Genomic DNA, 57,812 nt, shown 5'->3' with positions numbered 1-57,812 from the left:
TTGAAGTTATATACTGTAAATAATTTATTCATGGGAGAAGGATTGAAAGCTATGGAGAAAATATTTCTCTCTAACAGGTTTTCCCATTAAGAAAGTGCTATTTATATCTCTCATACTTGATCATGTAGAGTTACCACATTCTTTTATTTTTAGAAGGATAAACTTAGTTTAATAAGAATATTGACTTTCAGGGGCCAGGCCAGTGGCGTAGTGGTTAAGTTCGAGCACTCCGCTTCGGTGGCCTCGAGTTTGCACGTTCGGATCCCAGGTGCGGACCTATGCACCACTTATCAAGCCATGCTGTGGTAGGCGTCCCACATACAAAGTAGAGAAAGATGGGCACAGATGTTAGTCCGGGGCCAACCTTCCTCAGCAAAAAGAGGAGGATTGGCATTGGATGTTAGCTCAAGGCTAATCTCACCAAAAAAAAAAAATATATTGACTTTCAGAAAAAACATATTTAGGATCAAATTTAGCATTAATCATTTTATTCTTTTAAAACCAGAAAGGAAAAGTAACAAGAAAGCTAATGCCCATGTCTCTTGACTGACAGATTGAATATCAGTTACATCCTAATACGTTAAAATAGATCAGTGACCGTGACAAACACTTGAAAAGCACTGACTTAGTGTACACAGAGGGGAGTAGTATGTAATTGTGAAAAAGTTAGCATGAGATCTTGGAAGACCATGAGTGACAGGCTAAAAATCTTTAACTTTGTTAGAGAATATAGGTCCTTTGTTAGGGTTATTGTAACTAGAGCCATATGTTGGCAAGATTAATTTGGCCATAGTATGCAAGATATAGTCTAGGAGGGGGAGACTGGAGTCAGAGATCTGATAAGAAACTTGATTTTCATCTCCCCATATTTCAGAGACGTTTCACAAAGCAACTTGGATTCTTTAGATAGGAAAAGCTATATATTTTATTAACCAAGTTTGACATAACTCAGGGAGGAACTGCAAATTAAGGGTTTTCTTCTATCTCTTTACCCAGATATACAGATGTTTTTGCCTCTCTGGTATTCATTCCCCCTTTTCTGATGGGAAAGTACCCCTTCACTACTCTTAGTCCAGTGGTTCAAATGGGACTGAACAGGCTCCAGGAAAGGTATGTGACTCAAGCTAGGCAAATTGTGAGACCTGTCTGAACTTAAAGAAATGTTTTCCAGTAGCATTGCCAACTATGAAGGTGAGGTAAGTCCAGATCTGCATGGGAGAATGAGTGTCTGACTGCCTGACAGAATAGAGCCCACACAAAGGAAAGCAGAAATGAGAGAAGGGCAAAAACCTAATGATTGGTTTTGAATCTCTGGCTCTATTGGGGGCATGTATTTCTTTAGAAATTTAAATCAACACTTTTCCTTTTTCTCTTAAGCCAGTTTGAATTAGATTTCTGCCACCATAGCCAAAATAGCCCTATTTGATACATCTATGCCAAAAGTTACCAGAACATTCTTGATAAACTTTAAAATTGTAGTACAGTCGTGCTGCATACTGATGTTTTGGTCGACGGGCCACGTATACAATGGTGGTCCCATAAGGCCTGTATAGCCTAGGTGTGTAATAGATTATACCATCTAAGTTTGTGTAAGTACACTATGATGTTCACGCTGACAAAATTGCCTGATAATGCATTTCTCAGAATGTGTCCCTGTTGTTAAGCAATACATGGCTGTATAATGTGCATAAAGAAAAGTGCATATATCATGAGTATATAATTTAATGGATTTACACAGTTAGTGTGCCCAGTTCAGAAAGAGAACATTATCTGCTCCACAGAAGCTCCCCTCACAGCCCTTGTTGGCCTACTCCGCACCACCCAGCCTTGACTTGTAACACCATAGATTAGTTTTCCTTGTTTTCTAGATTGTGTAGGATTTATCCTGCTGTTGATGGATATTTTCTGTTTGGGGTTGTTATAAATAATACTTTTAGGAATACTCTTGTACTTCTAGCATGTACATATATATGTTTTGGTTGTATAGTTCCTAAGAATGGAATTGCTGATTTCATACGGTAGGCATATGTTCAGCTTTAGTGGATAACTGTCAATCAGCTTTCCAAAATAGTACCAAAATACACTCCATCAATGTATGCGAGTTCCAGTTGCTCCACATTCTTGCTTATGCTTGGTAGTTGTTTATCTTTTGTCTTCTTGTTTGTCTTTTGATTTTAGCCATTCTGGTGATGATATCTCATGGTCTTGTTTTGAGGTTCCCTGATGACCATCATATTTATTAGCATTCGGATATCTGCGTTGTGAGGAGTGTTTCTTTTGTCTCTTTGTGGGGTGTGGTGGGGTGGGACTGTCTGCCTTTTTTTTCGTGACCTATACTGGTTCTTTATATATTCTGGATATATAAAGTATATATATATATATATACTTTGTCTTGACAAGTAGCCTCTACCTTTCTGTGCCTTTTCACTCTCTTAATGGTATCTTTTAATGAACAGAAGTTTTTAATTTTGATAAAATTCAATTTAATCAAAGGTTAATAAAATTCAAAATTCAGTTCCTCAGTTGCACTAGAGACATTTGAAGTGCTCAATAGCCTTGTATAGCTAGTGGCTACCAAATAGGAAAGTGCAGATTTATAGAACATTTCTATCATTGTAGAAAGTTGTGGACAACACTCTTCTAGAAGCATTATTGTCTACTTTTCACATTTAGATCTACCATGCACCTAGAATGAATTTCTGTGCGTGGTATAATAAAAGGATTAAGATTTATTTTTTTCCATATGGATATCAAATATACTCAGTGGTGAATGAAAATTTGTTCAAATTAAAACCACAATGAAGGGGCCAGCCCAGTGGCCTAGTGGTTAAGGTCAGCGGGCTTTGCTTCAGTAGCCAGGCTTCAGACCTACACCATTAGTCAGCCATGCCGTGGTGGCGACCCACATACAAAATAGAGAAAGATTGGCCACAGATGTTGGCTCAGGGCAAATCTTCCTCAGTAAAAAAACAAAAAGAAAAAATCCACAATGAATACCATTATACATCCACCAGGAGTGGCAAAAATGTTTAGAGACTTACAATACCAAGTGTTGGTGAGGATGTGGAGCAATAGTCACATATGCTACTAGTGGCAGATGAACTGGTACAGCCTTTTCGGAAAACAATTTGGCTTTACCTAGAAACATTGATGCTGTGCGTTTTCTATAACTCAAGTGTTCTTCCACAGATGCACCAGGCATTTTCATAATGGTGTTTTATCATTAAACTGGAAACAACCTAACTGTCCAACAGTAGTGAATCTGGTGTGTGTGTACACAATACAGTGAAATAAACAATAGAGCTACACACAGCTGGGATGAATTTTACAATGTTATAAGGAACAAAGTAATTCATATGGTTTATATTTTAAAAACACGCAAAATTATGTTGTATACAATACATGAGTAGGCAGTAAAACTAAGGAAATGATTATTACAAAAGTCAAGATAGCATTTGTGATATGGGAGAGGTACACACAGGGCTAGATGCTGGCAATATTCTGTTTCTTAAACTGGATGGGGGTTACTTGGCTGTTTGCTCTATCAATTATAAATATGTTTTGTATATTATTCTGTATGTATAATATGTCTCACAAAAATTTTTGTAATCTTAAAAATTTTAATATATGAATTGGAGGAACTGTTGGCTATCGTGGTTTATCTTAGTCATCTCTACAGGAAGACCCTATATAGACCCTGATTAGTCAAATGGCTTATGCACAGGGCAGCAGTTCTTTGAAAATATATTATTTGGACCAGTATGAATAAGGGATTCATTAAGTTTGTTGCTAAATATGTGTTTTTTTAAATGCATGAGGTCCAAAATAATGTACTTAAAAGAAACTTTATGAATTGCTAACTAGCTGTTCTTCTGACTCAATTTTCAATAAGATATGAATGACGCAAAGTATCCTAATTTTCCTTCTCCCTCCCCTTGTTTACTTGTGCTCCAATCATACCCAATACATAGTGCCGTTCCAGGAGAACCATACCTTCTCACACACTGGTTGCTTTACCTGGAGCACCATGTTTCTGCCTAACTCCTTATTTTTAAAACTGAATCGAAGTGTCATTGCCTCCAGAAAGCCTCTCGTAATACCCCTCTTTGTTTCAGTAACACTTCTATGTTTCCTTTTCATTCTGTACTTAATACTATCGCAGCATTCTACTATGATGATAGTATGTTAGTTGGTTGAGGGCAAAGATCTAATGTCAACTTTATGTGCCCAGTGCCTACTATAATGCTGGCACAAGTGAAGGTTTAGAAGAATTTTTACTTCGTTGTTTTAACTTCGTTTATCTTAAATCCCTTAAGTATTTCTTAAAATAAGAATTTTTAAACTGGAACGACCTTAGAAATCATCTATGTAACCCCTGCAATTTAAAATGTTTTTAAGGCACTACATCATATTTAAGTGCTGAAACTTGGAGGTCTCGGGTCCACCACTTAATAGCTGCATAAACTTGGACAAATTATTTAAGTTCTATGAGCTTTAGTTTCCTCATTTGTAAAATGGGGATAATAAAAGTGTCTCTTTCATAAGATTGATGTGAGGATTGCTTGAAATAATGCATGTAATGCTGTGCCTGACATTAGTAAGCACATAGTAAATATTAGTATTTATTATCATCATCATGTTGTTACTACCCATAAGGAGATGGGGCCAGTAAAGTTGAATGGCTTATCTAAGCTTATTTAGCTTGGTAGTGGCTGAGAAAGGACTTGAGCCCTTGTCTTCTCAATCCTGTCTGGTTGCTCTTTCCACCAGGTGCAGAAAAGTTTTTTGCTTTTGGCAAAATGTATGACATTAGTCATACTTATGATGGAGGAAAAGTAGGCCAGACAAGTGACATGAAATATATTTTCATGCATTCAGCAAATTGAGGGCTGTGGGCCAGGTGTACTAGATTCTTGTTGTATTAAGGCAAAGCCTTAAAGAATTAAAGGAATAGTTAGCAGGAAAGGTTGTAGGTTTTGGAAAAGAGTTTAGAAATATATTTTATTGGTGAAGTTTCTCCCCTGGAAGTTGGTTTGTCCAAGCTCTGCCCATCCCACTATACTGCTAATCCCCTTCCTCACTCTGCCCCTTAAGAAAATATGATGGCTTTTTTAGGCTATAATTGTTACTATTAATGTAAACTTGTCCTCTTCCCTTTTCACCATCCCTTCCCTAACAATGCAGTCCAAAAGCCATTAAGTGGGGCTGACCAAGGTAAAGTTTCATGGCCCAGAGCTGGGTGTCACTAAAACGCAGTGAAAAAGAGCATTGTGTAGGAGCAGCCTACACTTTGTGTCAGCCCAAATGGGGGTGAGGGGCAATCCATGCAGAGAGGAGGCCCATGCAGGATATCAGAGCCCAGGTAGGGTGGGGAAGGCATCCATGCAGTGGGTGGCAGTGGTGACTGCCCAGCAAGGGTTTTCAGCCTGAGCAGGGTGAGAAGGGCATTTGTACAGGCGATGACAAGGTGTCGGAACCTGAATGGAGTAAGGATGGCTTCTGTGTAGAGGGCAGTGGTGGCAGCAATGGAATATTGCTTACATTCAGGAATACTGATCAAATAAGTAAACATATTCAGGATAATGGGAACCAGGCTTCTCACTGTCCCAGAAGGGATTTTAAATATAAAGAGAGAAAACTAGAATGTGAACTTTGTAGTGTTGGTTTGGAATTGGAGATACTAGTGTGAACTCATAGTTTTCAAGATAGAGAAGTAATTATAGATACGAATGTGTGTATATGTGCACATACACATACTTTAGTGAAAGCACTTGGGCTCAGTGACCCCCCAATAGCCATGAGCATACCTAGCACCAAGATCTTGGTTTCTAAATAACATGCTTCTAAAAGGAACCAGGGCTTCTTGGATAAAAACCAGGGCTGTGGCAGAGAAAGTACAAGATGATCCTGGAACATCTTACTCTAGAAAGTAAGGAAGTGTTCCAAGAATGATGGGGACATGGTAAAAGGACACGAAAGCCAGCTTGAAAAGACTCACTGGCTAAATATGGGACAATTTGAGCATTAAAATAAATAATAATATTAGACTATAATTCATTGAATTAAATAGGAATCCGTAAAATAAATAAATGAATGAATTGAAAGTTAGATGAGGACAGGATATTTGCACAGTCTCAGAGTAACCTCACCTACAAAAAGTTGATTACAAAAAGAAAAGAAACTTTACAGTGGAAAGCCTGGCAGATACCACCTTAATCAAGTGATTGAAGTTAACATCACCAGTATGGGGATAAATTGTGCTCCCCCTGATAGGATGCAGTGAGAAGAACAGTGTCATTCTCGTGATATTTCTGCCAAAAATACTTAGCCCAAATCTAATCATGAGGAATCAATCATCAAACAAATCAAATTGAGGGACATTCTACAAAATAACTGGTGTGTAATCTTCAAAAGTGTCAAGGCCATGAAAGTCAAGGAGAGACTGGGAAACTCTTCCAGAATGAGGGAGACAAAAGAGACATGAAACTAAATCAAAGGTGTGATTCTGGACTGGATCCTTTTGCTAACAGGACGTCGTTGAATGGGGTCTGAGATTAGATGGCAGTACTGTATCATTACTTTCCTGATTTTGATGCTTGTATTGTGGTTATATAGGAGAATGTCCTTGTTTGTTGGAAACTCATTCCTCATAATTTTCATTTTTGAATTTAGGATTTATGTATTTAGCTTCTACGGATGATGATTTTAAAGATAGACATGCAAATAACCTTTGGCCTGGAATCAGAAAACCTAGGCATAAGGCCTGTTCTGGAACTTTCCAGCAATGTGAACTTGGGCAAATCAATTAACCTCTCTGAGCCTCAGGCTCCTCATCTGCAAAACTGGGAAAACAATGCCTGTCACCAAGAGCTCTGATGATCAAATGAGATGATATGTGTGAAAGCACATTATAAACTAAAGCTCTGCACAAATTGCAAAGAATTGTAATAATTTATTTAGCTTTACTGAAATTTAGTATTTCTAATTCTAGGTGTTTTGATGCTAACTATTTGTAAATGACATGCAGTGATGTTTTGGGGGATGTGTAAATGTTTTGACAATGTACAGTTAAAATTTTTATTTTAACCTTAAGAGTTTGGAAGTTATTTTTATGAGACAGTGCAAATCTATACATCAGGATGTTGAGTTATTACAGTAACAGTTCACAGCATAAGGCATTTGCTGATATCTCACAATCTAACTTGGAACATCAATGATTAAACTGCTGCGTAAATGAACGCAGGGGCATTCTATACATCTTAAAGAGGGGACCCTTTACTTTTACACAAATAAAACTTAGGTTTAATTCTGCCACTAAAGTTTAAAAATGAACATATTTCAGATAAAAAAATATTGGAAAATTTCATATTATTATTGATAGAGGAGAATAGTGGAAGAAATTTACTTATTCTTAGCTGTAAGTTACATGGAAGAAGAAAGTAAAGATGAGGGAAAAGAAATACCATTTATGGGGCCAGCCTGGTGGTGCAAGCAGTTAAGTGTGCGTGCTTCACTGTGGCGGCCTGGGGTTCGCCGGTTCAGATCCCGGCGCGCACCGATGCACTTCTTGTCAAGCCATGCTGTGGTGGCATCTCATATAAAGTGGAGGAAGATGGGCATGGATGTTAGCCCAGGGCCAGTCTTCCTCAGCAAAAAAAGAAGAGGATTGGCAGATGTTAGCTCAGGGTTGGTCTTCCTTACAAAAAAAAAAAGAAATACCATTTATATAATTCAATTAACCATAATTCATTCAGAATTTGAAGCACCTTATTGATATGTCCAAGACACAAAGTATCCTGAAAAATTGTTTATAAGTCAAATCATATTTTAAATGCCTTTGGGGGAATAACTGCAAATTTTTATTTAAAGTCCCTAATTTTATCTTTTTAAGATATGCATTTTTTATGTAAGTTTTTTTTAAGATAAGGTACATCTCTAATATTAGTTTGAATAAGAATAACCTTTCAAAATAGCTTTTTTTAAAAATTAGCAAATGCTCTTTATTTGTTTATGGTATTTTAGCATGAAGATGGGCTAACTCCTCTCCAAATATTTGCTGTTTGGACTATCAGTGTTTACAGATTGCTAGAAGTAGATTATCTGCTATAATTGGAGTCTTCGATTACAGAGTTGAAGGACTGATACCATCTGTTCTCTCCCCTAAATGATAAGGTTCTTATTTAGCATTAAAAGTTTTTTCTGATGAGGTGCTCCACTGATGCACACAGTTTCCAAATTAGAGTTGGCCATGGGCCGGCCCGTGGCTTAGTGGTTAAGTGTGCGCGCTCCGCTGCTGGCGGTCCGGGGTTCGGATCCCGGGTGCGCACTGACACACTGCTTCTCTGGCCATGCTGAGGCCGGGTCCCACATACAGCGACTAGAAGGATGTGCAGCTATGACATACAACTATCTACTGGGGCTTTGGGGGAAAAAATAAATAAATAAAATTATAAAAAAATACTTTATAGAGTTGGCCAGTGAAGAAAATCTGATTTGACAGTTTAAGAAAAAAAACTTGCATTGATGGTAGAGCAGTTTGGCATGAATTTTGTGATGTCTTGGTAAGAGAAATACTGCCTAAAATTCCAACTAAAATATACTGTGAATCATTTCCAAAAAAAGACTTCTTCTCTTGAAAATGTGAGTTGTTTTGAAACACCCAATGTAGAAACAATACCGAATAGATTCCAACTATATGAAACTGCATGACAGACATATTTAAGATTCCACCCTAAAATATTTATCTTTTCCATTGTTGTAAATGCCTTCTAAACTAATTGAGAGGTGTATTATTTCATTCTAGTAGAGCAAATAAAACTTAAGCTCACCTTCCCTTAGAAATTTCCAGATCCCAAGAAGAGCAGAGAAATTAGCTTAGTGACTAGGTTTGTCTCTGCCTCTAATGTAGTTATCTGAACTTTAAAATACTATTCTATCATGAAAATTTAGAGACAGTTAAGCAATGAGGGAAAGAGTGATACTATAGAAAGTAAGAAAAAAAAGATTTAGAGTTTCAAAATATTTCTTCCATGGAACTAAACAGGACAAATTTTAATAAATATTGAATATTTAATAAATATTAAATAACTGATATTGAAGAAAAAATTTAGAAGCCAGAATGTTTCAAGTGGACCAGAAAAGCTTTCTACAGTATTGGGATATTCACTGTCTTAACATTCTTTTTTCCATATTTGGATTTATAAATTTCATTCTCTAATGTGCTTCTCAAGCAAGCACTTTCTAAGCTCACCTTCCTCGCCTTTTGTGTAACTCTTCTTGTGTTTTAAATGATATGTGAGCTCCATGATGACTTTCAAATATACAACTTCTTCCCACTTAGCATAGGACTATTTTGCTTTTATTACATTACTTATAAGGATGACAGGTTGTAGCACAGTCTATCTCTGAGGAACCTACTGCTTCTCCTCCCTACTCCTCCCTGACCAAAAAAAGGGTGTAAAATGCCCTCTGATTACTGCTGTGTTTAATGAAGACAACCATCCTGAATAATTCTGATATCTTGAGCACCAGGTGTTGATTTATGAGTAAAGAGATATGCTAAGAAAGGAACCAAACTTGGATTGTACCATTGCGTCCCTAAGCATTATCTAAGATATGTGTAAGAACAGCGCAGTTAAGCCATTGCATTCCATAGTTTTAAGCTTTCTTTGACAGTGAACTCCAGATCAATTATACAACAGATAGAACATATCAGGTCAGTCTTCCCTACTTATCAGAAAGAATACAATTCTAATTCCAGGAGAATAAACTCTCTTTTAAGGGGTGGGGGTGGGGTGGGTGAGTTAAATGAAAATACATACTCACGCTTAAATTTTGAGATTGGTGGCACTAAATTAACAAGCTTAGTAAAGAGGATGGTGAGGGAGTGACTCATGTCAGAATAACTTTTTGCCTTATTTTGAGGTTTCATTATCTGGTTTGATTTTCATTATTTTATTTTGGAGTATTATACTGACTTTGGGTGTGTCAGGGTGTTGCATCCTTCTCAGATGGGGCAGCCAGGGCAGTGAATTTAGGTTACAAGTCATATACATTCCACGCAACGAGTGGAATAGGTTTTAAACGGGTTGTAAGTTTTTTGGAAGGGAGATGAATTCTTTGGACTTCATTGCATATCAGTATAGGAAACAATCAAGTGAACAGCCTGCATGCCTTTTTCTTGTGTCTTGCCTATTCCTTGGGTATCTCTTACTAATAAAATCACAGCCAAAATAAATAAATAATAACTTCAGTACTTAAATAACTTTACAATTCAATTCCATTTTTACTTTTTATTTTATTTTTATTTTTTACTAGATGTAAAAGTTCTTTAAAAGGTTATTTTAAAGTCCATCTACCTACTCTTAAGTTTTCCTTAAAAAAAAAAATTCATAGTAGTATTGATAAATAGGGGTCAAGTAAATGCAAACCGTGCAGAACAGAGATTTTGGGTTTTTTTTAAGTCCAGTGAACTTGGAAAACTTTTCAAAACACCTATATAATTCCCTTAGCACCTGGCTTGGCAAAACTTTAATTCTGTTTGGAAAAAGTGCTTTTTAAATAAAAATGTTATCTTTGGAGAATGCGTAAGTGTAGAAGAATCCATATCCGAGTATCTTTATAAAGCACGTTCTTCAAATTTGCAAAGCTATTTACTACTGAATATACATGCTGCCACTTACATAACCTCTCCTTTTGTCATGCTAGAAAGCAGAGAATGGAAATAAGGTAGCAAGAAGGAATGAGAGTGAAGATAATGAAGACAGGTTAATAAGGGACTTTTTTTGTGTGTGTGTGTGTGAGGAAGATCAGCCCTGAGCTAACATCCGTGCTAATCCTCCTCTTTTTGCTGAGGAAGATGGGCTCTGAGCTAACATCTATTGCCAATCCTCCTCCTCCCCGCCCCCCAAAGCCCCAGTAGATAGTTGTATGTCATATTTGCACATCCTTCTAGTTGCTGTATGTGGGACGCGAGAAGCGGTGTGTCGGTGCGCGTCTGGGATCCGAACCCGGGCCGCCAGTAGTAGAGCATGCGCACTTAACCACTAAGCCATGGGGCGGGCCCCAATAAGCGACATTTTTTAATCCCCCTTCTCTTTTACTTTAATATTTTGGGAAACTTCTCAGCAGCTAACATCTATAAGGAAAATATCTCGCTCGGAAAAGCAAAGAATCAGAAATAGAAGGATGTAGGGGGAATGCAGGAAGATGGCCAGGGCAGAGATTTCTGGGGAAAGGAAGCCAAGGGAGGATGATCTATAATTAGATAAAACGAGGCCTCTGCTATATGGATCTTCTTTCTAAAAGGTTGTTAGAATTAAGTTTGATTTATATAGAGGACTGAAGTGACATGGGGCCAGATGATTGAGTCCTTTTATCATTGACTAGACTTTATTCCCTGTAAGATTTTGATACGGAAATCTCACACTACAAGGTAAAATTTGCTTCTCTACCTATGCCTCTGAGTCACAAGCCACCAAAGGTCAAATTTACTTGATCTGTTTTAAGGGCTTTATGTAGACTGAAAGATTTTTCACTTAACTGACCCTTTTCCAATCAGTCTTACTTAGGCTCAATCTTAAAAATTATCTGGAGGGTTCACAACCCTGGTAGTCAACCAGGAAGGATCAAGGGGTTGGGGGAGGTCCATTTAAGGCTAACTCAGACTCTCTAATTACTTTTGGATTGAGGATGACCTTAATTTAGGTCAGGGTGCCAGATCTTATACCCTTATAAGTGAGAATTGAATTTATCCTTTCTTCACAAAGCAAAGTAACCTCAATGGTCAAACACAGTCATTTGAAGTAGACAGAGCTTAAACCAGATAGTCAACTGAACACTGAAGACACATTTGTCAATATCCATCTTCCAAGTAGTTAACAGCCAAGCCACAGTGACTAATGAAATAGGCCAGATTTGCCTGTGGAGTGTTATCCTGACTGTTTAGCAGAGAGATAGGAAGATGGCAATGAAGTGCAGCAAATGCTAAAGGCTGGCCCATAAAGGAAAGTGTGTGGGCTAAAGTAGTGTCACTGGAAAAGGAGGAGGTGGCACAGCATGTTGTAGTAATTATAACCTTCAAATAATAGCATACATACACATTTGAGTAGGTGGAATTTGTTAATATAAGAAAAATTAGAGGAAATTCATATAGTTTATAATGGGCCTAAAGTATTAGAATAGAGATAAGGATACACTGAAACAACAGTATACACAGACACACACACACATACATATTATTTTTCAGTTTAGTTTCTTACATCTTCCCTTCCTGACTCCACAGGTTACAGGGTTCTAGGAGATTCCAGCTATAGACATCTATGCTACTCAGAAAATATATAGCTAGCAAGACAGCATCCCTGTTTTCTCCTACATGGTCTATGTATTCATGAACAGTGAAACCTTTAAAAACAAACAGATGTCAGACACCAGTGATTGGAGCAAGAAATGATACAGGAGACTTTCACAGACTTGATTCTAAACCTAATCCTAACTGATTATACGGTGGTTTTCATCACCCTCACACATCCAAAGTAGGCCAGTGCAGCTGTGTCACAGAGTCGAACATGGTAATATGTCCAGGAGATTTCACAGAAAGAAGTGGCTGGAGGACATAAGAGTCTGGGCACCATAGTCTTTTGGGACTGTGTCTCTATGAAGAAGGCCCTTCCGTTGTCAGGCTTAGCTGGAAAGTCATTCACTTAGAGGGGAGAAGGTGAGGTGTGACTTGTCAACTGGAGGAAGAGGTTGTTGGGAAGCCATTTTCCTCTCATTGAAGCGTTTTATACAGCATTCAGGCGGATGTCCCCACAGGGAGTTTCTGTTGGTGTTTCTGGAGTGATGCTTTTAATAATACGCTGTTGGGGAGAAAATATATTATAAACATTCTTGTAATTCTTGCAACAGTGTTGCAAAAATATTTCAACATTAATATGAAAACAAAATTTAAATAGCATTTTAATGGTATTTAATAGTAAGTTGGAATAGTCTCATTGATTTTCCTTAAGAAAAGAATTCCCAATTTATTAGTTTTCAAATATGGATAAAAACGGTATATTCATGAACTATAAGCATCTGTAAACTAATTAAGAAAGTCATTATAATACTAATGGGAGAAAATGATGAGCCTTCAATAGCACCTCCCCTGGCCTATAACATGCCTTTGATGACCTGGGAAAGGGCATTCTTTTTCTGGACAGAGGCGGCTTCATGTGGCCACATAGGGCTTGGGGAGCAGAGTAAGTTGCTGGATTCTGGGACCCCTCCCCTCAGCCAGGCTCCTTGTGCCCTGTATACACAGTATAGGCATGGTGCACAGTGCCATCAGCCACTGTAACAGGATGTTCTGATGTAATGAATCCACCTGTAAAGTTCATACAAGGGGGCAAATGATCACATAATTAAATTTTAAAAGATGTGACCATTTAAATCATCACTCCTAAAACAATCTTATGTTGACATAGTACTCAAAGGCTGAGAATTTTTACTTTAGAAACAGCTGAGGTACACAGAAGACAGATCTGAAATATGCTTGGGTTTGGGTATGAAATATACAACCCGCCTTGTGAAAGAGCATCAGGGTGACATGAAGCAGCTCAGGGATGTGGAGAAGGAAAAACAGCAGCACTGCGGAAGCTTAGAAAAATCTTTATTAAGTTGCTTAGTGAAATCTTTGATGGCCAAAAGTCTGTATGTATGGTAAGCAGGCAAAGTTGGATCTGAAAGCATCTTTTGATTTATTGATTTTAGGTGAAGCTCTGCTACTTGTCCTTTTTTGTTTTGGATTGAAAAAGTATGTAGTCCCCTTCAACCTTTTTTATTTCCTGGTTCTGGGAGTTTGTTCTTCTTTAAGGAGCAGGGCCTACGGAATTCAGAAAGTTCCATTCTCATAGTTAATGAAATTCACAAAATTGTACATGTTTTGTTCCTGACAACCTTAATATTCGAGTACTGAAATCTCACACTGGAAATCCATTTCAAAAGGAGCTGCTGCAGTGCTCATCAGCTACCCAGACACATGAAGTCATAGAAAGGAAAATTTCACAAACCATCCTTCCCCATAGATGAATATGTAACCCACAACTGATTAAACAGAATTATGTCTTGCTAATTGGGAACTGGACACAGATCACTCCAACTAGTCTTAAGTGGAGCTATGTTGTACAGAAAGAGAAGAGAGCACTAGGGTGTGTGGTGGAGGCAAGGCCCACGATGAACAACATTGTAAAGCAGAACGTTTGGCTTTTGTGCCCTAGCCCCACCCACCCATTCTGCTGCCCTTGTCTCTGCTGATCTCCCCAAAGGCCAGGCCCATCTTCGTTTTCCATAGTTTGGCAGCATTCCAGTTACCAGATTACTATTGCTCTCAAAATTTGCCAGGCCCTGGCCTTCTACAAGGTGATAATCTAAGAAATGGATCACTGTTGACTTCTTCGTGAATGCTTACTTATTAAGGACCATCTTCCCAGTATCGTTGTGCAGGTTACTAGGGGCTTCTGTGACAATGACCTAATCCAGTTGATGACTCCAACCTTGAGACTTCCAGGCTTCAGGTGCATGTGATATCCACCAAATTACAGGTGAGTGAGTAGTGGCTCATTCCATAAGCTCCAACCTTATATATGGCTAGGATCCAAAAGATTTAAGAAATTTACCTTTCTCTTAGTCTTTTTTTTTTTAACCACAACAAAATTTCATATGAGGCTTCCCTCTCTCACAGATAAAATCTTACAGACTATCAAGTCTGGTATTCACAGAAATAGATAGTCCCTTGGGGTGCTTGGCAAAAACATGGTATGCTTTATCCCTCTCAGAGATTGAGCATGCACATGGGCATACTAAGGCTTTTGAGAAGTCCCATAGTAAAGAAACCTATTTAGCTTGCCTTAATCTAGCATTCTGCAAAATTATTTGACCGCATAACCTTTTCCCCCAGCAGTAACACCTATTGATATCCCATGGAACTACTGCTCCTCAAAACACACTTTGGGAAATGTTAATCCAGTCCAAGGAGCACATTTTAAAGATGAAGAAACCAAGGCCCAGAGAAGGTGAGTGACTTGCCATAGCTGACTAGGTCTTTTCCCTCCCAGTCCCCCTTGACTGGCTGTATCATGATGCTTCCTGGTAACCCACTGTTCCCCTAAGGTGTCCTGTGGTAAAGATAACCCTGCAATCAGCCTTACCTTTACTACTAATGGATCTAAGCTCTGCTAATTTATACATCGTTAGGTGGCATTTCTTTGTGGCCAGCAAGGGGAATTTGCAGGAAAGACCATGATTTGCAGTGCAGGCTGTGACCAAAGAATACTGACATTTATTAACCTAACTGGAGTTCCCACCCTGACCTTAGCCTCTGGGTTTGAATCCAGAGCCAGTGGACCATCATGACTGCCATAAAGGACAACCTGAAGGAGCAAATTCAATGATCCTGGGTGTGAGTGTGTATTTCAAACACCACCAGAGTCTAAGGCCCTTAGGGAGGAATGAGGTTGTGATGAGGTTGGTTTGGGTGTAGGAAATTAGTAACTCCTTGCAGAGTTCTGTTCACCTAGAATTCAGTTTTTCTATTTAGAAAAAGAAATGAACTCAGTTGTTCTCAGAAAGAGCTGATGTTTAATTGCCTCATGTTCTCTTGCTTCATGTTTATGAAATGTTTTAGAAAGATGAGTGTGATGGTCTCATGTTTGAGTTTTGCTTCTAAGAGCCCACAGAATAGCCCACCTCAGTTCTCAGGTCACTGTAGAGTATGGTCCCTTCTAGCTTTCCCCAAATACCACTCTTCACCTTTGAGCTACAAAAGCACCCTACAAATGTGCCCACCTACAGACGTGTAAGTGGCCACTTCTTCAGGCTCTTCTGCCTCAGTAACCTTCTTGCTATGGCAAGAAACACAACCAAACAAGTAATGACTCAAGCATTTTCAATTCTGGTAATGTGAAGGATAACACTTCTGAGAATCCTGGTGGCCTGAAGGATGAAAAATGGCAACTCATCTCTCCCTAACCTCTAGCGCCAATTTGTACATTAGCAAATTATTAATACCCTGAGGACAAAAGAGAAGCTGCACCTAAAAGTAAAATAGCATTGGACCAGGAATCAGGAGACCTGGATTCTGAGCCTCCCTGTACTGTGTGTCCTTGGACAAGTCACTGAAAGAAGGAAATTTTGAGCAGGATTATTCCCAGCCTCAGTATCCTTGTCTGCTAATAATACCTGCCCATCCACCTCATAAGGTATTTTGATAACAAAATGAGATAACCTACATGAAGATGCTTTGAAAAACATACAATCTTATACAAATTGTAAGGTTCTGTTATTAAAATTTTTACAGCACATTATTCATTACTGAAATGAATCTTGCTATAATGGCAACTTTTTTTACTCTAATGGTTTGAGCCAAAAGTATGATATTGTTGCAATATCTTTATTTAGTGATGATTTTCAAAATAGCCTTTGCTATTTTTTTGCTATTATTATATTATTTGCTAATGGCCCTTGTTATTTAATTGCTGTTAGAAAAATGACCATGAACATTTTCCACCATAATCTGCACTTAAATCAAAATTTGTGTATCACTCTAGACATCACCAATCTGATGTCCATGCCCAGTGGCAAGCAAGAGGCAAAGTAGTTATGTGATAAGTTTAGAACGCTATCCACATCCCAAGCTGCGAGCTGTAGTGCATGCAAATGACCAACTCACTCTCACCATTGTATGTGAGGCTTATGGGAAATGCCTTAAGATGACAGTGGCAGCTATTAGAGGTCTACACCATGGTGTAGGTATATAAATATATAAGGTTGAGAGCCTCCTGGTGAATTTCATGTGTTAGACGTATCTCCCTTGAATAGAGCATAACAAGGGAGCCCTTCTCTCCCCAAATAATTACCAGTATGAACACACACACACACACACACACACACACACACACTAGCACATACCTCCTTCAATGTCCCTGGAGTGATGATCAGCCGATAAGTTATATACGTGGGGATGCAGACAAAAGATGAGGTTCCTATGCAGTAACCCAGGACGATACTCCAGTGAGGATAATTATATTGGAAAAGTCGTAGCTGTGGCGGGCTCATCAAAAAGCTGCAAATGATGAACTAAAACAGAAATTCCAAGAACATTAAAAATCTTAACGATATCCATGCAGATAGAGGCAGTTCTGATATCATGAACACCAAATGCTAAAGCTATGATACTTTCGGGAAATTCCCAAAATGTGATAAATCCTAGATTGAACTCTGACACACAGAAGTCACTAATTTCTGTGCCTAAACTGCAACAATAAAACAGCTAGTTGCTAATCTAGATTTTCCTCCCCAACTCCCACCTCAAACTCTACCGTGGAGGTGCCAAGGCCTCAGAACGTTTTTTAGGAGAGTTACAGCACCCCCTTCAGGGCAAAGGAGAAAAGACTGGCATCCATCAGGGTTGGTTTGGGCCCTGTCTTGCCAACAGTGGAGGAATAAACTGGGTGACCTGTCCATGGCCCCTGCCAGTCTTGGGGCTTCAGATTTCTCTCTGCTTTGTTTTTATTTCTTCCTGCACTTCTCAGCTGTGATTGTTTTTTGTCAGATGGAAGGTACCTATGTCCAGGAGAGATTAATAATAAGGTTCTCAAGACCTGGAGAGGACTCAGCCTCCTGGATATGTGTTCCTTCTCTCCCCTTTTCTTGGGCATTCCGCTTTCTGCATTAAGCGCCTTAGCCTGGGGTTTCAATGAGACATCTCAGCAATGAACGACTACCTGCCACAGGCCCTCGTCATGAAAGGAATAACGGAAGGAAAAAGCACCTTAATACACTTTTTACTTGAAAAATCAGTGAAAATTTCGACCAAGAAAAATTCCACGGTGTGCTCCCAACACTTGGTTTATGAGTCTTCTTATTTCAGTTTGGTTTCCAGAGAGAGCATAAATATCAGTTTTTGCCTAGTAACCACTGTGCTGAAATCGTTATTGCTCTTGACTTAATTTTATTATTTCGTAGTCATAAAGAAGACAGTAATGTAAATTATTTGTGTGGTTAAATATCTATTTATATCTTTTTTTTTCTTTGTCTTCAGGTAATAAAATGGAAAACCGTTAAACACACATCCATCTTCTGGAACAGTGTTATCCTAAGTCCAGGAGGAAGCTTTCAAAACAGGAGCCCGGCAAGTTGCAAACCTTTCTCCAGACTTACTCTCCTCACCCCCAGACTCGGCTACTAAGAAAGATAGTTTTGGAACAGGGAAAGAGAGAGTCTGATTAGGAACCATCCCTGCGGTAACTCGTCCTCATCTTGATGTCAGGTGTGTGAAATCCAGCGCAGTTCAGGGAGGCCTCAAGCTCTCGTTATAGCCCGTAAGTGTTGCACCAGAGCCCCCTTACATGTCCCAGCCTTTTCTTGCTCATATACAATATTTTCTTTTTTTGTCACTTGGTTACAGTGAAAAGGAATCTTTTTAGTAAGCTACTGGTTGTTTACCTAAAGCAGCCTTAAAAAGGCCAGAGCAGGGGACCTGTTAAGTAACCCCAGAAGTGGAAGACAGATTTGCCTCCTCTTCATCAGGCAGTGGAGCACTCGCCTTTAGAGGAAGTGAGTAAAGCACATGTCACAGGAATATGAGTAATGCACCTGAACCCAGATCTGTACATGGGTTTTCCTAGGCATAGAAACTCATTGATGTACACCAAGAGTTCACCCCGTCTGCTAGACATCCAGAAGTTCACAGAAATGAAAATACTAAAAAATATTGCATTAAAATAGTATTCACGGGCCGGCCCGGTGGCTTAGCAGTTAAGTGCACATGCTCCGCTACTGGTGGCCCGGGTTCGGATCCCGGGCGCGCACTGGCGCACCGCTTCTCCGGCCATGCTGAGGCCGCGTCCCACATACAGCAACTAGAAGGATGTGCAACTATGACATACAGCTATCTACTGGGGCTTTGGGGAAAAAAAAAAGGAGGAGGATTGGCAATAGATGTTAGCTCAGAGCCGGTCTTCCTCAGCAAAAAAAGAGGAGGATTAGCATGGATGTTAGCTCAGGGCTGATCTCCCTCAAAAAAAAAAAAAAAAGTAGTATTCATCTTGGTTACTGAGTTTTTTAGCACCCCCTTCAATTTTATGCCCATGATGTGTGCCTCACTTGCCTCCCCCAAGTCTCAGTCCTGGACATCATTTCCTCACTGTGTGGGGAATACTAAAGTAAATGAACAAATAAACATGGCTTCTTCCCTCAAGGAACTAATCCAATGTCTCTTCTTCATTTGAAAAACAAATGAAAGGATTTAAGTAGATTATGGAGAAGCACTGGTAATAATATATATTAATAATCCATTTATATCGGGACTTCTGCTTCTAGTAATGGCAGGCTAGGTGATTCAGACCAACCTTCTCAGTGAAAACAACTAAAACTTCTGGATTTAAAAATATATGTTTTTAATTGACCTAAAAGCACCAGTGAGCCAATAAGGTAATAAGGAACTACCAGGCCAAGCTCTAGGGGAATGCTGGAGCCAGAGCACACACCAGAGCCACCGGGCCCTGAGGATATCTGCTGCGTGGGGCAAAGGTTGGCTTTGGTTTTGGAAACCTCCGGGGTACAGGGGAATGGATGTCAAAGAGGGATTCTAGGGTAGAGAGAGACACTTGCAGCACTGCAGAGGCAAGAATAAGCACGCTGTCCATCATAAGTTAATGTCCTGATGTATGGGTACAAAAAGTACAAAAAATGAAGGGCTGCCTGGAGAAAGTCAAACAGAATACAAAAGGGGCTATTTTGAAAGAGGAGGAGGCACAGCTGTATGCCAAATGCAGAGATGTCCCAAGACCAAATGGATGGCCCAGGCACTCCTCATAAGCTGGAGCTGGACTGAAGGGGCAGTCTAACAACCTTTCTTTCTCTAAAAGATCAAAAACTCCCCCCAAATAAAGTTACAGATAAATGAAAGAACTGGAGAGTCGTCCCTGCTGATGTGCACGGAGTCACTTTACCCCACACGACCTCAGAGCACACTCAGGACGGATGCCAGGAGGAAAGCAGGGGCACGTGCAGCAAAGATGAAGTGAACGCTGGACACATCTTGGCAGACAGGCACCCCCCAGAATGGAACTTTCTCACCCAGGTCCTTTGGCAACGAGTGGATGCTACTCTTGACTCAGGTCTACACTTGAGGACCTTTGTGTGGGGCGTCTTTAAGAAAATGAGTACAGAATTACCAGGACCTTCCCGTGGACTTCATGAGCAGCACAATAAATCCTTCCCCGGTCTTGAACAGTTCTTGTCATGTGACCTTGGACCCTTCTCTGAGCCTCAATTTCCTCAAATGTAAAATGCGACTATAACTACTTCATAGAACTGTTGTGAGCATTCAAAGAGCAGTGGGTATAAGCTTAGCACAAAGTCTGGCCTGCCACTTAATGCTCAATAAATGTTATTAATCATTATCATTGAGCAGGGGAGTGATGTGATCAAGTGACTGAAGCCCAGACTACCCCATGGTGTTAGAAGCCAGAAGAGTGGTTACCTATAGGGGGTATATTGACTGGGAGGGGACACACAAGAGGCTTCTAAAGTGCCGGTCATGTTTTTGTTTCTTGGTATGGCTTTGGCTACAAAAGTGGGCTCAACTTATAAAATTTCATTGAGATGTACATTTATGATTTGCATACTTTTCTGTATATATGTTACACTTCAATAAAGTTTATTTTTTGTAACTGTTTGAGGGTGAATCTTTCTCCAAGGCCAGAAGGAGAAGGGAAATGACAACTCACCAGGAGAAAGAGAGGGCTGATGGCTACCCAGCAGATCCTCCAAAACCATCCAGGGCTGAAGCCAAGCATTTCCTTCACATCACTGCAGAACTGAGTGATGCCTAAAACCATCCGAAAGAGAAAGAGATTGATGGACTGAGAGAGGACATGGACTGTCCTTCTATCCCTTGATCCTCAAAGAGAGTAACAGCTCTAGAATTTCTCCATAGGAGGGGCTCAGGGGCACCAATCTGGTCTGAAAGTGGGATGGGGGACTTGTCACAACACTGCATTTTATAGCAAGCAAAGCTCTTTCTACACAGAGTGGGAGGACTGGTGGACATTTGGAGAGGGACCTAAAGCCCCGTCTGGTGCCCACACTGCCTTTCTAAGATCTCAGCATATATTTGATCTTATTGTTACTATAGAAAAGAAAATAGAATTTTGTCTAGGAATGGTGAACCCTTCGACAGACTGGCTTTGACCATATCCTGGAAACTTTCAAGAGAAAATTGTAACCATGATATTGCCCATTCATATGCCAGATAAAGATCAAGGTTCTTCTATAAAAAGTAACTGGCATGGAAGTGAGAACTGAGAACTCTGGTGAAAAATTGAGAAGGGGAAGCAAGGAGGTTCTGCAGTTGCTTCCCTGAGAGCGCCCAGCAATCCTTGGGCAGGTCTAAAGCAATTCACACACTTTGAACTTGGTCCTATGGATTGCTGAGGAGGTGGGGAGGACTTCTTTTTAAAAAACTAGGGTTACATGCAACTCAAAATATGGGCCCCCCTTCTTCGTATTATGTGTAATGACAAACACGCTACAGCTGTTTTATTATCATAGAAACTAGGAAAATAAATACATTTTCAGAATAAAATAATCACTTCTTGATTTTAAAAATGAAGAGAAGAATCTCTGGACCTGGTTTTCTTCATTTCAATTGCCTGTGCCCTCCCCATCCCCACCCAGGGGCTCTTGGCACCCCTGCCGAGGGACCCACGTCAGCTCACTCTCTGCGCTCCTGGTGGTTTCACCCTTATCAGATTCCACCCTAGGATCAAAAGGGGTGAATTGGGGTTTTACCAAGGCAGATAATCCAAACAGGAACATTCTTGCCTCTTCCCTAGAAGATAAGCTCCTAAGCTCTGTCTCAGGGCTCTGGAAGGAGCACTTGCTTGTGAAATTTAACAGTAGTATACTGTACACTCTGCAGATGCATCCTCTGTGCACCAGTTCTTTGTTATCTGTCCAGTTCTTAGAGCCAATTAGGATCTTAAGCATCCACTGTGGATGAGCTATATGGAACCGCTTCTGCCTGTCTCCACTGGGTAAACATTTAAACTCAGAAGGAAAAAATGTCCTCCAAGAGTACGGGCAATCTGTTGTATAGAGTGCGAAGGAAATAATGACCTGTTTCTGAAGAAGGCACTCGGCTGAGATTATTTTACAGACCTGCCATCTTGTCCACTGCCCTGCCTGTGATGAAATCAGCCCTTCTTTATTCTAGTGGCTATGGGCTGGTGTAGAAAGGATTGTGGCTGGTGGAAGGAAGCATCTTACCGTAGAACCAATACACAGCAACTGCTTCTATGAGTGCAACAGTGAGCACTGCGGGCCCCGTGGCATACTCCTCCAGCAGCTTCACCACGTAGGCCCCTCCCTGGAAATAAGATCATGAACCTAGTTAAGGGCCCTTTGAGGCACTGCCTGCTTTTTATGATAGGGGCCAAAAAGAGTTTCTTAACTTAGGATAATTCTGGAAAATTCACACCTTGAACCTAATATAAGTATCCCAGAGCTTGCCTCCTTGCCTGGCCTTTGCAGTGTGGGCCAGAGTTCATCCTGTTAGACACCTCTTCCCGCCCTATACAGCATTCTCTTCTTGTTTCCTTTCCCCACTAAGCTTTAAAAGACAAACTCAAAAGGGCCTCTGGATCTGTTTTCAACTTTGATTTACTGAACACCTACTGTATATTCTACCCTGGAGAATCCCGATCCCTAAAGACTGAATCTGGGAGAGACACACTGAGCATGCTGGTCACGATTTTGCCTTCTGTCCTAACTCACAACTTCCTTGTGTCCTACTCAGGACCCCAACACCCTGCTGAAGCTCCAGAGCCACTGCAGGCATGGCTTGAAGATGCATATCTGCAAAATCTGCCTTGAGTCAGGAGCACACAAGCCTAGGATGTGTGTGGGTACTATCTGATGCCCATTTTACAGTTTCACAGTATCTGCCTCAGCTACAAAAAAAAAAAAAAAAAAAAATCACCAGAAAAGGTCTCTCTTCTTCACCATTGCAAGTACTCTGGAGAAGACAAAATGACATTACGACCATGAGACACCAGCCTCTACATGTCCTGCAAATCAGGACATCAGGGCACTAGTCCCATGAAAGCAGCCCTACAGACTGGAAATAGACTGGAAAAGCAAACCTTGGTTTTTCTCCAGATATTCTGCCAAGGCTGAAATCTAGTTGAATCTACTGTAACATGCTCAGAGCCTCCAGATGCCATGCACAATTCTACAAACAGAGGCTGCCAGAAACAACTTTTCTTCTTATGCTTGATGACAAACTTTTTAACAGCAGTGACAACCCCTCTTCCTTTGGCCCCAAAGCCAGGGCACCATGTGGGATGGAAGGGAAGGAACAGCTTCTTGTAGTGTTCTGTTGCCCTAGGGGAGGCTGGCTCAAAGCAGAGGGTTGTGGTACTCACAAAAGTCAGGGTGATCAGGGATCCAAAGAAGCAGGTAATGACCACACCGAGCACAAACCACTCCCGGCGCTGGGACCAGATGTGCGGAAACTCATCCAGCACAGCTGTGATCACCCCCTCCAAACCTGCAAACTGCGAGGGACACATAAACGGTCACCGTGGAGGCTTTGGGACAAATCTCTTACCTTCTAGGACAGTGAACAGGAGGGAGGGGTTAAGATTGCCAAGTGACCAGTCAAGCTGATCATGACCAGTTCCCCTTACTCACCTCACTGGAAATATATCTCCCTGTTTTACACTGTGATTTAGAACCCATCCCTAAGGACATCAAGGAAAGAAAATACAGCGCTCTTTATGGACAAGCACAAGACTCTTTATGTAAGGTCTCCTGGGGAGACTTTGGTTGCTCCAGAAAGGCCAACTCAAAGCTGAGACTCTTTCCACACTAATAAGTGCAAGGTGCTGAGCTGAATGCTGGGCCACAGGGCATGGAGACACAAGAGACCTCACCCTGGTCTTTAGGTGCCAACATCTGGTCAAGGGACAGTGCATAATAGTAACAGTTCACATATGCTGAGCCCTGGCCTATGGCCGGGGATTTTACCCTCATTATCCCATAAATGACTCCCTAATGTTCTAGAGGGAGGTAAGGCTGTAGCTGAGGCGTGAACAAGGGGCTGGGACAGCACCCCGAGGGAGCAGCCAACACTGCCTGGGTGGCCAGGATGGGAGGGAATGGGTACAGCTTCCCCTCCTTCTCCCCCTCCTCCTCCTCCTCCCCCATTTCTCTTTCCTCCCCCTCCCTTCTCCTCCTTCTCCCCCTCCTCTTCCTCTTCCTTCCTCCCCAGAGTCAATTTCCCTCCCCATTCACTCACTGTGCTGTCCAAGCCCAGTGTGATTAACATCAGGAAGAAGATGATGGCAAAGAAGGTGGACGCTGGCATGTTGGCAATGGCTTCTGCATATGTGATGAAGAGGAGGCTAGGGCCTGAGACAGAGAGAGAGAGAGAGGAGGAGGTGCTCGCCGAGACCTGCCCTACAAAGATGTCTCAGAGGAAAACTCAGCCACACCAACAATTACAATTCTCATCACAAAACCTTACATGTGAATCAGGCTTTGATACATACCAAATGCTTCCTCACACTCCACACCATCTTACCTGACCATCCCAACATCCTGGGAGGCAGGGAGGGATAGTATCCATCTTGAAAAGTGTATACCCTAACCAATGTGGGGAATAGAAACAAACCCAAGACCCTAAGAGTAGCAAAGCTGCATACAAGAATAAGAGTTTCCACTATATGATAATTCAGTGCTTTTTTTCAAGGCCAGGATTGCTATCTCTCCAGTCCCATAGCACTTAGCTCTCCCTGATGTCTTTAGCTCCAGAACAGTAGGAAATGTTAAACTGATTTCAGAAGAGTCATATAGGCCTCAGAATAAAGACCTCCCGCTATTTTAAAGTCCCTTTTGATAGTGTGATAGTGTGAGTGTCCTCAACCTCTCATGGGTTAGATAGGGCTGCCTTAGTTTGAGGTATGATGGTGATCAGAGCACTGCATCAGGCCAAAGTCAGGAGTATGTTCACACAAAGCCCTGGGACTCCATCCACAAGATCCCAGCACCTCTTTTGCAACATCTGTCACTCTTTTTCCATTAAACCTCACAGTACAGTAGAGTGACTATGTCATCTACATTTTATTTTTCTGCAAGGGGAAATTCTAAGGATTAGTAATCATTTGCTTACTAGACTTGGACCCATCACAGGACCCAAACCCACTTGTTTTAAAAGCCATCATCCAGGTCATATTTTCAAGCCCATAGTGTATTCAAGGGCCTAGTACTGGGTGCCAAGGGAGCTGCCATCCCCACCATGGCCTGAACACATGGAAAGGTTGAGATCTCCAAGGCAGTAAGTATCTCTAAAATCTTTGAAAATTTTAAAAGGAACATTTAGAAATAATTCAAAAGTTAGATATTTGTAAAGATCCAAAGAGCAGCAAAGCAATTCAGTGGGAGCAAAGGACCTAAACAGAACCCAAGGACCTACCCGCATCTTTGGCCACCTCAGACACATCTTCGTTCCTCATCTCAGCCATATACCCCAGCACTGTGAAGATGACAAATCCTGAAACGAAGCTCGTCATGCAGTTCACCACACTGGTCACCAGGGCATCTCTGGAGCAGAAAACCCAAGGGGGCTGAGATATTTCCAAGTTGAGAGTCTAAGGAGCATCTGTCTCCAGCCGTGGCAAGGGTGAGCAGGCTGAGCTCACAGGGATTTCAAGCCTGTCCTGGAGTCCCCTCCCCTCCTCCCAGTGCCCAGCCTCTCAGACTGGCTGGATCAGCCTTGAAGCACAAGCTGCCATTATCACCACGCATGGCAGGGGGAAAACAGCAGGTCAGGAATGGTTTTAAGAGATGGTCTTGTTGTGAACCAGCAAAGCACAGACCTCTCAATTTCAAACAAGGCTTGCTCTGAAGCAGGGCCTGGGCTGGAGTCGGGGCCAGGAGGGGGCCTTGGCCTCACATTTGTGAAGTCCTCAGATTTAGACTCTTGACATTATGTGCAAATGAGGTCACAAAACTGCCATGGAGATATCCTGACACTTTTAAAGGAAGACCTCATCATATAACTTCAGGCTGGTGTCCCAGTGCAAGGCCACATTGCTTAGGGTGTATGTGAATTCCTTTTTTAAAAAAAAATAAATTCTATAATTATCTTATGAATAGCACAAATTGCTTGACATTGCCATCTGTGATAGAATATTAAAAACAAAGTTAACTCTAAAGATGACGAGTGATATTTAAATCACAATTAGTGCAACACTCCCTGTTTCATCAAAATTTCTGAAATGAGATTTTGCCACAAAAACTATGGCATTTTGTCTTGGTCAAAAGAGTTCAATCATTATACTTTTTGTGTATATATACATAAACAAATTATCACATTACAATTTTTGTTGTTAAACACATTAACAAGTCAAATCCACACATTTAACATATGTTGCAATTTTTGTAAACCTGCTTTGGAATTTCTTAATTTTTTTTGATATACAGAGACTCTCACAAAACGGAAGTGGCCTGGGGCCCCTCTCAACCCCTGAGTGGCCCAGGTGAGGCTATGGTCTGTGTGGGTGCTCTGGCCATGAGTGAATTGGTCAGGGACCTGTGGCACCCCTGAGGGTCAGAGTGTCAACACAGCCTGAGCCCAGCCAGGTTTGAGGCCATCAGTTCAATGGCCGACGTTCACCCCACTTTCAAGCTTTGCTTGGGGGAGCCCCAGATACTCACTGGTAACAGTTGTTGTTGAATTTGTTGTAGCTAGCAAAAGCCAGTAGGACCCCAAAGCCAGGACCGAGAGAGAAGAAGATCTGAGCAGCAGCATCCACCCACACCTGGAACATAGCAGAGGTCAGGGTGAGGGCTGAGACCCAGGCCGCCGCTGGGCAGCAGCAGGGTCAGCACCCTTGTGCCTCCACATGGCTACATGCAGAGGCGAAAAATGAGCTCTCAAGGCTCACTCCAGGGCTGGCCACAAGTGCAAACAGACGTGATTTCTCTTCCTATCATTTAGGCATAAACCAATCCAGTGGCCTCAACTGTACTCTTCATGCTTGTATTTCTGGTTTACAGCATCACTGCAGACTTGCCATTGAACCCCAATTTCAATTGTTCCTACTGTCCTATTCAGAGGACTAGCTTCAGTTAGTGAAATGACAGACAGGTGCACACCATTTATCTCATTATCTTACCCCTGTCTCCAGGAGTTTCTGCCAGTTGGGTTTCAAATAGAAGAGAACGCCCCTCCAGGCTCCAGGGAGGGTGGCCCCCCTCACCAGCAGGATGGAAAGGATGATGTAAGGGAAGGTGGCTGTCACCCATACCACCTGTAAGGAAGGAAACACAGGATATCACTGCATGGATGCTGCTGCCTTTTATTCTTGAAAACTTCCAAGAAAGGAGATCTACCTCTTTTTTTTCTGTAATTTCAGGAGGCAGCATGATGTGGCAGAAAGATCATGGCCTTTAGAATCACACAGGATCTGAGTCACTGCTTGCTGGTACTAACTAACTACCTTTAAACCCACCCCTAAGTGTAAAATGGGGAAGTCTCCAGCGGGAGACAATAAAGTAGCCAGTGTACACAAAGCACTGAACATGGTCCATGATAGGTTTTCAATAAATTATTGCCCCTATTATTAATTGTGACACTACCAGTGGGTTAAAGGAATTTTAAAAAATCATATAATAGTTCTTGGGATTGGCCTATTTCTAGAATTTTCTAACAGATTTGATGAAGAGAGACTAAGCACCATGGAATGTGGTTAGTGTTGAAGGAAACAATGCCCCCCTGTCTGTGGCTGTCCAGGCTTCTGAGTTCTGAGTTTGAGATCCTCTGGAGCTTCTTGGCAGGCCTGGATCAGCTGCCAGAGTCCTCCTCACCTTGCCAGATGTCTTGACACCTTTCCAGATGCTAAAGTAGATAACAGTGAAGATCAGCATGATGCAGAGAGCAAGCTGCCAGCTGATGCCCCCCAGGTCCTGGAGCCCCTTAGATCGATGGATCTGCAGGACATGGCGCCTGGAGTGAAAGAGAAAGAAAGGCCCATGAGATGGTCTGAACAGTGATCTGAGCATCCTATCTGTGACACCTCTAGGAGGGTGCCAAGAGGAAAAACGGACATTGTGCTGCACGGACCAAGTGGTCACTAAGCCTCAGGAAGAGCTGGGACCGGCTCTGCCTATCCTGAAGAAGAGAGCAGCACATTCAGCCGGCTGACCCTGGGAAGAGTGCTCAACCCAAAGGCAGGCTTCCAGGCCTCTCCTTTCCTGGCTAGGAACTGACCAACCTGGAAGCATGACCAACACGACTGGCTTCTGGGTCCATGAGGATTTGTATGTGTGGGTAGTGGGCCCATTCCACACCCCAAAACAGCTCTCTCTTGGCGCTGCCATTGCCTGAAATTCCACCATTAAAGAATAGTACCTACTCCAGGCATCTTCTTCCAAAGGGTAGATCCCACATACGAAGGGAACTGAGACTAGAAGCTATTTAAACAGTTTCAAACTACTGAAGTAGTAGGAGGCTTTGCTTCTGTGACAACTGGCTGAGAGGAGAGCCCAGGAAGAAGGGCAGTTTTGATGCAGGGGAGTAATTTTGGAATGTGAAGGTAGGGGTCAGCCTGGGCACGTTGGGGCAGCCTGGAATGGCATATCAGAAAGGAGGGGGATGGCACAGAGGGCCAGATTATGGAGCACTCAAGGAAGAGTCTCCCAACTTCAAATCTGGCCTGGGGCTGGCCTTGCCACTCCCTCACTCACATTCACTGTACCCCCTACACACCTCCCCCCCGGCCCGTATAGTGTCATCTCCCAGAAATCCACCAGGAAAGAGGTGAATAGCCCCTGGCCCCCACCCCCCTCCTAAGAAGCCAAGCCCCAGGGGTGTGGCCTGCCCCTAACAGACCACCCCCTCACTTACATGTACTTACGTGTAAAATTCTTCTGCAGGGGACTTTGAGTGGAGTGTCCAGGTGATGTTGTCCTCGGAGAAGTAGTTGGTGCAGTTGCCAGTGTTCCAGGAGTTCTTGCAGCTGGTCCAGGGCAGCTGGTCCGTGAAGGAGGAGATGAGGTAGTAGAGCGCCCAGGCCATGATGGTGTTGTAGTAGGAGGCGATGTAAAAGGCAATGACACAGATGGCGTAACCAATCCCTGGGGGAGAGAGGGTGAGAGAGGCCAAGCGGAAAGGGCAGCCCAACAGTGAGAGAGTGAAACAGGACACTGGAGGGCACTGTGGCCAGGGTGAGGGGTAAAGGTGGGTGCTGCCGTTCATTTCAGTCCCTGAAGACTCCAGGAGATGGTGGAAAAGTGGCCATGTGGTAGATTCCTTATATGTATTTGCAAGGTTATGTGTTTTAGAAAACGTGTGTGTGTACTGTTAATGCTTTAAAATTTTTCTATTTAGTTTACTTTTAATTGCCATTTGTTCTGTTTCCCTGTAACAATCTCATACCACTTGAGCAGTCAAAAACCTAATTACTCAAGTTAGCTCCCAGGGATCCCTAAGGCCTAACTGATTCCAGAAGAAGGTCCCCAGCTCCCACCAGTGATGGAAATCACCACTTCCTCGGAGGACCCACTCACCCACCCACCCAAGCCTTTCAGTTACCTTTGAAAATCGGGCAGACTTTCCTCCATATTGAAATGCATCCATTCCGGTGGTACTGGCCCAGTGCGAGCTCCATGTAGAAGAGCGGGATCCCCCCGAAAATGGCCATGATGGTGTAGGGGAGGAGGAACGCCCCTGAGGCAGATGAAAGACAATTTCACTTCCCTCCCACATCTGTCCCAGGACAGCCCAACTGATCTGGACACCAGGGGTCATGCTGAGAATCACAGAGCCATCTGATGCTTGAGCGTCATGAAGCCACCCTATGCCAAGTGACCTCACATTGTGCTCCCTGGTCTTAGTGCTTTGGCAGAAGTAGCAGTAGACAGAGCTCCCCAGTGAAAGAAAGGTTTTGGAGGAGCCAGAGAGTAATGGAAAGAAAGTTGGGTTTGGGAGTCAACAGAAAAAGCAGTGGGACCAGTTCCACTTCCAACTGCCTGGAGGACCCTGGGCCACTTCTCTCTGAGTCTCTCTTTCCTCCCCTATAAAATGACAGGGCTGAGGAGAGCTGAGGTTCCCAAACCCAGCCAGGTATCATAATCACTGGTGAGCTTAAAAACACACACCAGCCCAGACCTCCTGAAGCAGAAGCTCCACGTATGGGTATAACAAATTTTTTAAGCTCCCCAGGTGATTCTGATGCAACCAGTACAGGGACCAGTGTTTGGACCCCTTGGAACAGATCTCCTGTGACAACCTGTACAACAGCTGCAATAATCTACGAGTCACTGAATTAGCATCTTTGTTCATTGTATTATCCCTGGATCCAGACACTTGATTATTGATATTTGGCTGTATTTCCATAATTCCACTGAGCCAGAATGCTCCCAACTGAGCCACCTTTGCAGATGTGGCTGAAAGGGTAGTTTGTCACAGAATAAGAAAGCAAAGAGCTGCTGCATCGCTGGAGATGCTGGTGTCTCCTGGCTCTCGTGGCTGAGGCAGAATTTAGAAATGCCAAGTTGGGGCTTGCTCACCTGCAGCCTGAGTTTTAGCCCAAAGGGTGGGTCACCTGTGATCCTCTTCGATAATTTTCCCTTCCATAAAGTGCTCTGAACCTAGAAACCCGAAGTCAGTGCAACTCAGAAAGACCCCATCTTACAATCACGGTGGGTAAATCTGGCTTGAGAATAAGAACCACGTTGTGTTCCCCTGGTGGCATTTGCCCAAAGGGTTTACTTGACTAGCTTTACGGTAGGGAATGAACGTAGGAGAGCCGTCACTGGTGATGCAGCCCCTTCTATAATGCTCAGGCTAAAGGTGAGTCCTCCCAAGCTGGAGATAAGGTGATTCCAACTTCCGCTCCTCTCAGGCAGGGAGTGCTGGGCTCCCCAGGGCCCCCCTGGAACTGCCTTTGCAGCTGCACAGACCAAAGTCCTTAAAAGATGCAGCAAATCCAGGCAACTCTGTGTCAGGCCATGGAGGAAATGAGAGGGACACAAAGGAATTATCCCCCAAACCTCATTTGAGCTGCCCTCCAACATCTGTTGCCAGAGCGCCTGTCAAAATAAATATTGACCTGTTTAATTCCTATTTCTCATCCTTTTCCTATTCTGATAGCAAGTTCAGTGTCAGCTCAGAGGCCCCAGACCTACTCACTCCACCCCGCTGCTCTACTCTCTGGGGCTCCCATATCCATGCCTATAGTCAGCTACAAAATTTTTGATAATCTACAAGTTAACTGCTCTGGAGGCATTAGGGGTAGAAGGAGGAACAAGAAATAGGCTCTGGCCTCTAAGATCTAACACTCTTGTAGCAGAGATAAGGCATATCCATGTATGGTTTGGGGTTGGCATTAATGTCAGGCTGTGTTCAGCTCTGGATCATGCCCAGATTGTAACTTAAGACTCTGGACCTGAGCTGACGCCTTTCTCTGACCTCACCCAGGTCCAAAGGCCCAAGAGGGTCTGGGACCCTAGAGCCACCTCCCAATTTTTCCTTACACAGGTCTAACCTCTCTGGACTCTTCTGAGAGGAAGCTGCCAGCAGGAGTGAAGAAGCACAGCACAGTGCTGATGGCCATCCCTCTAGTCTCACTTGGTGGAGAGTGGAGCTTGGATAACGCAGGGATGAGAAGGGGGCTCTTCAACAAATGAAGCACTAAAGATGCTGGTAATCTGGGGAGGTCTGGTTTGGGAGAGCTTTCATGAAACTTCATAACCCAGGGAGCCTCAGACACGCTGACTTATAAAGTGTTGGCTTACTGGAGATTCGTCTTTTAGACTAGCTTGAAAGTCTAAGCAATCATGTTTCCAGACTCTTATCAGTTAAACAAGACAGAAAAAACATGATTTATCCTCTGGTCTCCCAAGAAGATCTACAGACCACCCCGGGTCAGAGCCTCTGCTCGTGGCCCACGATACTGACCCCCTCCATTCTGGTAACATATGTAGGGAAAGCGCCAGACGTTGCCCAGGTCCACGGCGTAGCCAATGACCGAGAGGAGGAAATCCATCTTCTTGCCCCAGATCTCCCGTTCCCCTTGATGAACCTCAGCCACTAGGGGAGTGGTGGCAGCCGGGATGGAGTGCTGAGTGTCGTCGCCTGCACTGGGGCTTGGAACCGCTGAGTACCCACTGGAGATCTGGCCGGACTCTGCCTTATCTCCAGGAGCAGGGACCCCTTTCTTTAGAACTCCATTTTCCTGACAGTCTTCTCCATCCTTACATGCTGACGGCTCCTTCTGGGAATTTAAGGGTGTGGTCTCCATCCTGCTGGCTAGTAGATGATCCTAATGCCCATCTGCTGAGGACCTGAACTGAATTCTTGGTGCTCCGATCTGTGAACCTCCTCAGAGCTTTAGGTTACCAGGATTGAGAGCTCTGTAGGAAAGGCACATGAAGAAAGGAGAACAGAATTAGGCATTTTACTTGTCTTTGGTGTTAACTCATCATATATCTTAAACCACATTGTTAATGGGATTACAACTGTTTCTGTTAAAGATGAGACATCCTATTGGCTCCATGAGAGTCAATAAAAGCAACAACATCTTCCAACCTATACAAGGTATCAAATCATAATCAAGTAATTTGAAAAGGACAAAAACAAAACAAAAATAGACAGCAAATCACCAAGGTTTTGCACAGGCTCTATTTAAGAATGAAGTATTGACTTCACTTTGAGGGACTGGAATCCCACCCTGGAGTTTACCAGTAACTCAGAAGAACGTAAGAAGAGGGCTTACTTCAACAAAGCTTCACAGAGCACTTCCCTTGTCCTGGATGCTATGCTGGGAAAAGAATAACAAACAAAGAAACAGTTTCTAGGGGCCGGCCGGGGGTTCGCGGGTTTGGATCCTGGGCTGCAGACATACGACACACCACTTATCAAGCCATGCTGTGGCGGTGTCCCACATAAAGCAGAGGAAGATGGGCACAGATGTTAGCCCAGGGCCAATCTTCCTCAGCAAAAACAGGAGGATTGGCATCGGATGTTAGCTCAGGGCTAATCTTCCTCACGCACACACACACACACACAAAAGAAACAGTTTCTGCCTGGAAATAGATAACGGACAGTCCTCTCTATCATTTAAGATGAACACTCAAAGGATATTTTATACCAACTATAGATACGACTTAAAAAGGAAAAGAGCAAGGGAGAGAAGGGAAAAGGCCAGCCTTTGCAAGGCACCCCTAGCTCCGTAGCTGCAGACTTTTTCACACCTTTCGTAGCCCAGCTCTTAGAAACCTTGGGGCAGATTCTAGCTGCTTCTGGGTGTGTCCATTCCATCTTCGGCTTTCTGCATTCCCATTATGCCTCTGCAAGTCTGACTGGGCCTTAAACAGCACTGCTGCTCACCATTCATTCTTGCCACTCCCCAGCAACTCCTGAGGCTAATCCACTTATTCTGTAACAGCTGGCAGGCAGGGGCACCTCTCATCCATGCCGGAAGAGCGAGGGAGAGAAGCTCGGAGGTTACGGATGCCCGCGTGTCTGGTGACTCTGTCCCCATGCGCCTCAGTGGGGAGGGCTGGGCTGCAGCCGCCACGCCTTCGTATTGCTGCTGAGGGCCAGGGTGCAGGCGAGTCAGCTCAGCTCTCTGGATCGAGGTCTGAGACGTCAAACATGGGGTAGAAACTCGAGCTCTTTTGGACTTTACACCTATGGCCTGTTATAAAGTAGTAAGGAGCCAAGACTTTCCAGCTAATTTCATTTCTTCTGGGCTTGAACTTTTCAAACTCTTGAAACAGTTTGGGAGTTGAAACATGTTTCTGCTTAGCTCAGATCACATTATACCTTTCTGTCCAGGGATGGAAAAGATGTCCAGCCATGACTGCTACCACCATTCAAATATCTGCAAGACCTGACACTAACCCTTCAAATCCAACAATTGGAGGAGGACTAGGAATTGGTAGCTAATAAAAGTGGCAGTATATGTTTCCTACCTATTTGAGGCTTTCAGTGACTATAGCTTAACTATCCACACGTGGAAATGTGAAGACAAAAAGGAAGTGAGTGAAAAATTAGAACACAATGTAGTAGATTCACCCTGATGACTATGTACATAAATACTGGCAAGGATTAGACATGAACACCAGGTCATGCAAGTAATTAGAGTTTTGTGTTTGTTGGGTTCTTTTTTTCTGTAAAGTAGAAAATGAAAATTTAAAAGGGATTGATTGTTGCCAAAAATATCTACAGCAACAAGAGAGAAGCCAGCTCTATGGAGCTGGGGGGTGTGTGTGTGTGTGTAAGGGGCTGGGGTAGTGTCCTGAGTTCTACCCTATCTAGCTGTTTGGTGTCCATCCGCAACCCTACCTCAGGCTCAAGAATGCAAGCACAACTCATAGAAGAATACGAATTTCTGACAGAGTGATCTGGATAAAATCCCATTCTGCTCCTCTTTAGGCTGCTGTCCAGCCTCTCCCTGCACCCCCTTTCTCTGGGACCTCAACTAGATTTGATGGATTTTTATTTTTTTATTATTTTTTTTGTGAGGAAGACTGGCCCCGAGCTAACATGCATGCCAATATTCCTCTTTTTTGCTGAGGAAGACTGGCCCTGGGCTAACATCCGTGCCCATCTTCCTCTACTTTATATGGGACACCGCCACAGCATGGCTGACAAGCGGTGCGTCAGTGCGCACCGGGGATCTGAACCGGCGAACCCCGGGCCACCGCAGCGCACGCACTTAACTGCTTGTGCCACCGGGCCGGCCCTTGATGGATTTTTAAATAACCACACATCTTCTCCTCCACCATAAGTAACCATTTACCAGGCCAAGGGATTTTTTTTAAGTTTATTTTTTTTTTGAGAGAGAGATGATGAACTGTCAATATATTTAAATACACAGCTAAATTAAACCTGAACTTGGCGGTCTCTGGTTGTATTGTTTGAAGAAAGCCTGTGCACTTCCTCCGGCCTATATCAACGACATGATTTCCACATGAAACACTGAAGAACTTGAAGACCAGATGGCAGAGATAAAGAGCTTTACAATGTGTGGCCAGATGGCACTCAACTGACAGAGCCTGCCTGTGACCTAGGCCCCCTTCCTTTCATCTTTTTTCTCCACCTTCAAAATTTTACCCCAAATTTTCTGTGGGAACTTCTTCCTATCTTTAATACTGCAACTTTCCTCCCGTTTAAATTGAAACTCAAAGAACAACTGCATCCCCCTCTCTGGAAGGGGAACATTGGCCATCTCCGGAGCAATGCACTGGGTCCGGAGGGGGGATCAACAGTTAGCCATCACCTTCCTGCTGCAGGAGTCAAGTGATTTGTTCTAGATTTCATTTACTTTCTCCCTTGGGGCATTCTGCAGGGAAACTGGAAAACGTGTGTGGGTTGGTGAATTTTTGGGGGTAATGTGTGTTCTTCAGGGTCCTCAGGGGTTCAGCCCCCAAGGCATCTGATCTTGATTTCTTGGCAACTGTCATGAGCAGCTCCTAGAAGAATAATACATTATTCTCTATTTTTGTTCTAAGCATTACAAAGGTCTTGTGTCCTGAAATATCCCCCAGCACTCTTGTTTCTTTTTTAATTTTATCAACAGGTTGAAATGGCCCAAGTCATAAGAAAACCTGTTGAGAGCATCTCTCAGCCGACTCATGACTTCAGGCTGCCTCTCCCCAGAGGCTGTTCTCTCTCCACCAAGCTCTGCTTTCTGGGGTTCTCCTATTGTGCTCCCACCCCTGATCATAGAACCTGGGGGGCAAACAGGTAAGTTACAGCCACTCGAAGCCACCAAACAGGAGACATTTCCTTTTCTTCAATTCACTCCTCTACCTTTCCCCATTAGAAGAAAACTCCTCCCAGTTACTAATCGGATTGGCCAGGAGCAGATGGCCCAGCCTGGGGCCCCTTCCGCCTGCAGAATGCTGCTTGTGGGTCCTGGACTCCTTTCCCCCTTTTCTGATTCTACAGAGCACGGACCAGCTTTTTCTACTGAGCCCAGCAGATAACAGTGGTTGAGAGCTAGCTGGCCCAGGAATATACAAACAAGAGTCGTTAAGAAGGTTGGTTTCTAAGAATGCTCTCTTGAAAGCTTTCTTTTTTAAAAGATATTTTTATCCTGGTGGGTAGAAAGATTGCAAACAAGGTCAATATTAGAGCTGTGATCTCCTTCAGGCAGCCTTTGAGCTTCTCCATGCCCAGAAAAAGCCCCAGAAGCCTTTCTTTGCACCCAAATGTGTGCCGTTGTCCCAGGCTGAGCAGATGACAGGCTGTGGGTGGTGCCACGTAACCCAGCTCCTTGGTGGACGACAACCTGACAGGTAGGAGCCTCGTCCCGCACGTCTCTGCACACGAGGGCCAGCACAGCGGTGCAGTTGATGGGCTGACAGTCGACTTGCTGTTCACACGCCTGCTTCCTCTCAGCCGGGAAGTGGACTCATTCCTTCCACCTCCCCCCTGGTAAAAAGGATTGCTTCTATTTAAACTTCCCCTGATCAGATCTCCACTCCTCTTTCCACAACTCTGTCTCTGTAGTCAGGGGAACCAGTATCTGAACACACAAGTGATTACAGTGATTAGTCGTGACACCACCCAGCCCTTTGCAAACGCCTGGGACCCTATGTGTCTCTTTCATGCCCATCAGCACATATTAAGCAGAAACACTATAGAAATTTTGTACTTTGACTCCACGTGTCGAGATCAAAGTGAGTTCATTTCTCAGGACACTCAATTTTCGTTTTCTTTTTTTTTTTTTTTTCCAATTTTCATTTTCAAGAACAAAATAAAAATCAGCATGAATTATGGGTTTACCACTGAGATAAGATTAATTATAGGTCACAGAGCCAAGTGGCAATTTGCATTCTCTATTCAGAGGGAGTCTAAAGTTCCCAAGACACCTACCGAGGATGATAGGAATTACAGCGCTCTGCTGCCTGCTAACGCTGTCAACACTGAACCCGACCCTCTGCCACGGATCAAAACTAATTCAGCAAAGATATACCGTGTGCCTGCTGTGTGCTGGGCTATTGGAGACAAGACAGACACAATCCTGCCATCACGGAGTTCACAGTACAAGGCCAAAAATCCGACCAGTAGGAAAAACAACAGTATGCTTAAGGAGGGCCAGGCTGGTGCTGCTTCTAAGTGCGGTTGCCCCTCCTGCTGTAAACTGAGATTTCTGCTGACTTGATGCAGCATGCTTAGGTACCTCACATTTCTAGCTCCGAAAGTTGCCCTCAGGTTTTAAAAGTTTTCCTTTGTTGCTATTGCACAACTTCTGTCACAGGATGCTGGATTTTAGTCAGTCTCCACAGTGTAAGGTGGTGGTTCGTATCTACATCTGTTGAAGGGACTGCTGCGTTCCCTGAGGCGTGCAGTGTCGTAGGTTGTAAGCCACAGGGACTCCTGGCTTGCCTTTCACACAAAATAAAGAGACTTCACGCGTGAATGGAGGGAGTAGAGAAAATCTGCTTGTTTTTTGGACATAAGGGGATAGAAATGAACTCCATTATCACAGCCATCTTCTGATTCAAAGAATTTCTTGTATGAGACAGATTTTAATTTTTGGAGAGGAACTAAATAGGCTAAAATCCTCAGGGCTATTTGGGCCAGTTACCATGAGCAAGGAAAAGGCTCTCTGTCCAGAACTTTCCCTGCCTGGGAAAGGATAGCTTCGAGCTTCTCTCCACACAGAGTGTAAAATCTAGAGCATTAGCCATTTGTAGTGGGGTCAAGATCACGCCAGAGGCTGGGCAAAAGTACAATGGATTATTTATTTTGACTTTTATAAAAAGAAATGGATTTGGCATAGATAGGCATGATGCCTAGATATAGTTCACTCCTCTCGTGAACACAAACAGCCAAGCCTGGACTAATAATGACCTTCCAGAGGCATCATTTAATAGTTCCTGCTTGTCCACAACCCACAGCTCTCCTGTCTCACAGATCTCACTGGAATTCCAGATCCACTATTTACTGGCTATATGACTTTAGGCAGGTCGCCTAACCTCTCTGACCTTCCATTTCCTCATGTGTAACAGCAGACCATTAAAATTCCCACTTCCTGGAGCCGGCCCCATGGCATAGTGGTTAAGTTCGGCGTGCTCCGTTGGGGTTCGCAGGTTTGGATCCCAGGCGTGGACCTACACCACTCATCAGCCATGCTGTGGCAGCGTCCCACATACAAAGTAGAGGAAGATAGGCACAGATGTTAGCTCAGGGCTAATCTTCCTCAAGTGAAAAAAGAGGAAGATTGGCAACAGATGTTAGCTCAGGGCAAATCCTCAGCAAAAAAATTCCCACTTCCTAAAGGCTGTTGTGGGAATTAAACAGAAGTCTGACAAATGCTTAACTCAGTGTCTAGCATGTGGAAAGCATTAAGAAATTATAGTGAGTTGATGGCCACTATGCCACCACACATGTGCAACCCATTCTGCTTTTCTACTTCACACCCAGTCAGGGAAACTGAGGCCCACAAGGCTAACTGATTCGTAGCCCACAACACAATAAGTGGGCAGCTTGAGCCCACTTAGGAGGGCCTCCCTCCCCTTCCATGGGCCCTCGCTGGTTCATGCTTGTTCCTCTCAATCTGTGGCTTGGAGTCACTGCGAAACTTGTAAACAGCAGACTCCTGGGCTGTTCTCCCCAAGATTTTAATTCAAGAGATCCATGGGCGTGCTGCATTTTTAAGAAGCACCCCAGGTTACCAGGGGCAGGTGGGCCACCGAGCATGCCCAGTGCATCCCCACCCCTAACATCTGCTCCCTCTAATTATCCTGCATCCTCTGAGGCCTGGCTTAAGTTTCTATCCACCCTCTCCATGAAGCTTCCTCTCAGCACCCCAGCCCAAGATGATCCCTATTCTGTATAATTACTCCTTTGTCATTCATTCACCATTGATTATCATGTATTGTTGGTTATCCTTTTATGTATATTTGCTTTGCATCCCCCTGGAAGCAGGGGCCATGGCTTATACATCTCTGTGCTCAAATACTTGCTGACCAGCGTGTGCACTGCGCAGCTCCCAGCACGGAGGGTCTGCTTCGGGTTTCCTGGGCGCAGGTCCCAGGGAACCACGGCTGCGGTGCTGGCTGATTTGGGCCTCAGGTGAGGCTCTCCTCTTTCTTCCCTGGGTCCCATTCTCAGGGGCCCTGCCCCTCTTCACTCCTCATCCATCAGGAAGATCTGCTGGGCATCTTGAGGGTGGAGGGAGGACTGTCACAACAATAATTTTAACGGACTATGGACAGGAAAAGACTGACATGTCTAGGATTAAAGAAGAGTCCGGGTTGTGCTTTTAGACCTTGAAACAAGTCCCGGCAGGCACACCCATCCACAGTCTGTGTTCCAAACTTCATTTGTGAGTTGCTTGCTTGTTGGAACTTGCGATACATTTTCTACTCACAGAAATAAATGTTGTAAACAGTGGTTAGCCTCCTGAGCTAGCTTATAAAATCCAAGTTTAACCGTAAAATACTAAAACATCAAAACACAAGCTGTCGAACACAGCATTGTTAAGCACTACAAAAGGGGGTAGAGGAGTGACAATGAAACCGATCAGAAGTTATTTAATTAATTATTTTACATTCTTTCTTATTCTTGAGGAAAACTAAATGTCCTTTTCAGGAGAGAAGGACAAGGAAGTGGGGAGGATTTTATAGATTCTAGTGAGGTGTCTTTTTAGGCACCTTTAAAGAGCTTTAGAAGTTGATGACAGAATTCCCTTGTTACATTTAACTTCACAAAGACTTACAATTTTTTGCAGAAAACAAAAGTGCTTTCACTCTGTTGCTGTAATACATTTCAAAGGGGACAAGGCCAGGAAAGAGACTTGGGAAACTCAAACAGGTAATGCATTCGATTAGGCAGGATTAGGAGTGTCACTTACACCTTCAAAGACTCCTTTATTGTTGTTATGATGCAATTTATGCAATAAATTGAAATCAAGATTAAAAAAACGTGGGAGCATTTCCAAACACAGATTTTCTTTTTCTTAATATTGGTATATCACCAAGACTACTTTCGTGGGAAACAGACATGATTAGACCCACAAGGGAGCCAAGAGAGGGAGAGGGGAGAGAAAGAGAGAACCATACCCAGGGAGAGGGGGTTATGAAATGAGGGTGGATTTACCCGTGGCAGCTGAGCAAGGTGGAAGAGAGAATGGGAGGAAAAGGGATTTGAGGTGGAATTAAATAAAATGTGAGTGGTGAAGACGAAAGGCAAGGGAAAACCGGGCCTATTTCTCTGGGTGGGGCAGGGAAGCGGGGAGAACAAGGTGAGGGACGAGAGATGGGGTCAAGCAGCAGCGTGGAGAGGGGGCATGGAGGCCACGTGTGGCCACGTCCTCTGCCACAAGATGTTTGTGACTTCAGTAATGTTGCTTGACAGTGCCTATACTCTTAGGTCAAGAAGTTCTGAAATGGGCTTTACAATGAGTCACACTCACAGTTTGGGGACATTCATGAAAAATCAGTTCATCATTACACAGTATTGATCTAGTTCTCAGGGACACTGAGATGAAGGCAAGAGATAGTTTCTTATCCCCAGGAGTGTACAGTCTCAAAAAGTAACCCTCTAAGCCGAAAAGGACATCATTGAGATAGCAGGGGAAATTTGAATATGAGCTGTATAGCCGGTAACAATATTTTATAAATGTTAACTTTCCAAAATGTGATAATAATGGGGCTCTGGGTATGTAGGAGAATGTCCTTGTTTTCAGGAGACACGTGCTGAAGAATTTAGGGGTGAAGTATTTGGATGTCTGCCAATTCTTAAAGGTTGAACAAAAAAGTTATACATATATATTGTCGGGGGAAGAGGGAGAATCTCCCTCTGCCCTTTTTTTTTAAGGTTTTTATGGCTGGCCAAATTATTAACAAGACAGGTTAGCAGGAGAAAATAATATCAAGTTTAATAACATGTATATATGGGAGAAAGCAGGGACACTGTGTTTTTCAACACAATAGCAGAAATTTTTGTCTTAAATACCATGTTTAGCCAATGACAAAGGAGGATTTTGGGGGTTGGGGGAGTCAGTTATAGGAGATTACCACTAAAGCACAGTAAATAAGAGTAAGGTTATTATGTAGTTTTAAGGCCTCAACTTTCACATTGATAAGCCTCTAGAAATGAGGCCATCCCCCTCTCTTTTTAAAACAGAGAGGGAGATATCTTTATAAATGGAGATTTCTTTTATAAATGTAAATGATTGTCTGGCAACTCCTCGCAGGGTCATCTAGAGAATGTGGCCAGAGAGACAGAACTTCTGATAAGAGGGGCTTGTTGGTGCCTTTCCTATTGTAATCTCCATCTTATATTATCTTTATAGCCATCATGATAGATCTGTTCCAGGAAGGAGCCACCATGTCAAATTTTTTAGGCACTTAGTGGGGGAGGTCAAATGTCCCTAGAGAAAACAACCAAGGTAAAGAGAGAGATTTTAGGGTGGCCAAATCTTGATCTCCCACAGTCTCGCCTTTGAAACTAAAAGTTTTATAGTCTTTTTGAAACTTAAAGAAGTTTTATAGTCCAGAAGCTGAGTTGGTAGGCTGTTTTATCTCACTGAACACATTTTTTGTCTTGATAATAGATCAGTTTAATTAAGTTTATTTTGGAAGGTGGTGATGTAGGTGGGCTCTCAAGGTTACCCCTATATTATGGAAGTAAGCAATCAAGTATTTAATGGAAGTATTTCTATGTAAACAAAAAGAAAAACAAGGTTAATGGTTAGAGTAAATTAGAAACGAGTTTGAGATAAGAGAACAGCCAGTTAAGAAGATTTTTAGATGTCAGCTGCAAAGTATCTTTTGTAGTTTAAAATGTCTCTGATGGTGTCGTCAGGTCATTTCTTAAGTTTATATTAAGTCCATCAGCTTTAGTTTGTAAGGCTTTAGGAAAAAAGGGCAGGTTGAGTTTTTAGTGATTTTAAATGAAAATGATGGAAAAAAAATTAAAAACGTTAGTTTGGACATCAGTAGCCAGATATTTCAGGAGACTAGAAGAAATCAGGATCTAGTCCAGTCAACAGATATAAAATAAAAACCTTAAAAGACAATTAATAAAACTAGGATCTAATATCCGCAAATATATACTATAGTTTTTACTGAAATATAATTTTTTTTTCTAAAATCACTCTTATTTTTATCAAAGATAGCCAAATTAAAACTAACTAGTTTGTAAAATAAGTCTAGTTGTAATAGAGTTGGCCCAATTATTTATATAAGTACAGCAAGAATAGCAATTGATCACATAGGCTCTTTTAAATCTGCTTTGTTGGAACTTTTTATAAGAAATCTCAGATTTAACTTTAAAGGCCTCTCTAGGCCAGGAAAGCCAAGCCAAGGATTTTGTCATCAGACTTTGCCTGTAATATTTACAGATTTGGGTGAATTTTTCTCTTTTAAGGTTCCCCCAAATATTTCGAGGTTCTTTGTATCTGTCAGATAAGTGACATTTTTTATTTATTTTGGTAAGTGCTGTTTGGAACATAAGGTACCAGGCCAATATTTTTACGTGGCTTTATTCTATAAAGTCTAATTTTTATTCTTCAAAAGCTGTATGGTTATATCGCAAATATGATGTTTTAGTCACAACCTTGGTAATATAACCAGTGTTTCTAATTGTGTCCTGTTATAAGGAAAACAGATTTTTACTGAACTTATGTAAATAACTATATTGCCATGAAAACAACAATATTTATTTATTAAGAGTTTTTAAATCTTGGAGGGATCAGGGAGAGAAAAAGATAAATATTTTTATTTTACTTATAAAAGTATCATTTACTAAATTGTTATAAGTCATAGTTATCTCGGGAGAAAAGAGAAAAAGTTTTTTTTAAATCTGAAAAAATAAAACATTAAAAATTCAGCAATACTTCAAATGAAAAATCATAAAAATTATAATCAACCTTATTAGTTCATTTAGTCTTGTGTAATCTATTCTTGATCCCAATTTTTTTGTTAGTAGCTTTATGAAGTTATCAGTCTCTCCATCAGATTTTTGTAATTTTTTACCCAGTTCAGTTTTATGATCAGAAAGTTTATCAGAAGCCTGTACTTCAGTGTAAATGTCAGAGTCTTTTCTATGAATTTTTTTGAAGTTGAAATATTTTGTAAAAGTATTAGAGCAAAGAAATGTCTGTAAACAACAAGACCTCAAAATGGCAATTGACAGAGAAATTTGGTTAATTTTGTGACGTACAACACTTTAATAATAACTAGAATTATGACTGATAACCAGGACAGATCAGAATTTTAGTAATGTTATATAATTTTAAAACACCTATGTCAATAACATTTACCTATATAATACCACCTAAGCAGGCTTATCATCACTTGTCTGACAATGTTTCCCATGTAATTTAACATACTGAATAAGCCTAATAAGTTTAGTATCTTCCTCCTTATAGGCAGAGAGCAAATTTTTTTGAGAAGTTTCAGGGCCCTTTGAAAATTTTCAAAGAAAAAAAGTAAAAAAAACACTTTATTTAAGATATGAATTTTGGGGAGCTTGTCAAAAATATAAAAAGTCAAAGCAAACAGAGCATTAACAGTCTAAAAAGCCTTAATAGAGAGACCTCAGTCTTTTGAACACAGGAAATTATTTTAACAAAACATAGATTTTCTGTCTTTTAGGTAGATTTACTCAAAGGTAAAGAAAAATCTTTTATAACCTCTTTATCAAGTTTAAGAAAATTATCTTTTTAAGAGACAGAAGACCAAATTTTAATTTTGTACCAGTTTACTTTTGCTATTAAAACTCATTTACTTAATTAAATTCATTTTAATCTTAGCCAACTTGACCATACAAAAACTCTTTTTCCAGAATTTTTATTTTACAAACCTTTTATAACTTTTTTTTTATATTCAGAATTTGTCCCATGTCTTTTTTTTTTCCTTCTAGTACTTGAGGACAAATTTATTTTTTTTAACCAAACAAAATATTTCTATTCTTTGCACCTTCTTTATACATTTTACTTTCTTTGTACACAGACATATTTTTCTTAATATTTAGTAGCTTCAATCACATATATTAATTAGAAATTTTAACCCTTATAGACTTTGACTTTTAAGTAAAAACTAAGTAAGCAGTTATAAACTTTTTTTTTTATATTAGCATTTTGTGGATTGGAAAATTTATGAACACTTCATAACTTCTAGAAATATGTTACTTTATATTACAATCTTTTAATAAAACACATGTTTACCAATAGACCCAAAACACCTTTTAGTTTTCTTGTAATGAAAAGCCAAAAGTAGACAAACGTATATTTAGCAATCAATGTCTAATATCTTATGTTATTTGGAAATGATGATACTCAGAGAATTTTTATCATAAATTTTAGCAAAACTCTAAGGTTTTAAGTCACCAAAAAGAGTTTGGAAGCTGTAACCACTATAACACATAATTATTGTTTAAAGTTCACCCAACATTTATCTTTTTTACAACTATTTAGTTACTTATTCCCAATAACTATTTAGATTGCCTATAAGACTTCATAAGACATTAGATAAAATTAGCCATCATTTAAATTACTATTTTTGTTAACCAGTTCTGTAATAGAAATAACATCAGTTTTTTTTCTACAAAATTTTATGTAAATTTCATCATCTCTTATACCTTTAGACATAGTTATCATTAAGATTTTTACCAGTAGGTCTTGGTCTTCTAATTTTGGACAAGGGAAGCATTCCCAGTCAGACATTTTAAAACATATTCAGGCAAAGTTGATGTAACCTCTTTATATAAAATTAGTTCAAACATTTCAACATTTATAATCTTATCAACACTCACACTTTTACATGTTCTCAATTTAATTGTAACCTGAGTCAAGGTCTTAAGGCTAGTCAAATTTTTCTCTTCTTTTTTCTGGCCTTTTCTTAGGTACCAAATAAATAATTATGTGAGAGCTCTCAAAACATTTTTTTTTCCCCCAATTTAGAAGTTTTCCCAATTTAAAGGATATGTCGTCTGGCCATTGACGAGTAGGATCTTCATTTGTATATTTATTCCAATAGTGACTTGAACCAATAAGCCTTTTTAAGGAAAGACCCGGAGGTAACTTTCCACGCTTAGAATAAATCTACCATGGACGCAAGAGGCATCCCTGGTGAGGGCGCAGATGATGTAGCCCCCATGATCCACAGAATTCACTCCCAAAGATATTCAGAAAAAGTAAAGACCTTCGTTGCACAGGCGGTAAGGATGGTGTCTCTGGTCTCCCACAATAGTGTGGGACGCCTCTAGTCACAGACCCGCTAATCTGTGACACTGGGCAGGCGATACTGGAATGGGATTTTTCCAGTACTAACAAGCAACGAAGGTTAAGACGACAAAAGCCCATATGGACTGGGCCCTTTATGACAAACTCCCCTGACAGCTTGGCACAGCCTGACAAAGAGACAGTTTGGAACCCCAGTCTACTCGACTGGCCACCAAGGGGCACCCCGGTAAATGCACCTTCCGTATGGTGGAGACCAAGGAGAATATTCTCACTGGTCACAAAGCCAAGTTTTCTCAGGACACAGAACAAGACAGAGACTACTCTGGGAGGAAAAGGGATCAAGATCAAAACCAAGAGTACTCTACCAAATTTAAACCAAGAGTCACTAAAAGCACAAGAAAGTAGTTTCCCAAATATTTTCTCCTGCCAATCTAAATTTAGAAAGAGAAAAAATTTTCACCATTTCTTTCCGCTGGACTCTGCAGATAGAGATTCCGGGAGGCTGACATGGTAAGAAGTCTTACCTTTTTGCCGGCTTTCGTCAGGCGTTCCCGTATCTTATCATCTGCAGTAGTCCAGGGAGAAGGTAGGTCTTCTAGCCAGAGAAGGCAACTTGCCAGCCAGTGTGGATCCTGCCGACTACGCCAAAACTGTCGGGGGAAGAGGGAGAATCTCCCTCTGCCCTTTTCCTTAAGGTTCTTATGGCTGGCCAAATAATTAACAAGACAGGTTAGCAGGAGAAAATAATACCAAGTTTAATAACATGTATACATGGGAGAAAGCAGGGACACTGCATTTTTCAACACAATAGAAGAAATTCTCATCTTAAATATCATGTTTAGCCAATGACAAAGGAGGATTTTGGGGGTGGGGGGAGTCAGTTACAGGAGATTACCACTAAAGCACAGTAAACAAGAGTAAGGTTATTATGTAGCTTTAAGGCCTCAACTTCCACATTGATAAGCCTCTAGAAACGAGGCCATCCCCCTCTCTTCTCAAAACAGAGAGGGAGATACCTTTATAAATGGAGATTTCCCTTATAAATGTAAATGAGTGTCTGGCAACTCCTCGCAGGGTCATCTAGAGAATGTGGCCAGAGAGACAGAACTTGTGATAAGAGGGGCTTGTTGGTGCCTTTCCTATTGTAATCTCCATCTTATATTATCTTTATAGCCATCATGATAGATCTGTTCCAGGAAGGAGCCACCATGTCAAATTTTTTAGGCAGTTAGTGGGGGAGGTCAAATGTCCCTAGAGAAAACAACCAAGGTAAAGAGATAGATTTCAGGGTGGCCAAATCTTGATCTCCCACAATATAAATTGTATAATTATTATATTAATTATGTCATATATAATGTATCAAATTATATATATATTACATATGCCAAAATTAGATATGCATATAATTAGAGAGTACACGCACAAATGTGACAAAATGTTAACAACTAGTGAATCTGAGTGAGGGTTCACTGGACCATTTCTCTGACTTTTCAGTTGAAAATTTTCAAAATAAAAAATTGAGGGGAGGAAAATAATTCTAGCCCCCAGATGAGCTGGGAAACTTCCAGTCAGTCAAACCGCCCTGCTGCTGTGGTGCCGCCCAGAATAGCATATCTCCTCTCTCCCCCAGTCTCTTCCCTCCCCTCTCCTCCCTGCCCCAGTTCCTTTCCTCTGAAACAAGGGAAAGAGCCAGCCAACTTGATTAGCGTTTAAAAACAACACACCCAGGGGAGAGTAAAGAACAGAAGCACAGGAGACTCAAGTTCTAGGCCAGCTGTGTCCTCAAGCTCCATGGGCGGGTTTGAGCAAACCACTGGGCCACTTGGAGCAGGTCACCTCCAAGGCCCTTCCAGCTCTGTCCTTCCCTAATTCTAGGGAATCCCTTAGAGGAAAAAGTTCAGTTTACTTTATTTTCATTCAGCAGCTCAGTAACTAACAAAGGAAATAAAATGTTCTTTTCCCTTGAATATGCCCAGAAAGACCACACAAAAACACAAGAAGGCAAAGGCCCACTGGCTTGCTCCCTCCCACCCAGCTCACCTACCAGCCTCCAGCTCTGCATTCTCCAGAGCACAAAACTGGCTTTCCCAGATCTGCCGCTTGGCCTTGTCACAACCCCCTCTTACCTCATCTTTCTCTACCTCAGATAATGACATGAAGAACTGGACCTCAGTGTCCCAGGAGACCTTCCCCATGCCATCAGCCACTTGTCAGTGCCTGGGGACCCTGGCCACCAAGCTGCCCTGGGACATCATCTCCATGTCTCCACATCGCTGGGGTTCATCTCTCGCTCTGCAGTCCAGGGGTTTCTGGGGCTAATGGAGGCCTATCCAGTCCTGTCTTTAAAAAGCCTATGGCTTAAATACCCACTAACAAGTACCCTTGGTCCAGAGTTGGGGTGGTAGCGAGGGAGCTGCTGCCAGGTTCCAGGGGAGCCAAAAGAAAGAAGAAAATAAGGCAGGCAGACTGCCTCACATGGCCTTATCTCTACTCATTTTGTCACCCCATTAGACACAGGGCTTGGAAAACACTCAGGTTTAAAAACTTGTTGACATTCAGTAAACAACCATTCATCTTCCCAGTCACCAAGAGCTGCAAAGGTCAGGCTGGAGGGAATGCCTCCTGCGCAGAGACGTTACTCAGAGATCATTTCTGAATGTGGACCCAAGTCAGGATGATGAGCTCTACCAGAAATAAGGCCACTGTGTTGGCCGATGGGGGGTCTCATGCCCACCCTAGAAAGCAGTTCACCCCTCTGCCAGGGAAAATCATTTATGCCAGGTTTCTTTTAAAGGCTAGTTTCATCAGTTTTCCACTTGGGTCCCTCTTAGAAAGATGACAGTTTTCTTTCCTTAGGGTGCTATTTTGCCCAGGTAAGCCCAGAAACTGATTCCCTACAGGAGCAGGCTGAGTCAGCATCACTTGCCCCAGGAATGGAGAAACGGGGTGCTTTATCAGACCTCTGACTCCACACCCAAGGTTGTTCCAGGGAACACCACAAACCTCAGGGGAGTGCCCCCGACTGGCAACAGCTTAGTGACTGGACACAGCCCAAACTGTACGCCCTGGGGGGCCGTTTCTACTGCACCACACCCTGGGCATCTTGCAAAGGGCATTTGGGGAGGAACCTGGCCCCTGTTGGCCGGACTTGCTTGAGGTGCAGAACTTGACTTGCGCATGTCAGTGTGCAAAGCTGCCCCTTTAGAGTGAAACCCGGGGGCGTCCCCAGAGGACTCTGATTTAATGGCAACATCTGGGTAGAGAGTTCCAGCCCTCAGGCATTTTGTACCATTATTTCAACTCGTGTTGGCTCAAAGCAGAGAGGTTAGGGTCCCGGTCACAGAATGAGTTGGAGTGGACTTGAACATCATGTTATGCAGCACCCACCCCCCCTCACCTGGAGCTGAGGACCGTCAGACACAGAGGAGCTGATCTGCAACCAGGAATAACTAAGGTCCGAGGTACCTTCTTAAACTGACAGAAAAATGACTGCATAATTTTCCCTTTGGCCATCAGGCATCTTTATTTAAAAAGTCAAGTCATGACCATATCCTGTTGATTCATTAAGTCAAATTAAAATAAACTACTTCAGGCAGCCCTGCCTTTGTTCTCTCAAATTATACCATTCGATGAGTATGAAGGAGAAGGCACTGCCACTTACTGGCTTAATTTCTGGAATTGCCTGTGTTTCTCCTTGGAGGAGGACGTCCAGGGTGTTTTTGCAAGCCTTCTGCAAGAGACAACCCCCTCCAGCCAGGCACCTCCACTCCACAGTCACCTCAGCCATTTGTGAAACTCTTGGACATGCCTCTCCAAGTTTCATCAAAATGCTCAGACAGCTCTAAAAATCCCCCAGAGAGGAACTTCTGAGGTTTTGCTGATTCCATTAAAACTTCAACGTTATTTTGTTACCACCCGCCCCTAGTATATATATTTCTTAAGCTAAGAGACTGAAAGAAATGGGTTTGAATATCTGTGCTGGTACTACATCTCTGAAATGTCCTAGATGGATCACCAGAGTTTTGAGGGGGCTTTTGATTAATTGTGAAGCAGTCTCGATCTGCTCTTATTCAGGTTCAGTGAAAAAAAGAAGAACCCATGCTCAAAACGGCTTGCTTAATTTGCAAGAGCCTGGTAAGAACCTGCCTCTCTTCCATGATGGAAGCAGCCACCCCACCCAAGGCTGTGGGAGGAAAACTGAAGCCTTTGGGCATCAGCAGCTCCACACAAAAGGACGTAATGAGACAAAGAATCAAAGCTATGTTTCCCTCCAGTCCTGAAAACCTAAACACTGATGTTGCCCATGGTGCCCCTCCTTTCATGAAACACAAATCCCAGTGTTGCTTTCCTAGACATTTTTCCTATGGAACTGACGGCAAAACACATTAAATATTTGATCTTGTCTTACTACGATGAGAGCTAGCAGGCTCATAAATAATCCATTGACCTGGTTCATTTTTCTCGACAAAATTGATCATAAAAATACATACACACAAGCCTTTGTAATGTCTGACTCTTAGAAAATCTACCCTTCTCAAATTCTTTAGAACCCCAACTGTAAAAGGAATACCATACGCAAAAGACCCAGTGAAAAAGGAAATGCTCTCCTTAGTGTTCCTTAGCTACAGAAAGCTTTTTCAAAAACAAATTTGCATGTACACATTTTTCAAGGAACTGATGGTTACACACTACAACTGTAAAACAGCTCACTGAAGTTTGAGTTGTACATAAATTCTGAATGGCCTGTGAGACGTCTGAGCGTGGATCAGCTGTGCCAGTGAAAACAACCCAAGCGCACGGAGATTCGTCCCACTTTAAAAATCTGTCATTCAGAGATTTCTCTAGATATTTGGGCATTTATGTCAACCAGAGCTCTCGCTGCAGAAATGCCTTTGCATAAAGCCACTTGCACGCGATGGCAGTAAGTAAAAATCAAACATAAGCTATGGGTTGAAACTAAAGCAACTTTTCCCAAAGCGCAAGACAGCACTTTGCTTAAGACCATCTTTACAGGGTCTTCCTCCGGTACTCAAGACATCACAAAGCCCGTCCATGCAACACACAAAGGAGCCCTCCACAGCCCCCTCATCCACTCCACGTTCACCTTTTCCCTCTGGTCCGTCTGCTGTCCACACTCGTTCCTACGGAGAGGGCAGCAGCAAAGCAGGGAGCCCACCGCACAGGCGCACACATGCCCTCGCCAGTGCCTGGTGAGGTGGAGTGGCATGAAGTTCTGGAAAGAAGTATGGATTCGAAGCAAGAAGGAAAGCGGACCTACCTGCCGGGAGTCCGCGGGGAGGCTGGTCCCGGGGCTCTCCAAGCGGGGACCCTCGCGCCCTCGAGGCACCGGGGGCGGCGCTGCCTGTGCGGGAGCTGGCGCCAAGCGGCCGTATTTGTACTCTCGGCCCCTCACATGGTCTGATCTCTAGATATCCGCTGCCGAAGAGCTCTTTAAGGATTTTTGCGTCACTTTGAGTCGCACAAACTTCACATTTCCCCGCGGCCGCGGCTCGGCATTCCTCCCGGGCAGCGGGTGGCCGCCCGGGCGCGCTCCCGGGGCGGGTTGAGGAGGTGGGTCTGCGCGGGGTCGGGGACAGGGGGCCAGGCCGGGGAGGTGAAGGACCCTCCCACATACACAGACACTCGCGCGCGCCGGGAGGGACAGTGCTCTAGGAAGCGAGGGAGCCCGGGGCGGTGAGGGGCTGGCGGCAGGCCGAGCAGAGCGGAGAATCCTAACTTTCCTGCTCTTTGACCTTGCCCGCGGGGGGAACTGCTCCACAACTGACAGGTCTATTTCCTCCCCTACCAATTGCTCCCCAGATTTTATTTAGGTTTCTGCTCGATGTTACTTCCTCAGAGTGATCTTTCTTGACCACGGACACCTCCCCATCACCCGCATCCCGAATCTTGCTCTGTTTTTCTTCCTAGGACCTAACAGCACCTGGCATTCCGTGAGTTTATCTGGCTCCGCTGCTGGCATCTGAACGCAGCCAGAAGGGACCTTGTCTCATTCCTGGCCATCCCCAGGGCCTTCAGCAGTGCTCAAGGATGCCCAGACTAGGGGCTGCCAGTAAATATTTGCAGAAAGAATGAATGAATGAAGAATTCTTTCTGGTTTTGTTAACCAGCCACAGTTCAAAGCAGTGTCAGAACAGATAGTATGGATGGTGATATGCCTGTTGTGTTGGGCAAGTGGATGAGTTACTACAATATTTTAATTATCTGAAGAGGCTCAAGAGGAGCCTGTTATTTTGAACCATGTGAATATTGCTTGGATAATTTTAAAAAAAAAAAAACGTGTAAAAATGAATTTAATGTTATTATATTATCTTTTCAGTAAAATTATTTTTTACATTTGAAAAAAACAGATGCAGTACTTGCTTTGAGATGTCCCTGAGGCAGAGAAGAGAGGGTCTGGGCTAACTAACCCACTACCTCTCCCCAGAGGAGGCCAGGGACCTAGCAGAGTAGAAGGCAGAAGGGAATTACGAGTTTGCAGCCCTTTGTACTTGGACGAACTGAACCCAGAAAGCGGAGCAGGCACCCGGCTGAGCTGAGCAGGCGTCTGGAGAGACAGTTGGAACAACTCTGTCCCTGGGCATGGGCGGTGCCCCAACCTGGGAGGAATCAGTGTGAGGTTTTGGTGCCACCTAGACATCAGGGTGGCGACTGCAAGGAGAGTGGGGTGTGCTTCCGAGAGCACCGGGGCTGCTCTGGTGAGCTCGCTGGTACTCCGGGCCGCAAAGCCAGGCTCGTGAATCCTGGGCAAGTTTGGGAATTTCATCTCTGGCCAAATCCCAGGTGGCAGGGCCCACCTGGGCGGCTCCTCCTTTTAGATGAACAAATTGTCAGCTGCATCCCAGGTTCCACTTGGCCCTGGTAAACTAATGTGTAAGTATAAACAAGGGGCTACATGAACGTAAGGTGCGGTTCCGAGGAGGGGACAGTGCAGAACGAGAGAGGAGGGGACTAGGAGGGGGACCAAAGGCTTGGAGAGGCAGTGGGGTGACTTTCGCCCTTGGCTAAGGCTCTTGTCTCCACACAGTCATCCACGTAGGCTCAATGTGACTTTTTCACACCATTCCACAGTCTCACGAACCTGTTGACCCCACCACTCCTGGCCTTCTTTCTAGACCCTAATACCCATTCCCAGCCACCCTTTTGCTACTGCTTCTTTGGTGCTGGTGCTGGCCTGGAGAGTGGGAGTCCCAGGGATGGGGGTTAAGTCCCAGCTCTGACCCTGTATTGTTGTGTGGCCTTGTTCCTTAACCTCAACCTCTGGCCTTCGGGTCCCTTGTCTAAAACAGGGATCGTAATAACGGTGGGCCCCGCCTAGCTGTGGGGAGTGAAGGGGCTGACACTGGCATCAACATCAGAGCCGTCTCCCCCCGGGGCCACTTCCGACCCATCCTCTCTTCGGCTTGAACCACCCACCCCAGGCCAGTCTTCTCCCCTCTTGCTCCCTGGCTGAGGGGCGCTACCAGAGAAAGACATTAGACTTACACAGACTGTACCCGTCTCTCGTTCCTCACTTTCTCCCTTGCACAGTGCACACAAAATTGTCCCAGATGGTCCATCCTCTCTCTACACATGTGCTTTCTCCTCATCTTGCCCCTGTGGGTGCCATCCCACAGAGACCACTTAGCCTCAGCTGCCCCACCTTCACCCCAACAAATCCAGTCTCTGTCTCTTCCCTAAAGCTAACCCTTCCCTGTCTTGCTTCCCATTCTCATCACCACGACTGCCCCGTCTCTCCAGCAGCTGACTCCCTCCTTTGCAAAATCCCTCAGTTCTGACACTCAATTCCCACAGCCTGTGCGGCCCCTCCTCGCCTCCAAATCAGGGTGAGTGGACAGACGTCACCATCTGCTGCCCAAGAAAGGGCAGCCGCACCTTCCCAGGTGTCCACCTCCATCGCAGCTCCTTCCTGACTTGAGCACCTCCTCCCGCCAGGCACCGAGGAAGACACCCCCTCTGCCCTCAGGAGCTGGGGGAAGGGCTGTGCTGAGCAGGCAGGGCAGGAGGGAGCCTTCAGGGGGGAGAGGCATGAGGAAAGCAGGGATTCAGGGAAGGATCCAATGGCGTGCCCAACATGTGCTGGAGGTACCGCGGGGGAGTGGGGGTGCTGGAGGCAGACAGGTTCCTTAGAACGTGAGGCAGGTGTGAGGCACCGTGCAAACAGGGAAGATGTGGAAGTCAGAAACCAGGAGAACGTGTGAAGCTTGGTGAGTGGCTGGCATGTGGGGAAAGCAATGGCGCTGTCAGAGATGCTGTGAGCCTGGGTGAAGAGACATGCTGGGCCATCATGGTTCAGCACTAATTTCTCTTTGTTCCACTAGCTCTAGCCCAGAAATAGTGGACCTTGGGTCTGCTGGGAGGCTGCAGAATAAACACAGTCTTTTGCTTTGAGAGGTAAAGAGCACATTTAAATGCTTATAACCCCTCCCCATCACCCCCCCCACACACACACATAGACACCAACACCACCACCAAGGAGACCCACTTCCTGGGCATCTCAAGGCCCAGCAACTGTTGCCCTGTGGAGCCAGGCAGGACAAAGGCGAGTAAATCCAAGCCTCTCCCTCCGGAAGTCCTGGTGCCATCTGTCTGTCCTGCCTCTGGTCTGTTTACACAATAATGGAAGACGAGGCCCACCCCTTCTTGTGGGCTTTCCTCAGCATTCCCAGTCCTTAGAGTGTCTTCCTGCTCCGTCCCTTCCAAGCACCCCCCTTGTCTTTCCTGGGAGGTGACATAGTTTTGGTGACTGGGTTCATGTTCAACCATGCGTGGAGTACGGCACCTCCAGGGCAGGACTTGCTGGGCTCGTCGCCACCGAGGACTATGTGCGAGCCCCCTGTGGCAGGCCCTCCCTGATCCAGATGAAGCAAAGCAAAGGGACTGGGCGGGAAGCCCCTTCAGGAGTGTGGGAGCATGAACTGCTGGGGCGTGGGAGAGGAACGGAGGTGGGGTCAGGCTCAGCCCTGAGGGAGGCAGAAAACATTTGGAAGTGGATGAATTGTGTCTTCGCCCATCTTTTCCTGGCTCGTTCTCTCCTGTTCCGTTCCATATGAGCCTACTGCCTTTGCTAAACAAACCCTCTTTCCCCAGATTTCACAGATATTGTGATTACCCCACGCTGCTCTATCTGTAATATTTTTGAACCAGGGTTTTTGATTTTTACTTCCCGCCTACGGGATTCCCTGCCCTGACTGTAAACACCCTTAGCTATGGACATGCTTTGGAGGGCAGCTGTTTTTACTTTCCACCTTGGCAGAGAAGTCGAAGCCAGGAGAAGCACAGGGTATCAGGTGGGGCCCCCACAGCCCTGTGTACACACAGATCTGCTCTGGCCCTTTGATGTCTCCTAAGTGCCTGCCTTCTCCACTAGGCTCCGAGTTCCCAAGGGAAGGGGCTCTGCCTCCCTCCACGTCTTAACACCTACCACTGGGCCAGCACACAGCAAGCCCTGGAAACATAGGTACCGGCAATGAATGGCCAGGGAAATGCCTTTTAATCTTAAAGACTCAGTGCCAAAAATCCAGGGCCCTAGGGACCGTTAACTAAATCATGGCAGATCCACTAATGGATCCCACACAGCCATGAAAGAGTGAGGCGGCTTTATTTGGGCTGATTTGGGTGAGGTTCACAAGATTTATTGTTAAATGAGAAAAAAAGCAAAGCACAGAAGAGGTGTTACTCTAATTTGTTGAGAGAGAGAGAGAGAGGCTGATATGTGTATTGAAATCTGTCTACGTATACAGAAGAAACTGGGAATAGTAAGTGCCTTGGTGGGAAAGGACATTAGGGTGGAGGGGAACCTTACTTCTTCGCTGTATACCCTTCTATACTGCTTAACCATTCGCCATGTGTAGGTAATACTTTCATAAAACTTTTTCAGAAAAGCAACATTTTTTTAAAGTTATAAAAGTCAAAGAAAAAAGAAAGGAAGAAAAAAACAAGAGAGGGGAAAGAAAGAACACAGAAAGACCTTCTAGGGGGCCCCAGCTTATCACGAGCAGGGGAGAAGCCTGGGGGAGTTCCGGGGGCGCATCTCCACTGTACGCGGAACAGACGTTTCCTTCCCAAATGGGGCCGAATTACTCAGCACTGTTGTAATTTTTTTTGTTCCCTTAGGAAGGAGGCAAATATTTTCTCTAATTTACTAGCAAGGATGCTGTGAACCAAGAGGTGAAGTCCAGGGTTTTGCTCAGGATCAGATCAAGAGGGCCAGGATTTTTTCGAGAACTGAGGTCCTCTGCTTCGGGTCCCTGAAGTCATTCCTCTCTCCTGCAGTCTGACCTCCGGTTTTCTTTTGTCTGCTCAAGATTATAAAACACTCACCCTCCCTCTGGCTCCTCTTCCCTTCCAGGAACCTCAAGATAACGTGAGCCTGTGCAGAGAGGGAGCTTTCCCTTAGTCTCTTCCTGGTGAGCTGACGGCCTCATCCTTGATGTCTGTGGTCACTGTGGTTAGAAGTTAGTTTAAAACAGGTCAGCATTTCTTTTCCTTCTCCAACTTCAAGCCCTTTCATAACTATTATGACACCTACTAGAAGTCACCTTCTTTTTCAACTGGCTCATATATATACATCTGAATTTCCCAACTAAATGATAAACTTCTGGAGAGCAGCGAACTGTTTTCACCCCCCGAGGGCCTCGCACAATACCCGGCGTGTTGGAGGCGCTCAGTGAGAACGGTTATTAATAAAAGGTTCCATTTACAGAGCATCTGCCAGGCACATGATCTGCATTCTTTTGTTCTTTTCCTACCATATGGGTAACATGCAGTATAAACCCTTTGGCTGTGTTTTGCTGTAAACATTATTAAAAATAAATTTACGTTTTCCTCTTTTTCAAGCTATGAGTTTGCATATTTAATACACTGAAAAATGATTTTTCAATAAAAGTGGTATGGAGACTGAGGCTCAGAGAAGTTCAGTCACTTGTCCATGCTCACAGACTCCAGGTGGCAAAGCCAGCCTATCTATCTGCCCGAGTCCAAGGGCCTCGCGCTCCTGCTGGGCTGGGCCGATTTGAAACAAGAAAGGTGCAGCGGTGAGACCAGCGAAGAAAACCTTTGTGGTTTCCGCTCCCTCTACTCCCCTGATGCGAGTCTCCTTCATGAAATCCAGACCTTTTTGTTAAGCATTGAGGTATGAAGATCATGGGGCTTTGTTCTCGTTCTCCTCGTCCCTGTTGAGCAAGTTATAGGGAAGCAGACTTCAGCTCTATGTATAAACTTTTAATTGAGTGTAGCTGTCAGAATGTAGGGCATTTTCAATCAGTCAGCCAACCAATATTTACCATGAGCCGGGCTTGTGAATACAGCGGTGAGCAAGACAAAGCCCCTGCCCTTGGGGAGCCGATAGGCTGTATTGACTTTGGGGAAAACAGAAATTTCAGAAAGTGGTAACGCTGTGAAGAAAAGAGACCCGGTCACAGTACAGAGAGAGACCGGTGTGGAGGCAGTAGAGGCAGTGGGCAGGGGGAAGCTGGCTGCTCGGATAAGGTGATCAGGGATGGCCTTGACATTCCAGCCACGGCGTGAATCCTGAGAAGCCATGGTCTTCAGCAAAGACCTGAAGAGCTTTAGGAAGAGGGAACAGCAAGGAGGCGGGAATGTGCTTGGTGTGTTTGAGGGACAAAGCAGGTTGGCTGGAGCAGAGTGAACAAGAAGGGAAGTGAGGAGGTTGAGTGTGGAGAGTGAGCAGGGGCCACAGGGGAGGAGGCTGTGTGCTCCTGTCACTGAATGTGTCCAAGCAGAACTCAAAGGACTTCTCATCCATTTTGGAGAAGTTTGGACGAGATAATCTATAAGGTCCCTGCCAGGTGAGATGCAGGGGGGATACAATTCTAAGTCAAGCACACTCTGGTACTTTCCACCATATACCCGCCCTGCCTCAGCTGTCCTACCCTTCTGCAATGCAGCTGATTTAAAAAAATAAAACAAAAAACTGCCATGCGGTATCCTGAGAGATGGTTCTAGAGCCCACTCCCTCCACTTCAAGAGGAGCTACCGAACTACAGTTTTTCTAGAGGAAGAAGCAAGACAGTGAGCAATTAGGATCCAAACTTTACCAAAAAAGAAGAGTGTGGAAGGGCTTCCCATCTTCACACAGTCCTGTTCCCAGAGAAGGGCAGCTGGGACCAATTGAACGTTTCCTCCCTCCCTTTCTTTCTCTTTGTGGTAATGTGTAAAGGGCTTGGAGTTTGAAAAGGAAAACAAAACAAAACAAGGCTGACCAGTTTATTCCTAGTTTTCAATCCAATTGTATCACAGACCCCAGGGAGGAAGAGTCATCTTCATGGGAAGCAACAATGTTTCTGAACAGGTTGTCCTAAACATGAGAATACACATGTGGAATTACTCAAAAAGAAAAAGTCCAACTTAACCAATGACTAGGGCCATCGTCAGCAACAATGCTTACCCACACACTACAGGAGGGATGGGAATGAAAGGGCTCTTTAAGGGCAAGCCGGAGCAAGCGGATGGGTCCACACCACATCCTGAAGGCACGTCTCATTATCAGGTCCTGGCTTCTTGGGCGTGGAGGGT

The 57,812-nt window shown here is 43.5% G+C and overlaps 1 protein-coding gene across 2 annotated transcripts; it reads right to left on the bottom strand.

Moving 5' to 3' along the window:
- Nucleotides 1-11,014: 11,014 nt before the first annotated feature.
- On the bottom strand, nucleotides 11,015-50,802 carry SLC6A4 (solute carrier family 6 member 4). 2 transcript variants are annotated; one of them, XM_058560173.1, is made up of 14 exons: nucleotides 50,536-50,802; nucleotides 32,006-32,460; nucleotides 29,639-29,773; nucleotides 28,962-29,181; nucleotides 27,913-28,051; nucleotides 27,222-27,356; nucleotides 26,761-26,864; nucleotides 25,517-25,644; nucleotides 24,341-24,453; nucleotides 23,466-23,597; nucleotides 22,309-22,408; nucleotides 20,769-20,869; nucleotides 16,945-17,112; nucleotides 11,015-12,857 (listed from the first exon to the last, which is right to left on the bottom strand). In XM_058560173.1, exons 2-14 carry the CDS (start codon nucleotides 32,346-32,348, stop codon nucleotides 12,783-12,785), a joined length of 1,893 nt encoding a protein of 630 aa, XP_058416156.1. In that variant the 5' UTR covers nucleotides 32,349-32,460; nucleotides 50,536-50,802; the 3' UTR covers nucleotides 11,015-12,782. The 2 variants fall into 2 exon arrangements, with proteins under 2 accessions (XP_058416156.1, XP_058416157.1); XM_058560174.1 differs by lacking the exon at nucleotides 11,015-12,857 and adding an exon at nucleotides 14,278-14,625.
- Nucleotides 50,803-57,812: the final 7,010 nt, after the last annotated feature.

The sequence above is a fragment of the Diceros bicornis genome, chromosome 18, assembly GCF_020826845.1.
Source record: "Diceros bicornis minor isolate mBicDic1 chromosome 18, mDicBic1.mat.cur, whole genome shotgun sequence".
Taxonomy (NCBI): domain Eukaryota; kingdom Metazoa; phylum Chordata; class Mammalia; order Perissodactyla; family Rhinocerotidae; genus Diceros; species Diceros bicornis.
The sequence above is the reverse complement of the archived record's forward strand: the minus strand, read 5'-3'. Positions and strand labels throughout refer to the sequence as shown.

Excerpts from the sequence above, each read along its gene's own strand:
- SLC6A4 (XM_058560173.1), bottom strand. The coding sequence starts at position 32,348 with ATGGAGACCACACCCTTAAATTCCCAGAAGGAGCCGTCAGCATGTAAG. Across the intron at positions 27,357-27,912 it reads GTGTCAAGACATCTGGCAAG|GTGGTATGGGTGACAGCCAC; the intron begins GTGAGGAGGACT and ends CCTTCCTTACAG. Across the intron at positions 22,409-23,465 it reads CCCTGATCACCCTGACTTTT|GGAGGGGCCTACGTGGTGAA; the intron begins GTGAGTACCACA and ends TCTTATTTCCAG.